Genomic DNA, 68,944 nt, shown 5'->3' with positions numbered 1-68,944 from the left:
CGGCACAGAAAAGCCCTTTGTCCCCGCCAGCCGGCCACCTGCTAATGAGTCCCAGCCTGGAGTCCCCTGCCTGTGGGGCAGAGGGTCACAGCGTCCCTCAGAGGAGGGGGTGGGGGCAGGGGCGGGCCATGCTGAATGGCTGAGGGCAGGCCCGGTGGGGCTTCGTGACCCTCCGAGGGGAGCCCTGAGTCCTCCTGGAAGGTTCTCCTCTTTCTCCTTCGCCTCTGAGTCACCTTGTCCTCTCTCAGGTCCTGAACCTGGCCCTGCAGTTCCAGACGGCGCTCTGCCTGGGGTGGGAGACCCCACAGCCTGCCAGGCTCCCCTGGGCCAGTGCGAGTGCCGTGTCGGGGCTCCTCCTGCACGTGAGGCCTGGACCCCAAGCTGCCGCTCCTGTGTGGGTTCCCACCATGTCTAGTGCGACCCCACACGTGTGTCCCTGGGGTCCCCCCGGGACCTGCCCTCTGTGAGCACAGCGGGGTGTGTGCTCTGGGCCTAGCCCCAAATCGCTGGTTGAGGGCGTCCATCACCCTGTCCAGATCCTGAGCCCCTTGAGGCACGCAGCTGCCAGGTCGTCCTGGAAGAGGCACTGGGCAGGCCACGGGCACGTCCCGCCCAGACCAGTCTTGTCCACTGCCCAGGGACCTCCAAGGCGTGGAGGAGCCCCTCCTGGGGGTGGAAATCGGAACTTGGTCCTCAGAAACTGGCCCCGCCAGCCCCGAGGGAGGGGAGAACGGCCGCGTTCATGCCTCCTGCTGGCCCCCGGGCTTGACCAGCCAGGCCAGGTGAGGGGTCTGTTCCTTGTGGACCTGGGGCAGAGCAAAGGCCCCTCCCCCGATTGTCACCTCCACCCCTGGGCATGTGCCCTGGTGGCCCCATGTGTGTGACCCAGGAGACCCAGACCCAGACCTGATCCCGCCCCTCTGGCCACAGGCCTCAGGCAACCCCCCGTCAACTCAGTCTCCCCACCTGTAAAGCGGGGCGCTGCCCCTCGTTTCCCAGGCTGTTCTTAACCGAGGGAAGCTCCCTGCTACAGTGGGCGCCAGGCTGGGGTGTCAGCGTGTCTGCCCCGGATGCCAGCCCTGAGGTTGGCCCCCTGCCCGCCAGCTGAGACCACCTGCATTTCGTCATCATCCCAGGTTCCTTGGGAAGCAACACAGCTGGGGCCCCTTGGGCCAGGGTGGACCCCCCCCGCTGGACCTTCTGGGCCAGTTTCCTGGGGGCCTGAGTTCCCACAAGCACAGGCTGGCAGAGGCGGCTGGCCTCCCCCACCAGCGATGAAAACAGAGTCGGCAGCAGAGACCTGGCGGAGGGTCCCGGGAAGGCTGCACAGCTCCTGCGGGGTGGGGCCTCTCTGTGGCCTGCTGGCTGAAGCCCAGCACAGAAGTCAGGAGAGGAAGCCCACGCACCTCCAATCAAAGCGCAGGACCAGCTGCAGACCCGGAGGCCAACGACCCTGGGGGCCCCAGGCCGCTTCCTGGGCGAGTTTGCACAGGGAGCTCGTGTGGAAGCTGCGTGCCGTCTTCCCAGGCAGCCTTCCGTGGGCCTGGGCCTGGCCGGCTCTGCCCACTTCCACCCCCGTCTTGTGCCCAGCTGTCCTGCCCAGGAGGGGACTCAGCAGGAAAGGCAGAGCACCCACATGCACAGCCTGCCCGCATCGGGGGGGCGGGGGGCGCGGGGGGGCGCCCACAATGGGAACTCGGGTCCCCAGGCCCGGCAGCCGATTGCAGAGCACGGAAGCTTCCTCGGCCAGTGACTGGATTTTTCAATCAGCACATTCCCCGGGCAGCGGGCAGCGGGCAGCGGGCGGGCGGGCGGGGCCCTCGTCTTCGGCATCCTCTGTGTCCTCTGCGTCCTCCAAGCAGCTCTGGGCCCCTGAGATTCCGAGGCCGCTCACGCGCCACGGCCCGCAGCTCAGGAACTGCCAGCAAGCCCGCACCCACCCACCGTGGACCCATCCTCAGTGGGACCCCTGAGTGGATGAGATACCCCCAAACTAGGTTCTGGGGGCCCCGCTGGACCCCAGGCCACCGTCCACCCCGCAGAGCCCAGCACCACCTGCTCTGTCCAGGTTCATGGACGCAGGGAGGTCTAGCTGGGCCCTCAGGCTCTCAGCCTCCGTCCCTTCCTGGAAGGGAACGCGGGACGTTCCCAGGGAGCTGGGATCCAGGCCAGGGGAGGTGCCGTGGAGGGAGGAGAGGGGCTTATTGATCTGTCCTTATTGATCCCGTGTCGGCATCTGTCCTTGGTCCTGCCTGGGGGCGGGGGTGGGGGGAGTGCTACTCCTTTGGGTTTCTGAGCCCATCGTTTTAGGGGCGGGGATTGAGGGGGGAGAAAGGGGGCCCCTTTGCAGGGCGGGGTGCTTTCTATTCCCGGCACGTTCTAACGTTTGTTGTACCAGATGGACGGTCACTGCATCTGGGGTGCCATTATTATTCTGCCACTCACACGAGGACAACGCTGAGGTCATCTGGCCAAGGAAAGGGCCCAGCCGCGGGACCCCCGCATCACAGCTGCACGCCCCCACTTCCCAGCCCGACCCCCGGTCCCCAGAGCCTTGTGCTGCCCCCACCCACCTTCCTCCTTGAGATGAGATGCGCCCGGAGCTGGAGGCTCTGCTCCTGTTGACAAAGACACGTCCGCAAATAGCTCCTGGCGGCAGAGACCCAGGAGCCAGGAGCTAGCCCAGCCGAGCCGCGGGGCCTCAGCTACTTGGGCAAGGCTAGAGCTCCCCTCTCAGGCTCCCATCCCTCCGACTTCCTGCTCCCCTCCCCGCTTCTTTCCTCTTCCTTCCAGCCCAGCGAGGTGGGGTGGGGATGGGGGGCTGCCTCGACCACTCCCAGCCTGGGGCAGCCAGTATCTGTGCGGGCTGTCCCAGAGCCACCACCCCACCCCGCTCCAGCTCGCTCGCTCTCCAAAGCGATTGACATGTCCCTGGCCTGTTCTCAGGGAGGCCCTGGACCTCGTCCCAGTCCCGGGTGGAGATGATTACCCTGACGTCCGTTGCAGAGTTTAAGTGCGTTCTCTTGGCACTGGAAACACAGATTCGGTGGTGGCGAGCTGGGGGTGGTGGCGAGCTGGGGGTGGTGGCAAGCTGGGGGTGGTGGGGGCACCGTCCCTTCCTTGGCTCGGCCCCCCGGAAGGGCCGTTTCCTCCACCGAGGGGCCAGGGGCTCCTCACCAGGTGGAACCTGCTGTCGCGAGCCCTTCCTGCTGCCACGGCTGCAGGCTCCCTGAGGGGCAGTGGGCTGGGACAGGGGTTGGCGGCAGACAGGATGGGAAGGGGGTGCTGGGGAGCCCGCCCTGACGCTCCCCACCTTTGCGGAGGTGCCGCAGAGCGTTTGCAAGTTTGGAAGCTGCCGTGGGGAGCGCTGGGTCTCACCCAGAGCACGGCTCGCATCTCTGTAAAATCAGCGTCACGGGCACCGCAGACCTGGCTGCGCAGCGGACGGATGGCAGGACCCTCCGAACAGGCTGCCCCCTGGCCTCCAGGAGCCAAGCTGGGGCCATGGCCCTGCAAACACCTCCCCAGACGTGGCGGCCCCGCAGGAAACCGGAACAGGCAGGCCCATCACCCCTGCGCTCAGACAGAGCTTCAATCCAGGAGGATCTCGAGGACGAGAGACAGGGGAACCTGGGACCACGTTGCCCCCGTTCCCGGGCCCAAGGGGACCCCAGGGATCTGACAGGGTCCTCTCTCGCCTCCATGTGTACAGTGCGAGGTTCTAGAAGGTTCTAGCTGGGCCCTTCCCTGCTCGCCTGCCCGTGCCCCCGCCAACACCTAGCTCCTTCTTGTCGTTCGGGTCCTGGATGAAAGGCCACCTACCAGAAGGCCTCCTGACGTCCCTCTCAGAGGATGGGGTCCCTGCCGACCCTCCCCCGGGACGGGACCTGATGTGTGGTTCAGGGCAGAGGACTGGGGACGAGGGGTCTGTGGCAGCAGGACCCCAGCGGGCAGCTGTGGCCATGGCTCAGGCTAGGTTGGGGGGCGGCCTGGGCCGCCCAGGTCACGACGCACACCTTGGGGCCCTTCCAGCCCAGGAGGGCGGTCAGACAGCCGTCGTCCAACCTCCTCCCGCCATGGGCCCACCCGGCAGCCCCCACTGCCTTGGCGGTCACCTTCACGAAGTGACCAGGAGAGCAGGCCTCGGAGTGAAGGGAGCCCGGGAGCCTCCCCTCCAGGCCGCCCCCAGCCAGGCCTCATCCGGCTCCGCTTCTCCCACCTGCCTCTCCCCTGGGGTCCCTGCGTCCCAGGCCCGGCTCAGACAGACGGGTGGGCGGGCGCTGCAGGCCACTGTGTTTCCAGCACAGGACGGAAGGCCGGCTCCTGGGCCTCAGCCCGCAGACCACTCAGGGGCCGGAGGTGGAGCCCTGGAGACGCAGATTTAAAGGAAACTCCCAGGGTGGCACTAAGGGAGAGTCGCTGGTGCCACGGCCGAGAGCACCATCTCCAGGGCCCAGGTTCGAGTCCAGCCCTCAGCTCCAGGGCCCAGGCTCGAGTGCAGCCCTCAGCAAACATAACCGGCCTGAGCCGCCCTTTCCTCTTCGGCAGCTGGGCTGAAAGGTGTACTTGTCCCCAGAATCACCGTGCACACTGCAGCCGGGGCCCCACACGGGGTCCTGCTGTCCAGCCAGCACCACCCACGATGGGAACTGACCTCGGGGAGGCTGGACACAGGAGAGGGGCTTTCCCAGGAAAGGCACAGCAGAGGGACCTGGCGTCCTGGCTGGCCTGGGGGTGTCTCTGCAGGGCCCCAGCCCCCAGAGCTTACAAACCATCGCCTGAGCACAAAGGGGGCCTCCCCGTTCTCCGCAGACCACCATGGCCCTGAGCAGGTGCCGCAGGCCTGCCCCTTTAAGCAGAGGAGAGCTGCCAGGACACTTGCCTTCTGAAAGAGGGAGGTGGGTGGGCTGAGGGCAGGTGGCGGCGGTGTGGAGGGTCTCCACCGGCCCCATTCACCCACCCTCAGCCACACTCACCCACCGGCAATCCTGCAGGATGACACCAGGCTGTTCCTGAGGAGGTGGGTTCTCCGCTTGCGACCTGTGGGCTGAGCTGCCGTGGTGAGACCCTCCGCCCGAGGGGCGTCCCTGTCCTAACTGCAGCCGCAGCAGGATGGCCACCTGCTCGCCGGGCACTTGCCAGGGACTCGCCTGGACCAGGGTGAGCTGTGCCCGGGCAGGACCCCTCCCCACTGATCTCTTCAACTCTGGGACAAGCTGGTGGGGGCTTTGATGGGGGCAGATAAGCACCTCGAGGTCCAGCCATTGGACCCTGGCCCATGACTTCGGCCCACGTAGCCCCCTGCGGGGGAGGGGGCGGAGCCTGGCTCCTGGACGGCCCAGTTCTTCTGCTCTGGGCCTGGCTGGCAAACAACGATACCCGTGTGTTATCTCCCACGGCTTCCACGGCCGGGGGCTGGGAGCGTCACCTGCAAGGGGCGTTGGCACTAGCTGTCGGTCAGAACACCCCCACGTGGGTCCCTGGTGGCCTTGGCTGGATTCCAGAAGTGAGGGTCCCCTGAGAGAGGAGCCCATGGGTGTGTGCTGTGGCCACCACTAGAAGACACCCTACCTGGTTCATTTGTCCTGTGAACACCCATGACCCCTGCACCTCCCCCACTCTTGGCGCTTTCAGTACCGCGGGAGCCACGGGGATGCCGCCGGGGGTCCCTGGGCTCCGAGAGTCCTGGTGGGGAGCACCCGGGGTGGGGATCCCGGCCAGTCCCTGGATGGGTGGGAGGCCCTCTTCCTCTCCGACAGGGACCCCATCCCCGCGGAGGCCACGCCTGGGGTGCCCAACGGCAGCGCCCGGGGGTGCCGCTCGGGTTCCCTCCAGCCTGGGGGTGAGTCTCCCCCTCACAGAAGGAGGGCACAGGTGTCCGGCGTTTCTGCCTCCCATCCTGTTTCTGGAGGGCCAGGCAGGGGCCCCGGGGGTCTGAGGCCCCTCGCCGCCCCCCAGCTGGCTCACTCTGCTGTCCTCAATTCTGAGGCTTGCCGGGAACCAACCTCTCAGACCCCGTGGACCCACTTCTTCCGGAAGCCAGCCTGTCCCACCCTCAGGGTGGCTCTCTGAGAGCTCAGGGGAGCTGTGCCCACGGGCAGAGGCACTCAGCCCGCTCCGCCGTGTCCCCGTGGGGACCTCCTGTCCCCCCGTCTCCCCCGGCACCTCCGGCCAGGCTGCCCAGCTTCTCTGAGCCTCAGGTGCTTCTCCTAAATAGGGAGGGGGCTCTGAACACAGGCCAAGCGGCAAATGGAGGACAAACTCCCGGCAGGGGTACTTGTCCTGGGAGAGGAGGGCCGGGCGCTGGGCCGGGCTCCCAGGTCAGCCTCGGGGTGGGAGGCACTGGGCTCTCAACAGGGGGCTCCGTCAGGCCCACTCCCCCCTGCACAGCCGTCATCGGCCCTACTCTGCACGCCCACCTTCACCTCTCTCCTTAGGTAGCCCTCTCCCTCCCTGCCCCAACCCCCATCAGAAGCCTGGGGAGAGGCAAGGCTGGGGGTCACAGGCCCCATCCCCCGGGCCCTTGTCTACAAGACAGGCGAGCCTTCCCGCCCGGGGTTGGCGGGCACCCATCCTCCGGGTGCAGGCACAGCAGAATCTGGGCGAGCGGGCAGGGATGGGGCACGTGAGGCACGGATGCTGCAGGGAAGGTGCCCCTCGGCTGGTCGGGAGCCGAGGGGATGCCCACGAGTGCGGGCGCTGCAGGTGATGGGGACTTGGGAGGAGCAGGTGTGACGGGGCTCTGCCAGGGAAGACAGCGCCAGGACCAGGGCCCACCGGGGACCCTTATGGGGGAGTCTGCCCTGGAGCGCGGCCTGGGGCAGGGTGGGCAGCCATGTCCTGAGGTCAAGGTGGGGGCAGAGGCAGGGTGGAGGATGGGGGCCCCAGGTGCCCCACAGCACCAGGTCTGTGCCTAGGTGGCCGGGGCCCCCAGGGTGGGGCGGACAGCAGGCAGTGGTGCGGGCAGCCAGGAGGATTCAGTGTCTGCGCCAGCCACAGGGAGGAAGTTAACAGAAACTGATTCCAATGCAAATGTCAAACCCACCCTGTGATGAAAAATTAGCAGCTCTGAATGTCAAGGAGGGAGTCCCAGCTCTAGCTGTCTGGCTCCGGTGGGCGGGGCGGATGGGGCTGAGCTGTTTTCTCCAGCTCCTGGGCTGGGGGCCAAGGGAAGAGGCGGCTGGATCGGGGCCACTGTTGGGTGCAGACTGGCCACTGGGCTGTCAGAGCGCCCATTGTCCCCTCAGCACCCCCAGTCCAGTAGGTCTCTGAGGGGCTCAGGGGCGTGGCCGTGCCTTCTCCCCTGCCTCTCCACGGTGCAGAGAACAAAGGATGCCTTCAGTAGGCGCTCCACGGATGCTCTTGGCCACGTGGGCTCTGGCTCTAGCGAGCATGAGTCCTGCGCCCAGCTCCCTCTCCGTCCACTGGCCTGTGGCAGCCCCGGGCAGGTCCCACCCAGGCTCTCTCCAGGCAGGAGGGGAGGGTCCCCAACTGCCTCTGGGCTCACTGCTCCCAGCCCGGCCTGGTCTCAAGGCTGTGCATGAAGACCGACAGGCATGTCTGAGAAGAACAAGCCACGTGCCGGCACCACCAGCTGGACCTCCCTCTGCACGTGCAGAAATAAAATGCCAATTGCTTGAGCTAAATCGTTTCATCTTAAATTGAAAAAGAAATCATAGTTTTGCATCTTATAAAAGCAGATGATGGCTGCTACGGGCCAGGGTTTCCTGAGGACCCAGCCGTGCCCGGATTTTGGGACTTTCCTGGAGTCTAAGCCCAGCGGGTCTACAGGGACTCGGGTCCGCAGACTCAAGGAGCTGGCACTGGAGAGACGGGAGGGCCTCAGGAGAAGGGGCCCATGGAGGAAGATGGAGGGACGGAGGGGCTGAACGCCACCCCTGGGATGCAAGTCCACGCGAGGGAGGGGCGCTGGTGCAGGGCAGCGCACAGGCCACAAGGAGGAAGCAGGAGCGGAGGTGGCCCCCGGAAGGACCAGAGGGTCGGAGAATGGGAGGAGGGAGGGGTGGGGGTGTGCCCGGAGAGAAGCACGACCGTTGCGTGCTGCGGGGACGGGCAGAGCCCCCCGGGGAAGGCCCCAGTGTGGGGAGGAAGGGTTTGGACTTTTCCCTGCAGGCACTGGGGAGCCACGGAAGGCTTCAGAGCAGGACGGTGCCCAGGGCAAAGGGAGCAGAGTACAGAAGCATGGAGGGAGGGGCCCGGGGCTGGGCTGCAGGAGGGGGCGAGGCCAGCCAGGCAGAGGGTCGCAGGGGAGAAAAGCAGGACTCGGTGAGGTAGGAACGCCTCTGCTCACACACACAGAAGCTTCCAGGCCTGCCCTCTGCCGGGAGAAGCGTGAACGTGCGGTTTCTGGGCCGGCAGCGGGGTGGGCGGGTGTGGACAGCTGGTTTCCCATAAACCCCCAGGCTTGCGTTTGAGGTGCGGTCTGGGGGCTCCTGAAACACCAGGCAGTGACTCGGGCTGGGTCCCTGCTCAGCGAACCCTCTGTCCTGCCTGTGAAAGCTCCGAATCTCACAGCGGGGCTGCCGGTGGAGAGCTGGGCGGGGCGGTGCCACCTCCTCCCTCCCCGGTCTCGCCAGAGCCCAGAGCCCCGACCTGCAGGGCCAGCCTCGCGGATGTAGTGAAGTTTGCAGACAAGCCCAGCGCCCCCGCCTGCCTCTTGCGCTCCTGGCACGGGTCTGAGCTGAGCTGTGTTAGGAGAGGGTCAGGGAGATTTGCTCCATCAGCTTCCGGAAAGGGAGACGGTAACGACAGAGGCCTTGCTCCGGGCGGCAGTTCCAGTTACAGGAGATGGCTTCCACTGGGCACCGGCCAGCCCTGTGCCCGAGCTCCCGCCCTGCGTTTCAGCTCCTTGCAGGGATGGTCCCCAGCACCGGACATCATTGGCTGGGACCCCGGAAGGGTGGAGGGTCAAGGCTTGCCCCAGGGCCCGCTGCACCCAGAGCCCATCAGGATTGCTAACCCAGGGTTGGACTGGGCTCCGCCTTGAGACAAATGTGCCCTACGAGCCAGTGGGGGCAGCCTGTGGCCACCCCACTGAGCTGTCTGACCTCTGACCTCACGCGCACAGTGGGGGCAGCCTGTGGCCACCCCACTGAGCTGTCTGACCTCTGACCTCACGCGCACAGTGGCACCTCTGTCCGTAACACCTGTGCTCCGGCAGCTGTCATGAAAGGTCAGGCTTCACAGGTGGTGTCCATAGTCTGGCTTTCAGATTCCATGAGCCCAAGGCCTGTGTCTGCCTCTTTCTGGTCGCTGCTCCTGGGGACCGACGCTAACCTGTTTAGCGAATGAATGAATGAGTGAATGAATGAAGGGCACCACTCCCAGAGAAGCCTTTGGGCCTGTCCTGGGCGGAGCCGGGGCCAATTCCGTGAACATCCCCCTCGTGGCCTTGGGACCCCGTGGGCTGCAGGCTTGAGGGTCCAGACGGGGCTGGGGCTGCGGCCACCCCAGCTGCGTGAGCCCGCGACTTGCAGAGCAGTAGAGGGAGCTGGAGCACAGGCACTGAGCAAGTGGACGGACGCGGGGACCCAGGCCGAGGGGGCCTGGAGGGAGGAGCACTTCCTACTGGCCTGAGGCCTGAGGGCCCAGCTAGCGTCCCAGCCCCTTCCCCGCCAGCCCACCCTCCACAGGAGCCCGCACAGCGGGAGCCCTCCTCTCACCCCTCAGGCCCTTCCCGAGGCACCACAGAGTCCAGGGCCAGGCCTGGGGACGTCCGTCCAGCAGAAGCCGCCAGGCAGCCTTTCCAAGCGAGCACCGACCTCAGAATTGATGGGTCCCTGGGAGCTGCAGGGCTGCCCCAGGTGGGCTCCAGGTCCCCCGGGAGTGCTGCCACCTAGTGGCATCTGGGCGCGGTGGCCCTGGGGCCCAGGAAGGGCCAGAGGGGGCGTCCTGCCTGGAGGGGCTTAGAGGTGGGCAGCGGCAGAGCACACCTGGGGGTTGGCATTCCCCGCCAGCCTCCCGACAGCCCGCCCCTGCCCACAGCACCTCTCCACCATGTGTCCTGTCACTCCGTGACCACAGCCCCTTCTGATCCCCCGGGCCCGCGCTCAACATGCTGGATCCCCTGCCCTGTTCACCCTTGGGCACTCAGAGGCGCCCCACGAGCTCATCCGCCTTCTGGGAATGCACCACGGCAGGGGGGACATCATCTTCCTGCCCCCAGGCAGGTGGAAGGGGCAGGGCATGGCAGGGGTGGTGGGGAGATTTCAGGATGGGAGAGGGGCGAGCAGACGAGACATGCCCAAGTGGCCCTGTGGCAGCAGGCGCCCGTCACACCCCTGAGCCAGCACCTCTGGGAGGGAGAGCTCAGCCTCCCGGGTCTGCCATGACACCTCATCTCTGGAAGCCTCCGCCCTCTGGCTCTATCAGACGGGCAAGGACATGGCAGGACCCTGGTTGGTACTCCAGGTGGACAGAGGTGAGCCCAGCAGACGACCCCAGGCCTGCAGGCAGGGGCCCAGCTCTCACCCAAGGACACCCCAGCCCAGAACTTTCTGGAAGCCTTGCAGCCCAGATGCCTCCGGTGGGTGGCCTGGGCCTGCCAGGCCCCCCGTAACCCCCCCCGCTTCAGGCCAGGTTGCCTGGGAAGCGGCTGTGGGGCAGCAGTCCAGGCCCGCTCACTGCCTCTCGGGGTCCTGGCCTGCTGAGCGATTCTTCCTACTCAGCTGACCCCCGGGAGGCCCAGGGAGGGTCCAGTGGGGTGGAAAATTCCAGAAGGCGGTGGGCTCAGCTCACGGCCGCATCTCAGACCCACCTGCAGCCGGGCCCTCGCTGCAACCCTCCGGGTGGGAGATGGGATGGCCTCTGGAGAGAAGGTACGGGCGCATGACCGAGCAGGTGCCACGCCCAGCAGGAGGGGCTCTGAGGACATCGGAGTCCAGGCCGGGCCCCAGCAGAGAGTTCTGGGTCTCCACCCACCATGCAGACCCACGTGCGCGGAGCCCACGCCCGAGAACAGGGCCCCGCACACGGGCACCCACCCACCATTTCCTGAGGGCCCCAACCTGGAAGGTCGGGTCCCAGGGCCCCTGCCGTCCCAATGGTGGAGAGAAGGGCCAGGTGGGGATCTCGACGGACTCAGGCCCCAGGCCCAGGTTCGTGGGCATGGCTTTCTGCTGTGTAAGCCACTGGCTTATGGTCCTTCATTAAGGCAGCGACAGGACCTCGGCAGTGCCCAGCGCCCTCACCCTGGAGGGCAGAACCCTGCGTGAGCCCTGCCACAGGCCAGCAGCCCCGAGACGCAAGGAAAGAGAGCACACACCGTCCAGGTTGAATCACTGTGTTTTACTAAGTGCACAGGCCCACTGGGCATCCAAACTCGTCCCCGTGGCGGTAGAGCTTTCCAGAACTTTCCACATGTGTCCCTGCCGCCAGATTCCACACCTGCAGTCCCCGGGCAGACCCGCACTGGGCCCTCCTGGCGGCACAAGTGTCAACCTGACAGTGAGTGGAGTGAGAATCTCGGCTGGTCCATAGAAAACTAGAGTTCTTTCCCTGGGCGTCTGTCCCTAGAAAACGGACAGCGCACACGTCACCTGTCACGGGAGGGGTGTGTGTGACACACCCAGGAGAAGAGGCCCGGCTGTGCTGCAGGGACTTGCGTGAGACGGTGCTCGTCAGCACTGAAGGCATCATGACATATTCTTTGGAGCGTGAACGTGAACAAAAGTGCAAAGACAGCCAAAGCAACAGCGCAGGTCGGGGGCTGCAGCCGCCTTGCGGCCGGGGGGCGGGCGATGGCCGTGAGGGCGGCGTGGGATGGGGGCACAGGGGCCCCCGGGCGGGCGGGGGGGCCGGGCCCCTGCAGGAGCGATGCCGTGAGGCCCGCTGCCCACGCTGCGCTAGCTATGGACATGGTCCTGCAGATCCTGAATGGAGACAGGCAGCGGGGTTCTGTGTCGGTGCCTGGAGGACGCCAAGGGGGCAGGGGGTGACCCTGGTGAATTTTCATCAACGTGCATTAAGGCAACAACTTTATGAAACCCAGTCAGAGCTGCACGTGCGGCATTTGGCAAAGTCCGCTCGCCCACCTGGAAACCCCAGGACGGAGGACAACCCCCCATGAGGGTCCCCTCCTCTCCTGGCACCTGATCTGCCCGTCCCGAGGGTGTCTCTGGACAGGGCCATCCAGCCACACCTCTGTCGGGCGGGGGCACCCATGCAAGTGTCCAAGACAAGAGACCACCCAACTCCTCCTCCGACCCAGAGGGCATCTCTTTCTCATGCTCTCTACCGGCTTCCTAAGCTCCCCTCTCCCCAGCATCCCCTCCTCTGGCGTCTGCCGCCAGCCCCCACAAGACAGCAGAATCCAGCCAACTGTGGGACCCACTCAGGGGGGGCAGGTTCCAGGGGCTACAGTGTCCGGGCCTGGGTAGCAGCTCTCCCAGATCCCTTGGAGAGAAGGCAGGCATGAGCCCCTGATCCCAGCACACCGCCTCCTTCAGGAAGCTCTCCCTAGTTGTCTCTCCCACTTGGCACTTGGTGGCGAGCGGCCCTAGTGGAGCCCGCCCCTGGGGGCGGGAACGCAGGAGGCAGCTGTCCTGGGACAGCCACGCAGGCTCCCCTGGGCACCACAAGCAGGCAGCCCAGCCCCCCTGCCCCACACCGAACGTCCGTGTATCGAAGCAGGCGGCCTGGAGGTCTGCTCAGGGGTCTCAGAGAGCAGGGCTGTCCACACCACTGCTGGGGGCAGCTGAGGACCACGCAGGACAGCGCCGGCCAGGGAGGGAGGGTTTGATCGGGAACCCGTGTGCACTGGGGGTTACGGGGTCACGAAGCCCCTCCTGCTGTGCAGAACTCCCTGGGTGCAGGTGCACCAAACCCTCCAGGTGGGTCCTCACCGCCAAACCAGCCCCCTTCACACCTTGCTTATTCAAGGGTCTGACGTGGGGGGCAGATCCGATCTTGACTGCGCAGCGGGAAATCCGGGCCAGATGCCTCCACGAGCGCTCAGCACCTTCTTTACGTTTGGGGCGAGTGTGAAATAGTACAATCAAGCTTCCTACAAAGGCCTCCCCGCAGCCTCCACCCTTCAGGCCTTCGGAAGCATCCAGAGATGTCCCAGGGCCTCGTTCTGTCCACAAACAGCATGGACGGGGGCGTCTGCCTCACGGGGCGGGGAGCAGAAGAAAACAGGACGCTTCCCCCGTCTCTCCCGTGTTTACGTCTCAGATCAGTGGCCACCGGGGGACAAGCCCAGGAAATGGAGAAGTTAAAACCAACCAACCTGTGAAAGCCGTGAGCGGCCGCCTGGCCGGTGCCTCTGCTCTGGGCTGCACGTGGCGATTACAGGCCCACCGGGGGGCCCTCGTGATGCGGACTCACAGGCAAGTACCCCCAAAGGAAGGTGGGGCCGCTGTGGTCTCCCACGGGGAAGGGCCGGGCAGGCAGGCCCGGAAGGGAGCTCCCTGCCACCTGGCTGAGGTCCCTCCATCCTCCAGGACAGCCACAGCTCACGCTGTCACGCAGACAGAAGAAGTGGGTGTTGGGCCAGAGAAAGGAGAGGGGGCCGGGGCCGGGCCACACGGCTGAGGAGGGCAGACGGAGGCGCCAGAGCCCCCGCGTCACAGCTGGACGCCCGCGGACGCCAGGACCTCTTGGTCTCTGGCTGACCCGACGTCCTGGACGGCCTCCAGGGCAGCTGAGGGGGGGGGCGGGGGGGACCTGGTTGGGCTCGAGTGGACCGTGTCCGGTGCTGCCCGGAGGCCTGGGACAGCTGGAACCGCGACCCAGGGATCAACGTCCCAGGACTGTCTGCAACTCCAGAGTCGTTAATTCCTCTGCTTAAAGCAGGCAGAGCCACAGAGCCAGACGACGTGTCTGCGCACGTGGGCGTGTGAGCGTGCGTGGGGGGGTGAGCGTGCGTGTGTGCGCATGTGGGGGTATGTGCACGCATGGATGTGTGAGTGGGCGTGCGTGGGTGTGTGAGTGTGCACGCGTGGGTGTGGGGGTGGGTGTGAGTGTGCGCACGTGGGTGTGTGAGTGCGTGCGTGGGGGGATGTGAGCGTGCGCCCATGGGTGTGAGTGCACACGTGGGTGTGTGAGTGCGTGCGTGGGGGGGATGTGAGCGTGCGCCCATGGGTGTGTGAGCGTGCGTGCGTGGGTGTGGGTGTGCACATGGGTGTGTGAGCGTGCGTGCATGGGGTGTGCACGTGCGGCGGGGGGGTGAGAATGCATGTGCATGACTCTGTGTGCCAGCATGTGTGGTATGTGTGCGTGCGTGTGTGCTGCACGTTCACAGGCGTGAGTGTCAGCACAGGCGTGTGTCAGGGGCTGGGGGGCGGCGCGTGCTCTAGTAACTAAAATGCTTGTCCTGGGAAACGTTCGCCACACCTGCTGAGGAGCAGGGCGGGTCCTCGGCAGTCACACGCGCGCCCAAGCACGCCGACTTCCCAAAGCGCCCGGCTTCTTTCCTTCTACACTTCTTGAAGGTGGGGACCCCGGGGCAGTGGATGGACGCTGGGAGGATCACGCACTGTTTGGGCCGGGGTCTGGGGGCCCCTGAGAAGGAGCCTCTACTCCATCATCTCCCAAAACTGCCCCCCCAAACCGTCCCTCAATGGGAGACATGGGTCTCCTGTCTTCCAAGGGGCCGCGATTTCACAGAGGAGACGCCACAGCCCCCTTGCTAGCTTAGCCCCCTTGCTAAGTGCAGCACGTCTGACAGTCTAGCCTCAACCCCTCCTGCTGCAACCTCGGAGACCCTCCCAGCAGTGGCCTCGGGGCCTGCGTCCGGCTCAGCAGCTCTGGGGACAAGAGGTATGTCTGGGCCGGCACCTCCCGTCACCAGGGGCCCACGGCACAGGGAGCGTGTGGGACAGGACACAAAACTCTCTCCAGTGGCCAAGGGCCCCTCCCAGTAGGGTCGAGCACCCACGGCCACCGAGATCCGACAGGGGAGGGTCCGTGCTGCTGGCGGCCTGACCTGACTCTCCCAGGGCCAGAGAGCAGGGGCTGGGCTGGGCAGGATGTGCACCTGCTCGGCCCAGGGGCCTGCAGCTGGGGCCTCCCTCTCCCAGGCAGGAGGGCGAAGGCGGGCTCAGACCTCACGCAGAGGAGCGGCCACTCGCCGGGGCCCCTTCACACCAGCCACACCGAGTACCACACTGGGAGGGGCTTTTCTCACCACTGAGGGTCTGAGGTGGAGAAACACTGCCTTCGAGAACAAGAGAGGGGGCACGGAGCAGACACGCCGGGCGGAGGGGGCCGGTGGGGCCACATGGAAGGTTCCACGACCAACCCCTCCCGGGAGGCTGGAAGAGAGGGGTATCCTCGTGCTGCGGCCCTGAGCGCACACCACGGTTTCCGACTCCGAGCCTGGATCCTCCTGCACTAGGCCCAGCCCGCCCTCCAGCCGCCTGGCCAGCAGCCCCAGCAGAGAGGTGCACACAGGTGGGACCCTGGGTGTCCTGGCGAGGGCGGGGGCCAGGCACAGAGGCTACTGCAGACACTGCTCCCCAGAGATCTCAGAGCGTCAGGACCCTGACAGCCAGGGGCACGTGATGTTGCTTTCAAAGTCCTTCCCAGAGAGCAAGCGGATTCCCTCACTGACCAGGACGGACACAAGCACCCTGAGGAGACAGCGAGGCTCTCCCTGAACCGTGTGTCACCCCAAATGCCAGAGGCCCCCGCGCACTGACAGCTGGGGGCCCAGGACAGGGTCCACTCCGCCTCCTGGGGCTGGAATCCCAGCTCAGAGCTGCTGCCCCACAGACCCAGGTGCCCAGGATAGGAATGACGGGGGCCACTGCTTCCCAGGATACAGACCCAGGTGCCCGGGATAGGAATGACGGGGGCCACTGCTTCCCAGGATACAGACCCAGGTGCCCGGGATAGGAATGACGGGGGCCACTGCTTCCCAGGATACAGGGTGGGGATGGGCAGCTCTGACTCCAAGACAGCAAGAGGTCACAGCCAAGGGGCCGGTGAGTGGAGGAGAGCAGGTGGGGGACGGTCAGCTCCGCGGGGACAGGAGAGACGCCTACAAGACAGAGCTGCCTTGGCCTCTGGACGGCGGGGGTCGCCCTACTGAAGATTTCCCCGACGGCTGCGGCACTGTCCAGCCCGGGCCCCGTCAGGGGCTGATGGGAGACAGGCAAGGCAGGGTCCCCAGGGGAGGACAGCGTGCACATCTGCTCACCATGACCAGCCCGGCCCAGGACCCCAGAGCACAAGCCCAGTGTGGGGCAGTGCCCCAGCCTCCCAGCACCTCTCCCCACAGGCAGGTCCATATAGCAGTGCTGGCCACAGCCTGGTGACCAGCACCCGGCCAGGGCAGAGGGGAGAGGACACGGGGGCACACCCGCCATCTTCCACATCCAGAAGGGAGCCCCCAAGAGCCCCCTTCCAGGAGCCTGTGGAGCGGGCCCCTCCCCACAAGAGCCAGGTTCGGGAGGTCTGAGGGTTGCTCTGCTCTGGGGTGGTCCCAAGCCTCGCCACCCTGCCCCCTGCAGGCCAGGGTACTGGACTTGGGGCCGGCTCCCATCACAGGACACTCAGAACCCACAGGAAGGAGGGCGACACTGACCAGAAGCTCTGGGTGGGCACCCAAGACAGATGGGGCAGGACAGGAAGGGGGGGCGGAGACAAGCCACGCCCGAGGGGCCAGCCACCGCCCACCCAGGCCTCAAGGCCACTGCTCCTCACAAGACAGGCCTGCCCCTCGCTGCCACCCGGCCCCGCTCCCAGCCCACGCGTCGACCCAGCCGCCAGGGGCCCGTCCTCAGCCTTGACCCTGGCCTCTGTCACGCCCAGGCCAACAGTCTGCAGAGTCTGCAGAGTGGGCACGGCCAGCCGGGCTGCCCCTCGCTGGAGAAGAATTTCTGCCGACCTCCAGTGCGAGACCAAGGGCCGCGTCTGCCCGGCACCCCACACGGGCACCCGCGCTGCGCTACTCTAAGCAAAGGGCCCCGGAGGGTCCGCCTCGAGCCCGGGAGGCCAGGAGTCAGGGGCAGGCCGGCGGGCGGCCTCACTTCCGTGGCCCGGCCCAGCCCACATCGCCGAAGGGGCCCTCGCCCGTGGCAGAGCGCGGCGGGGGCCCGCACGGGGTGCAGAGGTCCGAGTCCGTGTCCGACTCGCCCTCCGCAATGTAGGGCCTGACTTTGGCGCACGGCGCGGCGGCGGCGGCGTAGCAGCTGTTGAGGGCGTCCAGGTTCTCCTTGGACTGGGAGATGCTGAAGCCGCTGAAGGAGCGTTCCAGCTCCTCGTGGTCTACGGACGGGATGGAGATGGACATGTCGCTGTCCCGCAGGGCGCCCTCGTGGGGCCTGCAGGCCGGGCCGTCCTCCGACCTCAGGAGCTCCGTGCTGGCCCGGTGGCCCCCGCTGTAGGCGGACAGGGACCGCTCGTGGGCGGGTGGCGGCGGGATGCGCACCAGCGAGCCGTGGTCCCCCACGGGTGAGGTGCCGTGGCCCTGGCGCGGGTGGCACTGCTGCTGCCACGAGGTGGAGGGCGGGCACTGGGCGGGGGGCGCGGCGGGGGGCGCCGAGAAGTTCTTCTGGCCCATGGAGCTGGTGGAGCGGATGAGCTTGATGATGCAGCCGCTCCTGCCGCCGTGGTCCCGGCTGTCCTCGGGGCTGTGGTATGGCGGCGCCGGCTCCGGCTCCTTGGCCCCGAAGTAGGCCTCGGTCTCCGTCGGGGGGACGCCCATGCGCTGCGTGTAGATGTTCACCAGGAAATCCAGCTTCTTCTCCATGGACAGGACCTGCAGGAGGGGCTGCTAGGCCATGCTGGGCTGCCCCCCGGGGCGGGGGCCCATGCTGCTCCCCGGGGGCGGGAAACTGGGCTGCCCTCCGGAGGGGGGGGAACTGGGCTGCTCCCCAGAGGGGGGGAACTGGGCTGCTCCCCAGAAGGGGGGGAACTGGGCTGCTCCCGGGGGGGAGAAACTGGGCTGCTCCCCGGGGGTGGGGGGAAACTGGGCTGCTCCCCAGAAGGGGGGCGGCCCAGGATGTTTCCCACAGAGGTGCAGAGGCAATGGAGGGCAGACTCCCCACAGCAGCTCAGCCTCTGACCCCACCTGTCAGTGTGTGGCCTCAGGACTTCAAACACAGACCCTCCTGCTTGTCTGGGCCGCCCTGTGTCCGCTGTGGGTTCACCCCTCAGAGCAAACTCTACAGCGGGTAAGAACTGGCCATTCCTTTCCTCAGCCCCTGTCAGGGAAGCGCCCCAGGCCCGGGGGGTGCTCCTGGGGGCCCAGGGTCCAAACACAGCAGCCCTCCCTCCCCCCAAAGCTTGAGCTCTCCCCCGCAGGGTCCATGCCGACACCCCAGGACCCCCAGACGCTCCCACCTGCTTCTCCACCTTCCCCAGCCGTCCCATCATGCTGGGGTCCTCGGGCAGCTCTGCCTCAGCCGGGCCCTTGCCTCGGTCTTTGTCCGCTATGGCCGGGCCTCGCCCCACGATCTGGTCCACTCTGCCGGGAAGAGACCCCGTCCCCAGCATGAGTTCAGGTGGGAGCAGTGGAGCCCGTGGCCCTCTCCTCCTGGGCCAGGCCGCAGCCACCAGATCCAGGCTCCGGGTTGAATCCAGAGCCGACCGGGGGCAGCGAGGAAGCAGGACAGATGGAGCCTGGGCGCCTGGCCCTCGTCCTGCCCTCCGCTGCCCTCGGGGCCTGTCCCCGACCGTTCCATTCCAGTGGGGCTGGCACATTAGCAAGGGGTAAAGAGAAGGAAGTTGGGGCCAAGCACCCCTCGGCTCCCCCGCCCCCACCCCCGAGCTCTGCTCCTGGATAACGTGCCGCCGAGGCCCCTGCCCACCCGGGGTCTGGAGGGGATGGAGTTAAACGTCTGCAGCGGGAACCACAGAAGCAGGGGGGCGTGAGGACTTCGCGCCATGCGCCGGACGGGGGAGGGGACACAGACCAACACAGGAAACCACCAACGCACAACCAGAGGAGGGGACAGATAGAGCCACTGGCAACCAGAGAGGGGGTCCGTGCGTGCTCGCGCGTGCGCACGTGTGTGCTTACCATGCATGCCTGTGCATGCACTTGTGTGAGAGCGCGTGGGCCTGTGTGTGCGCACGCACGTGGGAGAAGCAGAACGCAGCTGCGGTGACCTCAAACGAGGCCATCAGTCACGAATGCCAACAAGAGGGGAAGGAGGCCTCCTTCAGGGCGGAGGCCTTCTGCTTGACCCATGCGGCGTCCCCTGTCCCCTGTGCTGAACGGGAAGGGCCACTGAGGGGCTCGGAAGGGACCTTGGGAGTGGCAGGGTGGGCGCCCGACACCCTGAGCCCCAGAAGTGCAGCCACGTGGACGCTGGGCAAAGGCACCAGGCCAGGGTGCAGCTGGGCGGGACAGCCACCCAGGCACAGGCCGCGCAGCCCCGCCGCTTCTCGAGCCTCAAGCGCCAAGTGCGCCACCCAAGCTCCCGAGTGGGGAGGGGCGCCAGCTCCTACCCCGCAAGCAGCGTCACGGGAGCTGCCGGCCTGCTCGGCCGCCGTCCTCACCCACAGCGCCGCCCTAACTGCCTGTCGGGGCTCAGGGTGCTCTGTCCTTGCTGTCACGGAAAGCAGGAGGGGGTCAGGCTTCGCGTCGGCCGCGGGGCGTCATGCTCGATCATGCGGTGGCAGGGCGGGCGTGGGGCCCTCGGCTCCCAGCAGACGCCAGTGGGGACAGAGCGGGAGGAGGGGTGTCTGGTGCTCCAGGCGTCCACACAGTCCAGGCACGGGCGCTCAGCGCCTTCGCCCCTGCCACATGACGGGCCGCCCTCCCGGCCTCTCCCCTGGGAGCCTTGGCCCAGGTCAGCCTGGAGCTGCCCCCGGTGGGTCTTCCGTGGAGCCTGTGCCACCCCCTCCCCTGGGCCTCGGGCTTCACCCGTCCTTCTGGCTCCTCTGTGGGCATCTGGCTGCAGTGGTCCGGGAGGCCTGCGGGGCCCTCCCAGCCCGTGGCTGTGAACGCCCAGCCCCTGTGCCCTGCAGCAACGCCCAGGAGGGTGGGCTTGTCTCGGGGTACAGCTTCCTTGGGGCTGGAGGACACAGGCAGAGCGGGGGACGCGGCAAACACTGTCTGGGCGGCCCGGGGTCAGGCCTGCTCCCCAGGAAATTCCTTTCTCATGGGAGAGCCGCCAGGCTGAGACGCCCAGCGCACACTGACCCTCACCTCACGCACAGAAACCTGGGCACACGAGGGTCGGGCGCCCCCAGTCACTCCAACGGCCCAGCTGCCAGCATCCCTGCCGGCCTCCGGGACGCCCCTGGGCCCCTCTGCCTACTCGGCGGGCGTGTCCGCCCTCACCCCACATCCTTGCCCTGGGCTCTGCTCTCCCAGACCTGCTGGGGGGCGGGTCGCGGCCATCATTTCCATGCTCCGGGGGAGCAGGAAGGCTCCCAAGTCTGAATTCATCACCAACGAGCCTGCTTCTGCTGACTCGCCGCCTCACTGCCTGCCCCCCACTCTGCCCATTGGCTGGGACCGTCTTCTTCAACAACTCTGACCACGGTGAAAACCGGAAATAGAGCCCCCAAAGCTCTGGGGACTCCCCGGGAGCTGGTCTCCCGCCAGGACCTGCTCAGTCCGCACAGCAGCCCAGGTCGACCCACCGGCAGGTGGTGGCAGGGGTCTGAGGCGGTGCTGGGGCAGGGCCCCACGTCTAAACGCACCTGATCCTTGGGGGGCTGCCGTCCTCTTCTGCCCAGGGAGCCCCCACCCCCAGCGGACGCCACACAGGGGTCGGTGGAAAGGAGCCCCCCGGACAGCCTCCCCAGGACCCCGCCAAGAGGAGCAGCTCAAGGGCACCCCAACCCAGCCCGCCAGGGCCTGCAGAGGATGTCGTTTTGTCAGGGACAGAGAAGCAGCCCCTCCGTCCCGTCGAGCAGAGCGGGTGCTGCCGTCATGTGGCTGGAGCGAAGGGGGCTGGCCATTCCACAGAGACAAGCGGGAGGCGTCCTGACCTAGGTGAGTACTGGGGTGACTCTCTCGGAGGGGCCGTGGGTCCTTTGGTGGGGTACTTCTTGTGCCGGGGAGTTGAAGGGGGTGGGGGGCCCACAATCATATCTATCCTGGCGAGTAAACAAGAAAAGAGACACCAGGAAAATGCATCGTGAAGCAACATGAAAGGGGAGGCAGCCGGAAACTTGCAGAGACAGAATGAATGACCCGCTGAGAGCAGCCGTGACCTTTCTCACAAACGGGACGCAGGGACACTGCGCTCCCGTGACCTCAGATGTGGTCAAGCGAGCACTGGGTGAGGCCACGAGCTCGCGGTGCCCCGTCTGCCCGAGCAAGGGTGCACGTCCAAGGACACGTGGCAGCTGGCAGCAAAGTGCCAAAGGACCCCGGGAAAGACACCAAGGCCCTGCCAGGAAGCGACAGACATCTGGTTCCTGCGGGGCTCTGTTTGTCTCGTCTGTTTTCCAGACAGAAGGGGAGGGAGAGGGGATGGCCTAGGACAGAAGAGCCTCGTGAAAAAAGCTGCTATCGTGAGTGGCGGCGGGCCGGCCGTCAAAACCCAGGGTGGCCTCTCACGCACACGCGTGTGCTCACACCTGCACACACACGTGGACACACGCACGCTTGCACACACGTACACACCCTCGAGTCTGCACGCACGGGCACACGTGTACACACCCTCGAGTCTGCACGCAGGGCACACGTGTACACACCCTCGAGTCTGCACGCACGGCACACGTGTACTTACTCACGTATACACGTGCACGCTCTCGCACATCATTTACACGTGCACAACTGCACGCGCGTTCGCACAAACACACAGGTCTCCTCATGCTCAAGGAGGCCGCTGAGCAGATGGCCTCCCGGCCTGAGCCTGGGGACAGGGAGGGGCTGTGCCCTGGCCTCACCCCACGGGAGCAGCCGGAGGCCCAGAGGGGCCTCTCCCCGGGCATCCTGAGCAGGGCGGGGAGACGCCACCTGCCATGGGGCTGGGATCTGGGCTGACCCCCAGGACCGCCCCAACCACCCAGACCCCCACGGCCAGGGCCTAGGCTTCAGGGCCAGAGAACCGGCAGCCGCCTCATTGGAGGGACCCCAGGAGGGGCCTGACCGGCAGGAAGGCAGGGTCCATTCCAGGAGAGACCCACGACAGCCACGGGCCTCCTCCCAGGCACCAGGCACACGTGTGTGCGCCCGCCCGTCTGTGTGTACGGTGCGTGCCTACGAGCACACACGTACTCGGTGTGCGCGTGTCGGTCCGATAGGACACACGTGTGAGCACAAGGCTTAGAGCGTGGCTACGTGTGTACACGTGTGCTGGCACACGTGGGCATGCGGGAGTGGACATGGGTCTGTGTGTGTGCATGTCCTGGGTCCTTGCTGTGTCTGTACACACGTGTGTACGGCTGACTCCTGGGGTGAGCAAGCCAGTGCTCACATGCAGCCAGAGATGGCAGCGCCAGCGTGTGCCCGGCTGCGGCCCACCAGGCACATGTCCAGCCCCACCGCCTGCTCCGGCCGTGGGACTCCGTCTGTGCGGTGGGGAGGGACGACCAGCCCTCCGTCTGGAGGAACAGGTGCCACGTGGCCTAACTGCTGCCTGATGGGCCCACGGAAACCTGCACCTTCACCTCTCAACAGAACTAACTCCTCTCCCCAACACACATGGGCAACATACGTGCGTGGGCACACGACACACGTGGCACAGCACACACAGACACATGCGCGCACCCACACATGTTTGCCAAAACATGTGTTGCACCCCTGTGCACACATGCACATGCATGCACTTGTACACATACGTGTACACACACGTGCACCCGAGGCCTGAACACGTGCAAGCACACACGTGCATTCACGCATGTGCATATGCACGCCCGTGTGTGCGCACAACACATACACGCTTGCCCATCGCAGCACGGGCAGGAGAGAAGAGAGAGACAACAGAAAGGTTAAAAACAGGCCACACGAGGACATGGGAGAAAGCCCACGCGGGGCCGGAGAGGAAGGGCCCAGATGTGGCAGCTAGCGGGGCCAGCCGCTGCGCCCACAGCGCGTTGCCGCCCCACCTCTGGCAGGAGTGTGCAGCTGCGCCACGCCCCTGTCCCTACCCCACCCGGGTTTGGCCCGGAGGACGCCGCTCCACGCCCCCGGGCCCAGCAGGCGGGGGAGGTGCTCTTGCCTCCCTACCCCCCACCCGGCTTCGGCCCTTAGGACCCGCCCCACGCCCCCGGGACCAGCAGGCGGGGGAGGTGCTCTTGCCTCCCTACCCCTCACCCGGCTTCGGCCTGGAGGACCCCGCTCCATGCCCCGGGGCCCAGGCAGGCGGGGGAGGTGCTCTTGCCTGCGCCACACCCCCATCCCTACCCCCCACCCGGCTTCGGCCTGGAGGACCCCGCTCCATGCCCCGCGGCCCAGGCAGGCGGGGGAGGTGCTCTTGCCTGCGCCACGCCCCGTCCCTACCCCCACCCGGCTTCTTCGGCCCGGAGGACCCGCCCCACGCCCCCGGGACCAGCAGGCGGGGGAGGTGCTCTTGCCTGGACTGCAGGTTTTTGATGCGGGATAGCATGTCCAGGTGGCCGGCCGAGTACTGCTCAATCACGTCCATCACGTCGTAGGGCCGTAGGCTCTCCTTGAACTTGCGCTTGGACACCAGGAACCGCATGACACTGGAGGGGGTGGTCGGCAGGCTGTGAGCCCTGGGCACAGACCACCGAAGGCAGCCCCCCAGCGTCCACCTGCCTTGGCCCGCCCAGCACCTCCGAGAACGTCTGCTGGATGACTCGGCCCTGTCATCTGGGCCACCCACCTGTCTCGTACCCCAGCCACACTTGGGCCCCGCTGCGCAGAGGACCCGTGTCCACCCAGAAACCCCTGTGCCGCGGCAGCTCCCAGCCGTCTACTAGCAGCCTTGGGCACCCGGCACCTGGGACGCAGGCGATGGCTGGGACGGCAGGTGCCTCGTGAGCCGCGGGGGCCAGACTGAAGGGGTGTCGGCCGCGAGGCATCCCTCCCGAGCGCGTGCCCTCACACCAGCCCCCCAAGGCCCCGCGTCCGTGGACGACTCTGCGAGGGAGCCCGCCGGGTCCTCACCACACGGCCCTGATGCTGACTTTGAGGCCCGGGGTCAGATCCTCCGTCACAAACTCGCAGTTGCAGCTCTTGTTGTCGTCCACAATGTCCTCCCCTGGGAGACTTGCTTCTGGGTGGAAGGACACAGCCCGTGAGGGGCTGGGCCACCCCCGGGATGGAGGGGGCCTAGTATTCCGGCCCCACAGCGCACACGTGTCCGAGGGGGCCTCCGCCGGGCACAGCCACACTCCAGCCCGCCCCCGTCCTGCTTTTCCAGCCTGCTTCCCTCCACTGTGCTCCTCAGGGAGCAACCACCACAAGGGCGTAAGAGGGCACCCCTGTGCACAGACAGAAGGGCAAGGTGGGATACGTCCACACAGAGTACTCGGGGAGCGTCAGCCGTACAAGCAGTGATGCGCCGGCACCAGCTCCACGGGTGGGCCTGGCAAACACGGAGCTCGGGGAGCAGAGCCCGACGCAAGAGGACAAGCCCGTGTGGCCCCATCGCATGGAGCTCCAGGACAGCAAACCCCAACTCGAGGGCTGCCCGACCCACCTTCCGAGTTCTGCCGGGAAGCGGCGCCCCTGGCGCGGAAGGCCTGCCGCGCGCGGCCGCGCTCCCCGAAGCTCCAGCTCTTGGGCACCTTGCTTGGGCTGTCCTCCAGGCTCTGGTCGGCGCTGGGCGACCGCCGGACGGTCTGGGCCTGAGGGGACCCCTTGCCCTTGGCAGCCACGCCGCGGGGGCTGGAGAAGACACGGTCTTTCAAACTGACCTTCTGACTGCTCCCGCGAGAACCGACAGACGGACAGACACACAGAAAGACAGCAAGAGAGGTCACTCTGCAAAGAACACTCGCTCCCGCTGGCTCCTGGTGGGAGGACGGGGTGCCCTGGCCGTGGGATGGAGCATGGGCCGGGGCGGGAGGGTCGCTAGGGCGAGCGGGGACAGGTCAGCTCCACCACAGGCTCTCCGGGGCCCGCTCAGCACTCAGTCTGGCCGGTGAGTGGACTCTGAAATCACCTTCAGCTACCACCAAAAGGTGCCTGAGACCTCGCCACACCGTCAACCAGGGCTCCCTCTTCAAACGCCCTGGGCGATGATGGCTCTTCCCTGGGCACCTCCTGAGGGCCCCCGGCCACTCCAGCAGCTACCGTGCCTGCCCTCCACCCCCGTAACCGCCCCAGGTCAGGAGGGTGAGGGCTGCAGCTGGCCCCCGGGCCCCTCGGCCGAACCCCAGGGAGCTGCCTGGCGAAACAGGTCGGGGGGCGGGGAGCACGGAGAGCAGCACGAGGGCCAGGGTCTGCCCACCTCATCTCCACCCAGGGCGCACAGGCTGCACCCCCCGCCAGGACACGGCCAGGAACGGAACGTCCACACTTCCAGAGGGATGCTACGGGTGCCGGCCGAGCCCCGGCCCGAGGCCGCAGACGGGGCGACCATGGCCGTACAGCCACAGCCCCGTGAGGGTCTTTGGGCCTCGTTGCCCCGTCTCTTGGTAACCATGGAGACGGGTCTGACACCCCACGTTTGTTGGTTCTAACACCCTCCAGGCAGCAGGCAGGAGACAAGGGCGGTCTCTGGTCAGGGTGCGGTCAGGCCCGGGGCCAGGCGGCCACTCATTTCCTCCCGTGGACAGTTTCCACCATCTGCCCAGGAGGAGAGTGAGGCCCCCATGAGCCCGCTCACGCCACCACACTCAGAACCTCCCGAGGGGCCTCTGCGCCGCCCTGGGGCCTGGGACCAGCCCGCATGGGTGTCTGGCAGGGCCTCTGCTGTCGCTGGGAAGCTCCCACCACCAGCTAATCCCTCAGACAGCGCCAGCCCCACCGCAGATGGCCCGGGTCAGCTGCTTCCATCGGCCCGAAGGGGACCCACAGCAGAGACATGTCGTTAGACGGCGCAGAAATGACCCACGTGGACAAGAAGCAGCCCGTGGCCTGGTCCGGCCAGCCCGCACACTGCGGTCCAGGCCGGTGCCCCTGCCCCTGCCCACCAGCCCCCAGGCAGCCAAGACCATCTGTGCTGGTTCTCAGGCCCGAGGCGTGGAGCCCACTCAGCGGGGTGGCTCCTTCAGAGACCCCGTGAACACAGGAGCCGGGTGTCCGCCAGCCTGTGACTGCTGTGCCCGGCACGAGGCCCAGACGGGGGGGACCGACAGGTAGCAGAGCCAGGCTGTGGAGGCTGCTATGAAGATAACCCTCTCCTCCCTTTGCTCCCGAAGGAGACCGCCAGCTGGTCCAGGGAGACCGTGAAACAAGGGCCCCACCAAGCCAGGACTGCTGGGGCCCCCAGAACTTGGGCCCACGCAGCGGACCGCGATGACAGAGCCCCAGGAAGGAGCCTTCCCTGGCCTTGGCCTGGCCCTGCCGTCCCTGGCTCTCAGACTGCTCAGACCGGGGAGGGGTGCCCTGCTGGAGGAGGCCACGGGTGGCTGTCTGGACCTCCACGCTCATCACAGCTCAGGGCTCACAGGCACGCGGCCCCCAGCCACCCCAGGCCCGCCTCAACTCCAGGTGCCCGAACGCCGACGGTCCTGCAGGTGTCGAGAGAGACCCTCCGTCACCTCACAAGCCAAGGACAGAAGCATGCGCGGGACGGGGCTCCGGCAGCCCGCCCCCAGGAAAGAGCACGGGCCAGCCCACCTTCCAAGTGAGGGGCATTGACACGGGGCCAGGGCCAAGCTCAGGAGGGTCTGGGGAGAAAGCGAGGCCCAGCCTCTCCTCCCCTGCCTGCTACCCTCCCCAGGGCAAATTCCCAACAAGTGACACCAGCCATCAACGGGGACAGGCGAGCGGGGGCCCCGGCTGAGCGCGGCTGCACCCTGGTCTGCACGGCCGGCCGGGGCCCAGCTCAGCGGGGAAGGAGCCGGCGTCCAGAGAGAGCCGCCTGGCCCACCGCTGGACTGCGGACGCCCAGGGAAGGCGGGGGGGCGGGGACGAAGTGACGTCCGTGAGACGCACACGGCAGGGCCAAGTGAGGCCTGGGCTCCTGGCCCGGCCACGGGCACCTCTGGCCTTTCCGGTTCCCGGGCAGCCTGATCACGGCCCCCGACCCGACCGGCCAGCCTGTGGCCAGAAGCACCCTGGACGCCAGCTCTGGGCAAGCAGGACGGCTTCTGCCGGGGCCCCACATCTCCCCTCCCGGGGCCGCAAGAGCCTCCCCCACGGGGCCTTACGTCGGGAACACACAGGCAGCACGGGCAGGTGGGGCAGGCGACCCTCCGGGCCCCTCTCGAGGGCGAGAAGGGTTCAGAGCATGCACGGATGCAGATGTGCAAGCATGCCGCCGCCCTGGAGCCCCGACCCTGCTGCCCGGCCCCTCCCCACGCCCGCCGCTCGGCACCCCTGCTTCCGGGGCCATCACGGACCACATGCACACGATGACCGGTGAGTGCAGCTGCCAGCACCTGCAGGGCCGCACGGGGCAGGGAGGGGCGGGCAGGAGGGGGCCCCAGAGCAAGCAAGAGGACAGACGCTTCCACACCCCCGAGAGCAGAGAGGGGACGGAGAGAGGAAACGTGCCGGCAGTCAGGGAGCCCACGGGGCAGAGATCGGGCGGCCTTTCACCGACCCGTTTCCAGCCTGCCCTAAACCAGGCCTGCACGTGGGAGGGGGAGCCATGGACCTCTGGCTTTCCGATGTGTCTGGTGTGCCAGGACCGCGGGGAGCGGGCACACACACGACAGAGCTGCCTCCCGGCGGGCGGGCGGGCGGGCTCCGGGTTGAGGGCAGCGGCCCTCCCGTGCGTAGTAGAGGTGCTAGATGGACGAGCCGTGGAAAAAAGGCTCGCGGGAGAGCAGTCAGGCCCCTGAAGGCGCCCTTTCTGGTTTTCAGAGCCCCTGGCCGGCCCCCCTCCTGCTTGGAGCACGGCATCGTTTGGCATGGGGAGAAGGAAAGGGGTTACAGCTCCATGGCCACCGTCACCCAGGCGGTTGGTCGTCTGGAGCCAGAGGGGGCCTAGGGCTCCACCAAGGGGCCGGGAGGCGAGCTGCCAATCAGAATCGGGGCCGGGGGGGCCGGGCGGCGAGCTGCCAATCAGAGTCGGGGCCTGGGGGGCCGGGAGGCGAGCTGCCAATCAGAGTCGGGGCCTGGGGGGCCGGGAGGCGAGCTGCCAATCAGAGTCGGGGCCTGGGGGGCCGGGAGGCGAGCTGCCAATCAGAGTCGGGGCCGGGGGGGCCGGGCGGGCGGCAGCCTCTCCCTGGCGCATCTAGAACCTCTAATAAGCAAAGTGCTTGGAGCGGGAGGGGGACAAGAGCCGTGCAGCAATGGTCGTCCGAGCGACGTGTCTGAGGTACCTAGCGTGTCCTGGGCAGCATCCACACAGGGACTCTGTGCACCGTCTGCCTTTACTGGAAATGAGGAGAGGACAGTTAGTCCCGGGGGCGCCGGCGACCCAACGCGACCAGAGGGAGCCTGGGCCGGGCGCGCGGGCAGGAGGCGCAGGGACACGAGGCACCAACCACCCGGGGCGGCTCTGTGCTCAAGCCGCACCCGCTACAGAGTTCGCGTCTGAGCGAGGAGAACGAGGGAGCCGCGCATAAAGTCCTCCGTCGGCCTGGAAAAAAAGTAGTCCCTATTTTTGGAGAGAAAAAGAAAAAAATCCCAGTTTTTTCCTCCAAAAATACCTTTTCCTCCCAGCGTCAGTTTGGGGCCACATCTTTCAAAAGATGTATTATTTTTTTTTTTTGCTATATTCATGCCAACAACAGAAATAATACATGGGCTGAGGCTGTGCTGGTTCTAGAGGGACAGGATTCCAGAAGGCTCACGTTTCAGAGGAAAAACGTGCAAGTTCGGCTTCACAAACCAACCCAGCCAGCGGCCCGATCAGAAGTGGCCTCGGTTTACCCAGAAGGCAGTGGCTGCCCCTCCCTGGAGGGGAGCTAAGGAGAAGGGGGCTTGGGGCTCCTGGACTTGAAAGGGCCGCCAAGGTCGGGCCTTGGGTGAAGTCCACCCCGTGCTGAGGGCAGAGACGGACCTGCGGGCGGCCCTTCAGGAGACGCTGCCCGTGGTCACCCTGCCCAAGAACCTCCCCAAAGGCCCAAGACTCAGCTCTGCACTAGAACCTGAAAACTTGTAATCAAAAATGAGAAGAACCAGCAAGAGCTTCAGGAAACCCTTCACTTCCCCGGGGCCTCGCTCTCTGCCCCCACCTTTGCTTCTGAGACCGCGGTTCTCAAACTCTGTGCCTGACGAACCCAGACGCGGCCAGCGGTCTCGACTCACAAACGTGTTCAGTGTCCCCACGTTCACGTAAACACCGACGGCACCTGCCAGCGTCCAGACAAGGATCTCCCCACTGACGCCAGCAAGCCAAGGTCAAGTCTCCTCAAGGAGCCCTCGCTCGGCTGCCCCGGCCTCGCCCTGCACGCAGTCCCCTGCGAGCGTGCGTGCTTCCCCAGTGGGACCTTCCCCAGTCACTTCGGGTTGTAGAACAAAATTAACTAGAGGTCGGCCCCGGGTGGAGGGAGCTGGGGTCCAGCTGTCCACCGAGTGCACCCACATGGGGGCAGACCTCCCCAGGACTTGGACCCCCCCGCCAGCAGGAGCCCCTCAAATGTAGGGCAAACGTTCTCTTCCAGAGTGCACCCCCGAGGCAGCCACAGCCCCACCAGGGCCTGCAGGACAGATAAGGAGCCTAAAGACCGGATCCCCATGGCCAGCTCCCCCCAGGGGTCCCCAGGCCCGCCCCGCCCTGCCCCACCCGGAGGCTCCTCCCCAGGGAAAGAGGACCAAGCGGGGCGGGGTCTTCCAAGCCTCCACCTTGACCAGCTTGGCTGCGCTCGCCCGCCCAGCACAGCCGAACCCACCGTTTCCTAGGTGACCGCCCACGCCTGGCTCCCAAGCGCACGAGACCGGGGAGAGGCTCTCTAACCGCAGTGACTGTCTTTAATTGTAACGAAAACTTAAACAGCCTCACGCGGCCAGCGGCTCCGGCATGAGACAGCGCGGCCTGAGAGTGGGACGGAGCGGGGGGAGGTGGGCTGCTGGTGGCCTGGCCCCCCCCAGCACTGCCCCTCTGCTTCGAGGGGGCGAGGAGCCCCAACTCCAGCCCGTTGCCTCTGGGTTCCAGGCTGGCGCTGGGGTTTCCTGCCCACAGCAGCCAAGTGGAGCTTCACCCCATCAGAACTGCCGGCAGGCAAGCCCGGGGGCCCGGGCTCGAGAGGGTGGAAGAGGCGCCCACGGACACTCACCAAGACCAGACTGGACAGACACGCACCCGAACACGGCACACTGCCCCCCGCGACGAAGAGGGGAGCCACAGGACAGGGGCAAAGCGGCTGGGGCACAGGGGCTCCCCCAGGCATGGGAGGGGCGGGGGCAGTCAGAAATGGGGTGGGTCAAAGGGCAGGTCAGAGCCACACCCAGAGCAGCACAGCCTGAGACCCCCGCCTGCCCCGCCCCCAGCCCCACACCTTGGTCTGACGCCCACACAGCCACGGGGCGCGCCCCCATCCTGAGCCAGGACCGGGGCTCTCACGGCAGCTGAGGGAGGGTCCCTGCGTCCACCCCGTCCACCTGTGCTTCACGGGACAGGGTCCCCTCACCAGGCAGCCCAGGGCCAGGCCCACCCTGCCGTGGGTCCTGTGGCAGGCTCATTTCCTGCAGACCTACTATGCACTGGGCGCTACAAAGGGGCTCACGGCTGCTCCAGTCAGGGAACAGAAATGCCACCTGTTTCCTGGCTGACCGGTGTGCATCCAGGAGGGGCAGGGCCTCTGTCCCAGGGCCTCGGCCCGGGGCCCCCAGGGGAAGCCGCTGGGTCACAGGCAGGGACACACGGACACGAGGGGAGGGAGGGAGGAGCAGGAAGCGGGGGGGCGGGGGGAGCCACAGAACGTGCCGGAGAGCCGGGGGGCTCCCGCGTATCCTCACCTTGAGTCCTGCTTTCAGGGTCAGCACCTCATCCCCAAAGACAGAGCAGACGTGAAAGGGGCCCGAGAAGGGCAGTGACATGATTAAAGGCACTTGGGGGGCAGGCAAGATTTTCCAGATTGGGGGAGGGAGGGCAGGAGAGGAGAGAGAGAGAGAGAGAGGCTGAGACGAAAATTGTCGGGAGAGGAGATAAAGCAGGGCGACGAGCACAGGAAGCCGCGTCAGGCCGGAGGGGCCGGACGGGTGGGCGGGCCGCGCCGAGGGCCAGAGAGGCGCCCACCCCGGCCGAGCCACGGGCAGCCGCGCCGCCTCCCCGGCCTCAGGGTCCCGGGGCTCACGGAAGGGGCAGATGGCAGCTCCGACGGGATCCCACAAAGCACGCGAGGCCCTGCTGCACGCCCCTCCCCGCCCGCCCTGACCACAGCCCTGCGTCGGGCCCCCTCGCTCCCAGCCTGCCCAGGAAAACAGAGGTCGCTGCCTGGGCTGAACCCGCTCTGGTCCAGGTCTGAGGGGTTCACCACTGCTGCTCTTTGGGCTGCTTCGGGGCAGAAGCGCTGCCGACCTTTCCGACCCCAGGCCCCAGCTGACAGCCCCCTTTGGGGACGTGGGGGTGGGGACGCGTGCCCCCTTCCGATGGCTGCCGAGGGTGGGCTCAGCCCAACGCCTCCCCAGCTGGGCAGCCAGCTGAGCCGCCTCTGATCCAGGAGGGCACTAATGTGGGCAGGCAGCGTCTCTGGCCCACGGCCTCGGGGACAGGGCTCCCTCTGCAGGTGTAGACGGGGCGCCGGGGGACCCTGAGCTCAGAGGTACACAGCGATACGCGGACGGGCTGGAGGTCACCAACTTGAACGTTGTGAACTGGTCTGGGGTTTTTTTCCAACACTAGGAAAACAGCAGGTTGCTGCCATCCCTCCTCTGCCTCCAGCAGAAATGACCCCTGCGAGTCCCCATCTGGGGTCCCAGCCTCGAGCTCGCCTAAAGCAAACAGAACCGCGGGGCCTGGACAGACCCAGGGAGGGGGAGACCGGTCCCCACCGAGGGCTTGCGAAGCAGGGCAGGAGACCCTGCCCCGAAGGGGACCCTCTCCCACTCCTCGAGAACCTTCCACAAACCGAGACCTGACCGGGGTGATGCGAAGACCCCTCCTCAGAGCTGCCCCTCCTCCCGCCGTCTGACCCTGACCTGCAGTGTCGGGGGGACACCCCGTGGGAGTGTCCACGTGGGTCGCCCTCGGCTCAGAACAGCCCAGGCCCTGTGCTGGAGCTGGTGGGACTGCTCCCCCGGAAGCCCCCCGCGTCCAGTCCGCGGGGCTACAGTCACAGGAGGGCAGGAGCTGCCCCTCAGCTGCTGAGCAGGCCCGGGGCCTGGGGAGGGGCGTGGCCACGGGAAGCGTGATTTAAGGGCCCACATCACCAGCAGGCAGGGCGCCACCCTCAGCAGCACGCAGGCGCATGCACAGCCCGGAGGCAGCCCGCGCCCCCCGAGGACACAGGGCAGGCGCCGAGGCAGCGGGAGCAGGTGGCACTGACCTTGGGGATGGTTCCGGCTGGGGCTCCTTCCTGCAAACAGAAGCACAAGCCTGCTCGCGGGCAGCCCTCCGGGCCGACCCCGTGCACAGCCCAGAGGACCCCCCAAGCTCCCACAGGCCGGGGGCTGCGTGTGAGGGGCCGGAGGAGGCGGGTCCCAGGGGACAGGGAATCCGGAAGGGGTCACGAGAAGTTCTGAGGCTGCGGTCGCTACCGCCCCGTGTTTATGGACACGCGCTTTCATCAGAATCACCGACATTAACAAACTTTCAGAGAGGAAGTGTGGAGGAAGCTCCTCCACGACGGACGCTCAGGACGGCTGAGGCCCTTCACTCAATCACCCCCACGAAGGCTTTTTCCAGATAAGGTCACGTTCACAGTTCCAGGGCATGGATGTGTCTTTGCGGGGCAGGTGGGGGGGCACCATTCAACCCACTCGGCCGCTCCGCCCACCGAGAGCCCTTCCTTGTCGGCAAACAGGCCTGGTCACGGCACCCTCCCCTCCCCTCTCCTGCAGCCCAGCCCATCTCCTCCGCACCCCCCTCGCGCATCAAGCGCTCGAGGAGTCGCGGGGTTTGTGACTGGGAGAGCCAGCAGGTGCTGCCGCGTGTGTCCACCCGACGCTCCAGGGACGTGCACGGCTGGACTCTTCTTCCCGCCTCAGGCCAGAGCACCAGCCTCCTGGCCCCACGTGGAGCTCCCCTCTCTGTGCCCACCCCGCACCCGGCCGCCCTCAGGATGGGAGCCGAGACCGGGGTCAGCAAAAGCGGAAAGCCACCGGCGTCACCGGGTCCCACGGCAGCCCGACCACCAGCATCCTGCTGCTGCCAGCCCCTTGCCAGGCCCCGAGACGCCGTGCCCCGAGTGCCAGCCCAGGCGCCCCCGCTCACCTGAAGGTGAGTCCAGATTTGCTCTTGAGGTTCCGAAGCAGCTCTAACTGGTTCAGCGGCGGGATCAGTCTGCGGCAGGAGGACAGGTGAGTGGGCCCCCGCCCGCCAGAGCCCCGGGGGCCCTCAGCCCAGCTCTCACGAGCATCCGTGTCTCACGCGGGGACACGGGCTGTGCCCGTCACAGGCAGAAAAAGGGGAGGAGTGCACGGCGGCGGCAGACCCCAGGGAGCCCGGGCCCCCACCTCTGGGGCTGGGGCACTGTCTTCATCCTCCCGGGGGCCTCAGCCCTGGGAGTGCGCGGGGCCCGGGCCATCCCTAGAGGGGATGCCTGTGTGGGGCTGGTCCTGCAGGGAGGACAGGGGCTCCCGCCCTCCCCCTTCCCAATCCCTGAACACCCTCAGGGGAAGCACAGCTGCAAACCCAGCCCCCAACACAGTGGCGCTCCCAGACCCCTCTCTACAGAGCCACTCGCTCTACCAAGGCTGAGTGGGGCCGAGGTCACAGGAAATGACTGTGCTGGGCAGGGCCCACAGGGCTGCAGGCGGGCCTCCTGGACGGCTGGCCTGGCCCCGCTCCGAGCCCCTCTTCCCAGAGACAGTCACACCTACCAGGACAGCCGCACGCCTGGCCCGCCTGCCGGCCCAGCATTCAGTGCTGCGACCACCGACTACCGGCCAGGAAGCCGAGGGGTGAACAGTCCCTCTGGGATGCCAGGGAGGGTTTTGTACCCCTGGGACATTCCTGGGGAAGGCCAGCTCTCCCACCTCCAGCTGCAGGAGACTCACCCGAGACTCGAGTCCCCACAATGTCTGGGGACACTTCTGACCCCAACCCCGCCCCACTCCCAACTCCTCCAGTGGATCCTGGCCACCTTAGGCTCTCACACAGCTTCCACGCCATCAGTGACGCTGCGTGTTTCCAGGCCCTGGTCTCTGCTTCCTGACCCAGCCCCACCTGCTGTGACAACTCCGCCTGCTCTCTGACACCCCCACCTGCTCTGTGACACCCCCACCTACTCTGTGACATGCCACTGTCTGTGACACCCCACCTGCTGTGTGACACCCCACTTACACTTTGACATCCCACTGTCTCTGACACACCACCTGCTCTGTGACACCCCCACCTACGCTGTGACATCCCACTGTCTGTGACACCCCACCTACTCTGTGACACCCCACCTTGCTCTGTGACACCCCACCTGCTCTGTGACACCCCCACCAGCTCTGTGACACTCCACCTGCTCTGTGACACCCCACATGATCTGTGACACCCCACATGATCTGTGACACCCCCACCAGCTCTGTGACACCCCACCTGCTCTGTGACACCCCCACCTACTCTGTGACACTCCCTCCTGCTCTGTGACACCCCCACATACTCTGTGACACCCCATTGTCTGTCACGCCCCACCTGCTCTGTGACACCCCACTGTCTGTGACATCCCACTGTCTGTGACACCCCACCTACTCTGTGACACCCCACCTTGCTCTGTGACACCCCACCTGCTCTGTGACACCTCCACCAGCTCTGTGACACCCCACCTGCTCTGTGACACCCCACATGATCTGTGACACCCCCACCAGCTCTGTGACACCCCACTGTCTGTGACAACCCCACCTGCTCTGTGACACCCCCACCAGCTCTGTGACACCCCACTGTCTGTGACATCCCACTGTCTGTGACAACCCCACTGCTCTGTGACACCCCAGTAGCTCTGTGACATCCCACCTGCTCTGTGACACCCCCACCAGCTCTGTGACACCCCACTGTGACATCCCACTGTCTGTGACAACCCCACCTGCTCTGTGACACCCTCACCTACTCTGTGACACTCCCTCCTGCTCTGTGACACCCCCACATACTCTGTGACACCCCACTGTTTGTGACACCCCACGTGCTCTGTGACACCCCCACATACTCTGTGACACCCCACTGTCTGTGATGCCCCACCAGCTCTGTGACACCCCACCTGCTCTGTGACGCCCCACCAGCTCTGTGACACCCCACCTGCTCTGTGACACCCCACCTGCTGTGACACCTCTCCAGCTCTGTGACACCCCCACCTGCGCTGTGACACCCCACCTGCTCTGTGACACCCCCACCTGTTCTGTGACACCCCACCTGCTCTGTGACACCCCACCTACTCTGTGACACCCCACCTGCTCTCTGACACCCCCACCTGCTCTCTGACATCCCATCTGCTCTGTGACACCCCACCTGCTCTGTGACACCCCCACCTGCTCTGTGACACCTCACCTGCTCTGTGACACCCCCACCTGCTCTCTGACACCCCCATTTGCTCTGTGACACCCCCACCTGCTCTCTGACACCCCACCTGCTCTGTGACACCCCACTGTCTGTGACATCGCACTGTCTGTGACAACCCCACCTGCTCTGTGACACCCCACCTGCTCTGTGACACCCCATCTGCTCTGTGACACCCCCACCTGCTCTGTGACACCCCACCTGCTCTGTGACACCCCAGCTGTTCTGTGACACCCCACCTGCTCTGTGACACCCCAGCTGTTCTGTGACACCCCACCTGCTCTGTGACACCCCCACCAGCTCTGTGACACCCCACCTCTGTGACACCCCCACCAGCTCTGTGACACCCCACCTGCTCTGTGACACCCCACCTACTCTGTGACACCCCCACCTACTCTGTGACACCCCACCTGCTCTGTGACACCCCCACCTGCTCTCTGACACCCCCATTTGCTCTGTGACACCCCCACCTGCTCTGTGACACCCCCACCTACTCTGTGACACCCCACCTGCTCTGTGACACCCCCACCTGCTCTCTGACACCCCCATTTGCTCTGTGACACCCCCACCTGCTCTGTGACACCCCCACCTACTCTGTGACACCCCACCTGCTCTGTGACACCCCACCTACTCTGTGACACCCCCACCTGCTCTGTGACACCCCACCTGTTCTGTGACACCCCCCCCACCAACCCCCAAACCCAATCCTGAGCCTCCGGCCTTCTTGAGCCTGGGGACCCCTGTCCCTCCTGTGCACCTGTGTCCAAGCCGTCCTGGGCACCCTCACCCGGTGCACAGCACCACCTCCCGCCACACACACAGCCCTGGCTCCAGCCCTCACTCCCTCCTGTCCCCTCCCACGTCCCTGGTGTCCTCCTCTCCCTGGGCCTCCCTGGATGCCCAGCCTCCTCGTGTGATGTGTCCTTGTCCTTCCCCTGCTCACACTGCCCGCTGTCTCCGAAACAGGAGGATCTGTGACCCCCCTGCACCCTTGGCCCTGACCTGCCCCCGCCCACCTGCCAGTCTGGCTTTGCTTTGGTCCCTCCCAACCCCTCCTCTACCCAGCCACGCCCCCTAGCGCCCATCCGAGTGCCCCCTCCGCCGGGCTCGCCCCAGTCACTGCCATCTCCAGGGCCAGCAGGGGCGGCCCTGCCCCTCTGTTCCCTCTGCCGCCCAAGCCCGGCCAGGCCTGGAACCTGGGAACACTAGCCCTCTCTCTCCCCTCCCCACTCCCCCTCCAGGTCTCTCCTGTCCTCATAGGTCCAGACCTAGCAGGAGGCCTGCGCGGTCAGGTCGGCTCACACCGTGGGCGCAGCAGAGCCCCAGGACTGGACACCGGGACAGAGCTGCTCTCCCCACCCCCTTGGCCACCCACCACGGGGCCTGGAACAGAGACCCTGGGCAGCTGGCCCCACTCGGCCGCCACACACGCAGGTCCAGGGTAGGGGCACACAGTTGGACGTCATGCCTTGGACACACAGAGGCAGGGGACAGAACACGGACGGGCAGGGCCGCGGACAGAGACGCGCAGGCACCACGCACGTGAGGGCCACACACAGCCCCAGTCGTGGAGGACGAGGGTGCAGTGGGCGATGGGAGTGGGGGACACATTGGGGGGCGTCCCCAGGAGCGAGCAGCGGCTAGTCTGGGGTCAGACACCTCCGGAGGACAAGGCCAGCCCCCAGGCCCGGGGTGGGGATGGGGTGCTTCCACAGACGTCAGGGGATGGGGGGCTTCTGGAGAAGATGGACCGAGGGGGCCACCGGGTCTGGGAGGAGCCTGTCGGGCTGTGAAGCAGGGTCCCCCCAACTGCCCGGCAGCCTGGAGCCCCAGGGGTCCAGGGCCAGCAGACGGGGCAGGATATGCTGCTCCCACCGCCACCCTCTGCCGAGCGAAGCCCGCGGGGCCCGTGGCCAACGGCGAAAGGCAGGCACTGCTGGGGCGGAGATGCCGAGGGGTCAGGACCCTCCCGCCCCCGGAGCCTGGCCCTACGCTGCCCAGCACGGCACCCTCTTCTCTCCTGGGAGCGGAGGGGTTACCTTCCTAACACGGTTCCCACGCAGGGCGCCACGGGAGGCGCAGCACGGTACCACCACTCCGAGGGGAAGCACAGGGCCTACAAAGGGGCCTGGCCCCAGGCACAGGGGCCCTTGTGGAGCAGTGCAGCGCCCCCGTCTGGGCACGGGGCCCCAGACTGAAAGTGCAGCAGGAAGACAGCCGTGCGGGGCAGACACGGTCAGTGGGGCCACACGGATGGACCGCAGGCCCCCTCCGCCCAGGGCCTCACGTCTCCCTCTCGGGGCGGGGGGCGGACGCAGAGAGGGAGACCCCAAGCCCAGAGCTGCCTTCCAGGACCGGGGGCCGCTGGCTGGGGTGCCCCCGAGCTGGGATGGCTGATGCCCCATCTCCACCACCTCTGCACTGGGAGTAAGTGGGGCCCGTGGGGCGAGACCCCAGCCACTGAGACAAGGCAGGAAGCAGACAAGGAACGGAGGACACCTGGACAGACAGACCAGCACGAGAAAGCAGCTGGTGGGGAGGGGCGGTCGGGAGAGGGAACCGGGGAGCGAGGAGGGCACATGTGGCTCCAGGCGGGGCCACAGGCTGGGCAGGGTGGGCTCGGGGGGGCCCCGGAACAGTCCCCAACAGAACAGAACCACACCACACGCTTTCCGCCCATGCAGTCCTACCTGGAGGCCCCGTAGGTTTGAGTTTGCGAGCTTTTTCAAGTGTTTTCACACACACACAAAGGGAAAGGAATGAAAGATTTTAAAAGAACGGGATAAGAAAAAGAAAATGAAAAAAAAATAGTCCAGGAAAGTGGGGGAAACAACAGAACAAAGAAAATTAGCACGAGGGTCAGTCCTGCCTCGGCCGGAGGGCTGAGAGCACAGTGCCTGCAGCGGTTCCGGGAAGCGGGTGGCGCCAGGCCCCCACCACCCCGAAGCTGAGGGTCCCCGAAAGTGCCCGTAGGACGGTGCTGGAGGAGGGAGCGGGCAGATCCCGAGAGAGGCGGGTGGCAGGTAGGGACCCGCAGGAGGACCCTGCCCCAGGGGGAGGGCTCCGTGGGTGGACACCCCCAGGGGCAGGTAAGGGGACTCCCCGGGTTGAGAGGCCCCAGGGCTCAGCGTCAGCCCTGAGGTGGGAGGGCGGGCTGGCAGGGCAGCGCCCAGCCCGGGGGCACCTGACCTGCATGGACGCTGGCCAGCCCTCGCCCTTCTCACCTCAGACCTTGTTCTAAGCCGCAGCCTGGCACAGACAAACCCCGGGGGGCACAAGCCGTGCCTGGAAAGCCGCCTGCTGACCACGCAGGCCCCCAGGGAGGCCTCCCCGGCCCCCTCATCTCCCCCTCAGGGCGCCTGGGGGTGTCTGTGCTCTGCCCTGTGGGGACCTCGCTGTGGGGTCTGGGGTGCTCTCCTTACTTGAGCAGAGACTCTTGCCCTCACTGGGGGTCAGAGGGTCAAGGTTATCCTTTTGTTTCTAAACACGGGGCCCCCTGGAGGGGCTGCGGTCCCCGGAACCAGCTAGCATTTACCTCCGCAAGCTCTGGGGGGCTGTCGTCACAAGGTTTACACACTATGCACCTGACAGCAAGGACACTAAGCAGGGGGCGGAATGAAGGTGAAAAATAAAAGCCGCAAACTAGAAAACAGAACAAAATTAATCAAATAATCACACACGATTCCTTTTTGAAAAGTACATACATTTTAAAGAAAAAGAAACAAAAAATAACCAAAATGATGAACAACAACCGAAAAATGGGGTTTAAGAACAAAGGGGGCTGCACACAGGCAGTGCTGGGGAGGTGGGGGAGGTACCTGTACATGGGGACGGTCACCGTGCGCTCATAGTACTGCCACGTGGAGTGCAGGTCCGTGCGTGACAGGTTGGTGGCGTAGAACCTCCAGGCGGACTGCGGGGAGGACAGGACGTCAGCTGGGCACTAAGGGGTCCCACCGGCCTCTCCCAGGGCCTCGCCCCTGCGCATCCCCGTGCACGGGGCTCTGGACTGAGGCCCCATGCTGCTCCCACCCCTTCAGGCCTCAGTAGCCTCTGCAGAATGGAGACGCGGCGGGGTGCGGGGCACAGGTCAAGCACCCGGCGAGGCTGCAGGGAGCTTCGGTTCTTTCCTTCCATCTGCCCTACCTGACGCTTGGAAGCCGTCACCCGGCATCGTGGTCACCTTCCTTCCCTCCCCGCCCCCTCCTGCCCCCAGCCTGCCCCCCCCAATCTGCATCGGTCCCTGTGGGTGGTAGCGATGGAATCGTAGCGCGTGGCCTCCTGTGTCTGGCGTCCTTCCTTTAGCACGTTCTCGAGGCCCATCCCTGCCGGAGCCTGCATCCGAGCCTCGTTCTTTCTAAGGCTGAACAACATTCGGGCGTATGGATGGACCACATCTGTGTCCTTGCACCCAGCAAGGGACGTCTGAGCTGTCCCCACCTTTCAGCTCCTGTGAATAGTGCTGCTACGACCACCTGTGTGAAGCTTTTTGGCCGAACATCTGTTTTCAGCTCTGTTGGGTGTGTAGCTAGGAGTGGGATTCCCGGGTCATGTGATATGTTTACCTTTTTGAGGAACCACCAAACTTTTCTACAGTGGCTGCACCATTTCACATCCCCCCAGCAATGTACGAGGATTCTGATTTCACCACATGCTCATCGACACTTTTTCTTTTAATTTTAGCCCTCCTGGTGGATGTGAAGCGCTTTTGATTCGCATTTCGTTCATGAAGAAGGATGTTGAACATCTTTTTTTTTTTTTTTTTTTTTGCGGTACGCGGGCCTCTCACTGTTGTGGCCTCTCCCGTTGCGGAGCACAGGCTCCGGACGCGCAGGCTCAGCGGCCATGGCTCACGGGCCCAGCCGCTCCGCGGCACGTGGGATCTTCCCGGACCGGGGCACGAACCCGCGTCCCCTGCATCGGCAGGCAGACTCTCAACCACTGCGCCACCAGGGAAGCCCCTGAACATCTTTTAATGTTCTTATTAGCCATCTGTGTACCTTCTTTGGGGAGATGTCTACTTAAATCCTCTGCCCATTTCTTAATTGGGTTGTGTGTCTGTTTGTTGTTGAGCTGTATGAGTCCTTCATATATTTTGGATACCAGACCCGTATCAGATATATGATTTGCAAATATTTTCTCCCATTCTGTGGGTTGTCTTTTCACTCTCTAAAGAGATGCTATGCATAGTGTCCTTTAACGCATGGAAGTTTTAAATTTTGCTAAAGTCTTATTTATTTTTTTCTTTTATTGCTTGTGCTTTTGGTGTCATATCTAAGAACCCAAAGTCATAGAGATTTACATCCATGATTTCAACTAAGAATTTTAGTTTTAGCTCTTACATTTAGGTTTTTAATCCATTTGGAGTTAATTTTGTATTGGTGTGAGGTAAGGGTCAAACTTCACTCCTTTAAAAATGGGTCTCCAGTATCCCAGAACCACCGTCAAAGAGACTGTCCTTTCCTCATTGGATAGATGTGGCACCCAACTATTGAGACTTGTTTTGGCCCAACCCATGGTCTGTCCTGGGGAACGTTCCACGTGCACTTGAGAAGGATGTGTCCTCTGTGGTTGGTGACACATGTCTAATGACAGATGTCTGCAGATCTAGCTGCGTCGTGGTTTGTTCAAGTCCTCTGTCTCCTTAGGATCTTTTGTCTGGTTTTTCTACCCTTTTTTTTTTCTTATGTATTTATCTTTGGCTGCATTGGGTCTTCACTGCTGCCTGCGGGCTTTCTCTAGTTGCAGCGAACAGGAGCTACTCTTCATTGCAGTGGCTTCTCTTTGTTGTGGGGCACGGGCTCTAAGCGCATGGGCTTCAGTAGTTGTGGCACTCAGGCTCAGTAGCTGTGGCTTGTGGGCTCTAGAGCGCAGGCTCAGTAGTTGTGATGCATGGGCTTAGTTGCTCCGTGGCATGTGGGATCTTCCCAGACCAGGGCTCAAACCCGTGTCCGCTGCCTTGGCAGGTGAATTCTTAACCGCTGTGCCACCAGGGAAATACCTTTCTACCCATTTTGAAAGTGAGGTATTGAATTCTCCAGGTATTACTGTAGAAATGTCTATTTCATCCTTTAATTCTGTCAGTTTTTGCTTCATATAGTTTTAGGACTCTGTTGTTAGTATATAAATGTTTATGATTGTTAATCATCTTTATAAATTGCCTCTTGTCAATACATAACAGCCTTCTTCGTCTTAACTTGTCTATTTTGTCTGATACAAGTGTGGCCAACCCAGCTCTAGGTCACTGTTCACATGGAATATCTTTTTCCATTCTTTCACTTTCAGCGTATTGTCGTCTTTGGATCTAGTACAGTTGGATAGATTTTTATCCATTCCTCCAATCTCTACCTTTTAATTGGGGAGTTTAATCCATTTACATTTAAAGTAATTACTTATAAGGAAGGACTTGCTTCTGCTGATTTTTTGTTTCTCAATTCCTCCATTATTGCCTTCTGTAGAGTTTCATTTTTTCCTAGTTATTATTGAGTCCCTTCTCTTTTCCTTTTCTGGTATTTTTTAGTTGTTTTCTTAAGGGCTACCCTGGGATTATGATTAATTCCATCTTAAATTTGTAACAATCTAGTTTGAATTAACACCAACTCAGCTTCAATAGTGAACAGAGACTCTGCTCTTGCGCGGTCCACCCCCTTTATGTTGTAACTGTTACAAATTACACCCTCTACGTTGTGTGCCCAGAAATACAGATTTATGATTATTGCTTTATGCCTTTGTCTTTTAACTCATATAAGGGAAAAAATGAGTTACAAATCAAAAATATAATACTACTCGCTTTCACATTTACCTGTGTAGTTAACTTTACCAGTGTCTGTGTGGCTTGAGTTACTGCCCAGGGTCCTTTCACTTCCGTCTGAAGAGCCCTCTCCAGCATTTCTTGTAGGGCAGGTCTATTAGCTAAAAACTCCCTCAGCTTTTGTTTTTATGGGAATGCTGTGATTTCTCTTTTGAAGCATAATTTTGCCAGACCAGAATTCTGGGTCGACAGTTTTTCCTTTGCAGACTTTAAACACGTCATCCCACTGGCCCCCATGGTTTCTGATGAGAAATCGGCAGTTACCCTCACTGAGGACCCTTGGGCACCAAGAGTCCTTTCTCTCCTGCTGCTTCCAAGCCTCCCCCTGTCTGTGGGCTTCAACAGTTTGATCATAATGAGCCCTGGTGTGAATCTCTTTGACTTTATACTACTTGGATGTACAGATTCATGTCTTTCATCAAATCTGGGAAGTTTTCAGCCTTATTTTTTCAGGTATTCTTTTTGCCCAACCCCTCTTCTCTTTCTGGGGTTCCCATTATGCAAATATTGGTACATTAGATGGTATCCCACAGGTCTCATGGGCTCTGCTCATTTTTCTTCACTTGTTCTCTTTCTGCTCCTCAGACTGAGTAACTTCAACTCACCTGTCTTCAAGTCTGCTGATTCTTCCTTCTGCCTGCTCAGATCTGCTGCTGAACCCTCTAGTGCATTTTTCATTTCAGTTATTGTACTCTTCAGCTCCAGAATTTCTATCTGTTTCCTTTGTATTATTTCTATCTCTATGGACAGTCTCTATTTGGTGAGACATCATTCTTCTGATTCTCCTCATTTCCATGGATTCCTTTAGTCTTTTGTGCGTATTTAAACAGCTAATTGAAAGTCTTTGTCTAGTAAATCAAACATCAGGGCTTCTTCAGGGACAGTTTCTATTACTTGTTTTTTTTTTTTTTTCCTGTGACTGGATCACACTTTCTTGTTTCTTTGCATGCCTCACAATTTTTTGTTGAAAACTAGACATTCTGGGTATTGTAATGTGGTACCTCTGGAAGTCAGATTCCTCCCCATCCCCGGAGTTTGTTGCTGCTGCTTGTTGTTGATTGTAGTAGTTTGTTAAGTGACTTTTCTAAGCTATTCCATAAACGCTGTATTCTTTGTTGTGTGTGGTCACTGAAGTCTGTTCCCTTAGCTCAGTTGTCAGATGGTGACTTGACAGACGTTCCCTTAAACCCAAAGAACCAAAGAGGAAACAAATGCTCTCAGCCTCTGCAGACCGGCCCTGTGTTGGGGCACTCCTCCAACATCTGAGAAGGTCACTTACAGCTCTGCCTTAGCCATCACTTCCTGCTTGCACGGAGTCTAAAGATCAGCCTGAAGTGAGCAATTAGTGTCTTCTCCCGTCACTTCTGAGCCTGCATCCAGCACTGGGCATGTGTGTGCCTCCTAGATCCCCCAGTGTGTGTGGGTCCTTCCCAAGCCCTAATTCTTCCACGTCTCCTTCCCAAACCTCTGAGCTTCTCAGAGAGGAGGGGCAGAGGGTAGGTGCTGCGTGTTCAGGCCACGCTCCTTCCCTGTGCTACTCAAACCTCTGAACCACACGTAGTGCTGTGACTTTATGTCGATAGTGGGTGGGACGGGGGGGCGTTTCTGTTCTTCTTCACACTCTTTTGCATTTAAAAGGAGTAGCCATTTGAAGTTCTTATGGTGAAAGACACAGGCATACATACATACACAAAAGTAGGCTGCACCAGGGCAAGACCACATCTTTAAGAAAGAAATGCACTTGAGGGGCCAGGGCAGTGTCCAGCCAGCAGGAAAGGCCAGTCAACTCCAAAGGTCCACTGGGTCCCCTGGGCTCTGGGAGGGGCTGCAGGAACGCTGGGCCCATCGGGCAGCCTGTGCTCGGGCCCACACTCTCAGGATGGCTCATGGAGCACTACTGGAGGCCGAGTGGCCACCGTGACCCCCAGTGATGGGGTGGGCATTGTGAGTTGGGGCAGCACAGACATTGCTCTGGCACCTACCTGCGTGGGGAGTCTCTGAACCCTGATTCCACTGCAGGATGGGTGTCAGTGCTGTGAAGGGACACCTCGGGGGCACCTGTGACAGCCTGGCCCAGGACCCAGGGCCCACGGAACGCTGGCCAGCACCCGCCTTGCTGCTGCCTGTGCTGTGGCTGCCAGACAGCTGAGGGCATCAGGCCGGTTCTCAGCACGGACTCGAGTTCCCCAACAGGGAGACGGGCGCGAAGCAGGGCTCCACTCCAACACCGTGGGCCCAGGCCAGGGCTTCTGCCGGTCTACATGGAGGTCCACGTGGCACTGCGTGCGGGGGGCCACCCGGACTCACCTGGATCAGGCCTGCCGCAGGGTTCCGCCTCTTCTCAAAGTGCTTCTGACGATGCTGTTCTTGAACTTTCAGGGCAAAGCCAGACCCCAAGATGCCCTGCAAATCACTGGGGTCAGACGGTGCCCCAGGGACCACAGCCCCACACAGTTCCTCAGGGTCAGACCATGTCCGGGGGACCGCAGCCCCCCCACCCGTGCCTGCACACTTCTAGCTCCACCTTCCCGCCTCCTCAGCCCCCAGTGCCAGGAGACAGGCTGGGGGGAAAGACTTGGATTTGGGGTAAAGGGAACTTCAGGCTTACAGGAGCCTGGCGGGGCCCACTCTGAACACATCTCAGCCCAGAGATTAATCCTCCTCCCCAGTTTGTCCACACTGGAGTGAGTGGAGAGGTGTGGTCCGGGGTCCCAGAGAAGGGCCACCAGGAGAGCAGCAGCGCCAGCCCCGCCCCTCACGGCTGCGGGTAGAGGGCTAACAGGGCCCTTGCCTCTTCTGAAGGAGACCTGACGGAGCTGTGTCACCATACAGCACCGCTCCTGGTCACAAGGACCCAACTGGCCAATCCCACAAGGCTGGGAGGCGCTGACGGTGACCCACAGACACGGGTCAGAAGGTACGGCCGGGGGCGGCACGTTGTGGAGGCTGCCACACCCACTCCTGGGGGCTGTGGGCCTGCTGGGAGCCCTGCCCCTGCCCCACACGGCCCCGAGGGCAGCTGTGGTCACCAGGGGAGCCCAGACCCCGTCCCCAGCAAAGGCAGGAAGGGGCAGGACTCACAGCAGGAAGAGCGAAGAAGGAGACGCCGATGAGGGTGAAGGTTGCCGCCAGGAGCCTCCCGTTCCAGGTCTGGGGGTACTTGTCCCCGTAGCCAATGGTTGTCAGGGTGATCTGCGGACAGCAGGCCCCGTCGCTCAGCCAGGCCGGACAGTGGCCGCCTGGAGGCCCGCGACCCGAGCCAGACCCTCCTCCTGAGGCCTCAGGGCAGCTGGACAGAACCCCCGCCGTGCCGCCTCCCCAGGGCCCGAGAGGCCAGGGTCACTGCTGGCTGCCCTTCCCCCCTCAACGATCACATCCACTCTCCGAACCTCTGCTCCTTCCCTGTGGGCTGGGAGTGGGGGTCAGGCTCTGCTCTCACTTCACACCCAGCCAGGGGCCAAGAGGCTAGGAGAGAGCCAGGGGCCTGAGAGGTGACAGTGCCGAGGGACCTTCCAGGGACGCGGAGAGGGTCGTGTGGGCCCTTCGGAGGGTGGCTTGTAAGCTGAGGCCAGGAGAGCGGGAGGGGCCGGGGGTGGGGCTGGAGGAGGCGACAGGAGGGGCGAGACTGGAGAAGGAAAAAGCCCCTCCCCAGGGCGTGGCAGGCAGGGCCACGGGTTTAGAATTGCTCTGCAGTGGGGAGCTGGCAAGGAGGAAGTGGGGCCCGGATGGGCCTTCCCAGGAGCCCAAATGAAAGGGGCCGTTTTCAGGTAGCTCCCACAAAACCTGCCAGAGTGGAGGCCCAGGCCTGGTGTGCAGGACCACCAAGGCCACACACACAGGCAGGTTCGGAGGCTCAGGACAGACCACGTGGCCGGCTGCGCTGGGAGGTGGGCCCAGGCGGGCCCTGAGGGGCGAGGTCTTAGCCAAACAGCGGGAGGGGCCGAGGTGCGAGCAGGAGAGGGAACTGGGGGCATCGGCGGCCCTGGCCAGGCGGCGGACAGGAGCAGAGTTTGCTCCTCGGGGGACTCGGACAGCAGGGTCAACTGGCCCCCACGCCAGAGGCACGGACATCTCTCACCGTCCACCCACCGTCCACCCTGGGAATCCATCCCCCGGACTCTGGGGCCATGCAGAGAGTCCACCCAAAGCCCACTGTGCAGTCTGAGGAAAGTCTGCGAAACGGGGCTGAATAATCTTGGCTTCGCCAGCAGGGACTTCTGTGCTGGTCACCTGCGAAGTCACAGCCAAGGCATTCGGGCCTGCATAGGGGGTTCTGGGAGGAGCCAGCGGGCTGCGCGCAGGTAACGGGGAGCCGGGTGGAGCCAAGGCATTCGGGCCTGCATAGGGGGTGCTGGGAGGAGCCAGCGAGCTGGCGCAGGTAACGGGGAGCCGGGTGGAGCCAAGGCATTCGGGCCTGCATAGGGGGTTCTGGGAGGAGCCAGCGAGCTGGCGCAGGCAACGGGGAGCCGGGTGGAGCCAAGGCATTCGGGCCTGCACAGGAGGTGCTGGGAGGAGCCAGCGAGCTGGCGCAGGCAACGGGGAGCCGGGTGGAGCGAGAAGGACACTCGCTTCTCACCAGAAGCCGCCCGGTGATTGGGCTCCTCTATTCGACTGCTCTCAACAAAGACTAAACACATTTTAAAGACGTAGAAGACTTAAAATCGCGCCCTCCCCCCGCAAAACTCGGCAGCGCGACAGGAAAGGCTGTGAAGGGACACGAGCCGAGGGCGAGGGCAGCGAACCGCCAAGGTGGGGGCCGATGCGGGCCTGACTCAGGGCCAGGAGGTGGGGAGAAACCCAAGGCATCTCGGGGCTCAAGGAGAGGCCCCCAGACCTGGCACTGATGTGGGCACAGGGCGCGCAGGGCAGGATGGCGAGTCTGTGCCAGGGCGCCCGCACCTGCCCCAGGACCGCACACCCATGTCCTCTCCACACAGGCGAACACTGGAGCAGCGAGAGGGGAGACGCTTCCCCTCCTGCCCACCCACCAGCAGCCGGGCCTGTACCCCCCATGCCTGGCCCTACTCTTGGGGACCCCAGAGCTGGTCAGAAAGCCTCCCACGGGGCAAAGACTTCCTAAAAATTCCGTTATCCCCGGACAGAGAGAAGAACAAAGTGTATCCATAAAACAAAGGGTCTTGGAAACGAGACTAAAGTCACAGAGTCAGGCGGGAGACACCTCCCAGGACGCAGGCAAGGGGTGAGGAGTCTGGACAGGACACACTCCACGGCCCAGCGTCTCACCAGCGGCCTCGGAGCCCCGGGAAGAAGGGAAGGAGGAAGCGGTAGACTTTTGAAGCCGCAAAGGGCACCAGCCTCCTGGAAGGAAGCCCCCCCTCCACAGGGCCCACGCTCCAGAAGAGCGTCAGGGAGGGAGGGGCCCGGCCGTCAGCAGGAGCGTGGAACTGGGGCACCTTCAGACACGCACGTCTCACAAAAACTTCTTCCCTCAGAAGACTGTGACCTCCAAACAGAGGGCAGACTGGGGGTGGTGCTGGGAGACTCGGCACTCGGGGCCCAGCATTCGGGGGGCCCAGCCCTCAGGGGTCAGCGTTCACGGCCGGCGCTCGGGGGGCTGGCTTCAGCGCGCTGCAGTGGGGGGACTCCCCCGACGCCAGTGAGGCCCCTCCGAGGACCCCAGGCCCACAGAGCAGAAGAAAGGGGACTCCGGCAGGACGATTTCCGAGAACGACAGGGAGAGGGAGGGAGCTAACCACACCCTAGCGCAGAACAAAGCGAGCCTCTGAAGTCAAGTTCACAGGGGAGGGAACTCCCCGGAGGGTCAGCGGTTACAGCTCAGCGCGCTCACTGCCGAGGGCCTGGGTTCAATCCCTGGTCGGGGGCTAAGATCCCGAGAGCCGCGAGGCGCGGCCTAAAGTAAAGTAAAACTAAAGCTCACAGAGGGAACCCCGTGGAGGCGGGGAATGTACAGATGGGTCCCCCGTCTCCTGGGGGGGGGGCGACAGAAGGGGGGATGGGAGCGGGGCACGGGAGGGGCGACAGAAGGGGGGGATGGGAGCGGGGCACGTTTTCACTGTAACACTCAGGCACTATTTGGCGTGTTTAAGATTTTGATTCAATTCTTACAGATGGGGAGGCCCCCCCGCAGGGCCTGCGCAGGGCAGGTCGAGAGAGCGGCCAGGCCCGGGCTGTCCGCTCAGAGGCCGGACGCACAGCGGCTGTGGGCTCCGATGCGCGGCTCCCGGTGCCCGGGCCTCAACTCCCCTCTCCTGCCGAGCCCGGCCAGGCTCCCGCCTCCCACGTGGTCGCTAGAGGGACACAGACTCCGGGCCTCGTGGCAATTAACACAAGAACTGCAAGTAAATTGCTCTCCGGCTTAAAGGCCGGGAGAAAGCAGGCACCCCTCTTGCCAGCGACTGGATTGGCAGCATCTGCCCCAGGTCACGTGGTCCTCGTTTTCAGAACTGGGTCTGGGGTCCCAGGAGACAATGGGCTCAAACCTCCCACGGGACCCTCCACCGACCCCCGGCCCAGTGCCCCCGGGCTGAGTGTCCAGTACCCCCAGGAAGAGCTCACAAAGGAGGGCACTCTGGCCCCCCTGCCCGGGGACGTCGTGGAAACGGGGAGGAGCCAGGCCGAGGTCCGTTCAGCCCGCGGGGCCCAGCCTGGTCTCCAGAGGGCACACTCCAAGAACGCGGGGCATCGCCTCTCAGCGCGGGAGGGCCCTGCAGAGGGCGGCCCGGGAAGGCTTTTCTCAGAAGAGACCACGTGCACCCGGTGACAGGAGAGAGGCCCTCGAGGGGCTCAGGAGGTGGGTGGCCGTGAGCATGGGCTGAAAAGGCACCAGCTCCGGACCCACCCTGGGCAGGGGCAGCCTGGGAAGTTGAGCTGGGAGAGCCAGGGCGTCCATTTCCCCTTTTGCAAACTCTCCTGCCCATCAACAGGACCGCAGGACCCCTCCCCCCATCACAGAGGTCACACAGGTGGTCAGTGAGGAAGGAGGGAAGGTGACTGGCCATGGCTAGGCACAGGCTCCCTGAGGCCAGGCCCCTCTCCACCCCACACAGACCGGCGCATCCCCTACCACCACCCCGCCTGGGTCGCCACATCCACGTGGCATCACCGTCAGTAGTGACCAGCAAGAGGCCCCAGAGAGACGTCTCTGGCCCGGTCAGCCAGGGAGAGCTGTGCATCTCCTGTCCAGGCCCAGGGGTCAGGGGCACACCCCGGAGTGGGGAGCAGGGGAGGGCAGACAACGCGCAGGAGGGACCCCGAGGAAGGCCACACCCGGTGAGCGTGTCCTCAGTGAAGGGCAATGGCCCCAGCGGCTGGGCACTCACCAGGCCCCACCAGAGCGCGTCCGCGTAGGTATCAAAGTGATCGTTCTCCCCCTTCTCCGCCAAGTACACCAGAAACGAGGCCAGGATGAGGCAGAGGAAGCCGATGTACCAGGCAGTGACCAGCTCCTGAAAGAGGCACATCACAGCCGCTGGGCCAGCGTCCAGCCCGACTCTCCCCCGGGAGCACGAGGCCCCGCCTGCCAGGAGGTTTGCTGGGCGCCGCATCCCCCGGGCTTCAGCGGGTGGGCACCCCTCCCGAGAGCCGGCCGCAGAGCCCCAGCAGCCCCGATCCCGGGGCAGGCAGGAGGGGGAGCGTGTTTTCCAGTTCCAGCCCCGGGTGGTCCCACACCTACGCACCTCACCCCTGGAGGACGGTGGGTACGGACGGCTCAGCGCCGCATCCACCCAGGAAGGGAGTGTCCCCAGGCGGCCGTCAGCCCGTCAGGCTGGAGAAGCTTGGGCTGCTGGGACCCTACCCCAACTTGCCTGAGCCTGGGGGAGACACCCCGACTGAGTGCCCTCCCTGGGGGTCCAGCACCTCAGCACCCTGGGGACCACCACCCTCTCTGTCCTGCCAGCCAAGCCCCAGCCTCCGGGCTCAGACAGGAAGGGTGGTGGGGAAGGGACTCTGGGGCCAACAAGCCCACCCACAAGAGGACGGCCTCCTGCTCAGACAGGAAGGGTGGGGGGGAAGGGACTCTGGGGCCAATAAGCCCACCCACAAGAGGACAGCCTCCTGGCGGAGCCTGCCAGGGCGGGGTCTGGGCGGGCAGGGCCCCTGGCAACACAGGGACGGGATCTGGACGGGCCATGGGGCTGCAGCCCCCTCGCGGCTCCCACGGCCAGCGGCCACCACGAGCCTCAGCCTAAACGGGCAGGAGCCCGGGTGCTGGGGGGCAGTGGGTGCTGGGGGGCAGCGGGTGCTGGGGGGCAGTGGGTGCTGGGGGGCAGTGGGTGCTGATCCGGCACAGCCACCCAACCAAGGAGCGAGCCGGCTCCGGGCCCAGAGGGACCGGACGACAGACACGCTGGAGAGAGGAGGAAGACGGCCAAGTCATGGGGAGACGCCCAGAGGAAACGAGGGGCTGGGTCCCGCCTGCTCACCTTGCTGTGCGCGTAGACCACGGAGCCCAGCAGCTTCCAGGTGCCGCCGCGCCGGTCCATCCGGATCATGCGCAGGATCTGCAGGAAGCGCAGGCTGCGCAGCGCCGACGTGGCGAAGACGTTGCCCTGGGAGCCGGCGGCCAGCACGGCGATGGACGCAATGAGCACCATGACGTCTGCGGGGACAGCGGAGGAGCTCGGGACGGCCCCCTGCCGCGCAAGGGCAGCCCCCACCAGGGCCCCGGGAGGACGGACAGACGGAAGCACACAAAGTGCTGGCGTGGGCCTGGCTCCACTGTCCGCCCAGCCCAGCCCTGCCCTGGGCACGGCCGCCCGACACCTCATAACCACGGGCTCTGACGCCAAGAGGGCAGGTGACGAGAAACTTCCAGAAGGAGCCGATCCTGCAGCCCTGCCTGCCCCCCCCCCGCAGCGGGCCTCACCGATCACACAGAAGGGCTTCCGCGCAAACTTGAGCCGCCCCCTCCAGCCGCGGTACCGGCAGCAGCAGCCCGCGGCCCAGATCCGCACGAAGTACTCCACGCCGAACACCACGATGGTCACGATTTCCTGCAGGGGAAGCCACGGCTGAGCCACTGCCGGCTCCGCTGGGGGGGGGGGGGAGGGGAGAGTGCTGTGCGGCTGGTGTGGGAGTGGGGACCCCGTCCTGTGCAGCTGGTGTGCGAGTGGCGACCCCGTCCTGTGTAGCTAGTGTGGGAGTGGGGACCCCGTCCTGTGCAGCTAGTGTGGGAGTGGGGACCCCGTCCTGTGCAGCTGGTGTGCGAGTGGGGACCCCGTCCTGTGTAGCTGGTGTGCGAGTGGGGACCCCGTCCTGTGCAGCTGGTGTGCGAGTGGGGACCCCGTCCTGTGCAGCTGGTGTGGGAGTGGGGACCCCATCCTGTGCAGCTGGTGTGCGAGTGGGGACCCCGTCCTGTGCAGCGTAGCTGGTGTGGGAGTGCGGACCCCCGTCCTGTGTAGCTGGTGTGGGAGTGGGGACCCCGTCCTGTGTAGCTGGTGTGGGAGTGGGGACCCCGTCCTGTGCAGCTGGTGTGGGAGTGGGGACTCCGTCCTGTGCAGCTGGTGTGCGAATGGGGACCCCGTCCTGTGTAGCTGGTGTGCGAGTGGGGACCCCGTCCTGTGCAGCTGGTGTGCGAGTGGGGACCCCGTCCTGTGCAGCTGGTGTGCGAGTGGGGACCCCATCCTGTGTAGCTGGTGTGCGAGTGGGGACCCAGAGGGCAGAGCCGATGGAGGGTCTCAGGTAACTGCCAAGGGGGCGGGGCTCCCATGCCTGGGGGCGGGCCCAGGACACAGCGCAGGGTGGGCAGGGGCGGAGGGCTCCCCGGAGGTGCGTCAGCTTCCCCGGGGCCCCATATGCCTCCATCACCAACGGCAACACAGAAATTACCTGTGGTTGCCATGGCGCCTGCTGTGAGCTTCCCAACCCCCAGCCCACGCCCACATCTGCCAGGGAACACCCCACACTATGGGGTGGAGGGGGCCCCCGGGGCCCTCAGGCTCTAGTGAGAACAGAAGACAGGAAAGGGGGTGGGGACGGGGGGGCGCTATCAGGCACTGTGACGACACAGGGAGGGGCCAGCCTAGGCTGGAGGGTAACAGGGTGCCGGGGGTGTTCGGGGGAGGGACGGGTGGGGGCTGAGGATGCGGCAGCATCACCAACGTGGGGGGGAAGCTGGGAGGGACCCAAGGGCTACCAGGAAGAGCAGGGGCCATGGGTGCCAGGAGGACGGGGGTCCCTGCCGGTGGGCGTCTGGGAGATCAGACCAACGGGACCGGGGACAGGCTGCCGCCCACGGTCTCCGCCGCCATCAGGCCCGTCTGCGCCGACCCACGGGACCCACCAGGATGTAGAGCGCGCCCTCCGAGCTCTTCTCGTACTCCTTGATGGTGGAGAACACAGACAGCACGAGGCAGGAGAAGACCAGCAGGAACCTGGGGGCCAGAGCAGAAGGCGGTCAGCCAGGCCGGGCAGCCAGCCGGCGCAGAAGGCACAGGGCAGGGCAGGGGCACGCGGCAGCCCAGGGCTCCACGGCGATGCCTGGGCCCAGCTGCTCTGCAGGACGCCCACCACACTCCCCCCGCCGCCCCCACCAACGTCCCTCGCCAACGTCCAACGTCCCTCTCAGAGGAACCACAAACGGGGGACACTGCCTTCTGGGCCGCTGGGCAAACAAGAAATGAGTGAACCGCACAGCCCGTGCCCACGCAGGGCACCCCATACGCAGTCACCCCTCTCCTCATCCACAGCTGTTTCCTCACGAGGCCCCGAAGTAGACACTTCCTGTCTCCCGGCTCACACCAGCCTCACACACACCGTCCCAGCGCCCTTGGCCGCCGGACCTGTGTCTGCAGGCGGTGCTGGCGGGGGCACCAACGGAGCCGGGAGCCGATAGGCAGCAGGTGTCCAGCCAGAGCGGACAGGGCGGGGCTGGGGTCCCAGGGAGCAGAGCCCCTGAGGGCTGAGGTCAGCGTCCAGGCCTCCTGAGGCACAGAGCACCTGGTACGGGAAGCTGGGCAGGGACCCCACACCACGCCCCTCCCACTTCATCACCACTGGGACACCCCCATCACCCCAGAGTGTCGAGACCACCATCCACCGTGGTAGTGGTGGAGGAGGGGAGGTGAGACCCTTCAGAGCCAAAGCCGCGTGGTCCAACCTCAGCCGGGCCACAGCGACAGTGACTCGGGCCCTACCCCGCCCAGCCCAGCCTGCGTCACGGAGCGGCGGCCCCGCCCATGTGCCCCAGAGGCCTGACAACCAGGCCCAGAGAGGCGCAGACCCGCCTCCACATGCAGCCCCTCCCCAGAGCGTGGCCCCGAGGATGTCTCCGGATGCGCCCCCAGCTCCAGGGCAGAGGCGCTACGGGCAGATAACAGAGGCCGCTGGCACAGACAAAACGCACGCGGGGAAACGGTCACGTTTCAAAACCTCAATTAATTTCCTTTGCTCATTAGCCAATTTATTCAATTAGCTGAGCCCTGGGGGAAAAAATGTCCAGATGTCTCATGTGCCTTATACTCGTAATTCTCTGCCTGCGGTGGGAAGGAGCCCACGTGCCCAGAGAGGATCTGCCAGGGTCAGAGGAGATCCCAGGGTGGTGAGTCAGGACCCCGGGGCCTGGGCGGTGGGAGAGACTGGCAGGATCCCCAGCTCAGCTCAGCACTGGGCGCGGGAGTCGGGGGGACGCATAGCATGGTGGGCTTCCCTGTGGAGGTGTTCACAACGCTGCAGGATGAAGTGCTGGTGGGGCCAACAGGGAAGGGAAAGTGTTCCTTGGCAGAGGGAAGGGCAAGTGGACTGGCGCCAGGAGGGGGGAGGGGGGGGGAGGGGGAGACAGTGTGTCCAGGACCCGGCAGCGGGCAAGTCTGACCAGACTGGAGATCGGGGCCCCGGGATGCCTGACGCCATCGTCACCTGTCAGGGAGACTGAGTCCAGGGCTGCGCCCACGCAGGGCAGCTCCTCGTGCTTTATAAAAACATTCCTCTAAAGAAAAACAGGAAAGACCCAGGTCCCAAGGTGACCAGGCCCTCTCAGCCCCACCTCCCCAGGGCGCTCTGACCAGCATCTCGGAAACTTCCAGAATGGCCAGGGTACGCTGCACAAAGCGCAGCCCTTCCCAGCAGGCAGCTGCCAGGCTGTCGGGAGCCCCACCAGCAGCTCAGGAGCCAAAGCTGCGGCCCAAGCGCCAGTGACATTCCAAGTTTTGTTTTTGATGTGTTGGGACAGACGGTCGCAGGCGACACCGCCTGGGGCGCGCAGGGGGTGCAGCAGGATGGACGCTCCAGAGAGAGGCCAGCACACCCACACGACAAGGAGGAAGGAGAGGCAGCAGCAGACTCCCACGCGCAGCGGGCACCCCAGCCACGCCTCCAGGTGCAGGCAGGGCCCCCGCAGATCAAGAAAGGGACAACTCCAAAGGGCAGTGGTGCCCCCCCCGGCCACTCACAGGTAGCCACGATGGGGAAAAGGCACTTACTTCCAGGTCCCCTCCTGTCTGCGGGTAACCCTGTGACCGGCGACCACCCCTGCCCAGCACACAGCCGCATCCTGGGCCCGGAGACGTCCAAAGCCCACGCCCATCCAGCGAGGCTGAAAGGGGCTCCGCCTCTGGCCTCGTGGTCCCAGGCACGGCATCCTCCATTACAGGGGACACTTCCCTGAGGCCCAGCCCCCGGGGAGCCAGGGGGTGGGGGGGCCAGCCCTCCCGCAGGACGACGCAGGTGATCACCCCCAGCCCTGAGGCCCATCGCAGGGCCGCCCGCTGCCGTTATGCTGGGGCCCTGGGCACCGGAGCATCCTGGAGACCCTGGGGAGTCTGAGCCAGGCGGGGGCCTTCCTTCCCAAAGACCTCTCTTGCCTCGGTGACCCGGGTTCTGGCTCCTGGCAGGCTCATGGGAGCTGCCAGCTGTGGCTCTAAGGGACTCCCCTTCTCCCCTCTCCTCCTCTGGAGAGGCACTGGGGAGGTGCAGGGTGGACGCCGCCGCCACTGGGAGGCCCCGGGAGGCAAGCTGTGTGCTTAGCACCGACCCCCAGGCCCCAGAGGACGTGGTGGCTAGTAGCTGGGTCCGCTTCCTCCCCAGATGGGATCGGTGAGCAGTTCTACCCACCCACAGGCTGGGAGACCCGTCCCCCTGCTGCAAGGTTCAGCTCAACGGCCAGCACCATCCTGTACATCTCCCCAGCACCGGGACCGAGGCCCCAGGGCCCTGGGGGAGGGGAGTTCTCATGCCCTCCAGCCTGGGAACTGTCCAGGCTGCAGGAAAAGAAAGGAGGGGAGGCAGGAGGTGGCTGCAAAGGCAGAACATGGCGGCTGATTATGATAATGAATTCATCGTCAGGATGCTTCCCTGGCAGCGGTTGCCAAGGAGACGAGCAGCTCAAGCAGCTGGTCCCCAGCCCCAGATTCCAGGGGCTGTGATGGGGGTCAGGCGGAGCGGCAGGCCAGCCAGGGACCTCAGACCTTGCTCACCTGGGCAGGGGGGAGGTAGGCCACCTGGAGAGTGAGCATCAGAGCAGCCGCATCCCAGATGCACGACCAGGCCTGCACCACCCAGTTCACGAGTGGCCACGAGGTGGGGCGGGCCCCAGCACTGCAGGACCCACAGCAGCAGGAGAGACCTCAGCCAGACATCAGGAGGGACTTCCACAGCCTGAGCTCTGGGCAGAGATGGACCCCTCTTTTGAAACAGGTGGAGGCACGGCAGGGTCCTCAGTGTAGGGATTCTGACGCATGGAGAGACAGGCAGGGCAGGCGGGAGGGACTGAGGGTGGTGGAGCCTTGGGCATTGGCCAGGGGAGCCCCCCAGTCAAGGCCTGACAGCACCCCTCGAGGCGGTCAGCCCACCCACAGCCGTGCCGCAGGTCCTGGGTGCACACGTGTGCGTTCTGCCTGCCCTGCACTCTCGGGAGGGGGCGGCCGCCACCCCCAGAGGGAGACCCCACTGCTTTCCGCTCTCCCCTCCCACCCCCTCCCCCCATCTGACTGCAGGGAATATTTCTTTTCCGGAAAACGTGACAAGGTCTCTGCCACCTCATTCCCACGTCTGGTTCCCACTGTTGGGAGGGCACCGGGGGGGGGGGTGTCATGGTGCTGGCCCACAGCCCAGACTCCCCGCTCCCTTCAAGGACTAAGCTGGGCGATGACTGGGATTATTCACCTCATTCTACATATTCAGTGAAATACACCTTTCATAAGCGAATGGCAGGAAGTCGTGTTACCAGCACCCCACTTGCTCACCCCCAGCCCCTGGCTGGCAGAGCTGGGAGAGAAGGATGGGGAGGGGTCCCTGACATCAAGCACCACCCCCCAGGCTCCAATGCAGCTACGCGCCAGGCAGGCGACAGCCCAGCAGATTGGAAGAAGGTGCTCATCCGCTTTACAGATGAGAAAACGGAGGCTGTGATGCAGCTCCCCGCGGCCACACGGGGCCGAGCCTGAGCACGCTTCCACTGGCGGGGTCTCCCCAGGATAACGCCCATCCCGATAAGGCCGGGTGGCCTGGGAGCCCAGGAGGGGACGGGGGCGGAGCCGCCAGCGTGAGGTCCAAGCTCCCACACCGGGTCCCCGGGGAACCTCCCGCTGCCTCGTCCATCAGGACTGCAGTTGGCGCTGCAGCCCGGAATCTAATTTCACCCTTAATGAACTGCTCTGCCTCCAGTACCTGGGGCCACTGCCAGTCTCTGGGCGACAGGAAGCCTGGACTCCTGATGGCTGCTCCGGGCGCAAACAAGCCAGACGCGAGGAATCGCTCTGAGATCCCGCCGCGGCCCGAGGGAGTGGGCGGCCGTGTGCAGACCCTACCCTGGAAACGAGCCCCGCCCACAGGGCCGCCCACCCAGGCCCACTGCAGTCCCGCCAGGCCCACTGCAGTCCCGCCAGGCCCCCGTACACGGCAAGTAAGTGCTCAGTAAACGCCTCAGACCTGACAGGCCCCAACCCAGGAAGTCCCAGACCCTGGGAAGGTCCAGCTCCGGCCTTGGCATTTGAGGCCTCCCTTGAATTAAATTAAATTGAATAATTGCACATTCTGTGGATTTCACATCAATTAAAGAAAAAAACAGAAACAGGCCAGGTTGTCAGGGACTGAAGCAGAGGGTAAGGCCCATCCGCCCGTCTGTGCCCAGGCAAGCCCTCCCCACCCGTGCCTCGGCTCCCCTCTGCGCCCTCCCCACCCGTGCCCAGCTCCCCTCTGCGCCCTCCCCACCCGTGCCTCAGCTCCCCTCTGCGCCCTCCCCACCCGTGCCTCAGCTCCCCTCTGCGCCCTCCCCACCCGTGCCTCGGCTCCCCTCTGCGCCCTCCCCACCCGTGCCTCAGCTCCCCTCTGCCCTCCCCACCCGTGCCCAGCTCCCCTCTGCGCCCTCCCCACCCGTGCCTCGGCTCCCCTCTGCGCCCTCCCCACCCGTGCCCAGCTCCCCTCTGCGCCCTCCCCACCCGTGCCTCAGCTCCCCTCTGCCCTCCCCACCCGTGCCTCAGCTCCCCCCTGTGCCAGCACAGATTTGGGCGGGAGAGCCTACCCCTCTGCCCACACTGCTCCCCGCACCCCCTGCCACCAGGGGACCTGACCCCATCCTTCAAAGAAGGACACTGCTCTGAGGCTTCCTGGGGGGCAAGGAGGGCCCCAGCCTCCCCCGGGATGCCTTAGCATCCACACGTGGGGATCAGGCAGCCGCTGGCTGGGTGATTTCCTGTGCTGTGGTGCGGGGGTCCCCCTCCAGGTGTGTTCTCTTCCACGGTCCACACTGAGCTCTGTCCTTGTAAGTCCTGGTCTCCCCCGGCCCCGGCTCACTCTGGGGGTCCCCATCTTGGGGTGCGTCCCCCAGGCCTGCCACACACACCCCCAGCACAGCCACCTTTGGGGTCCCTTGAGTGCCAGGCTCTGTCCAGGGAGCTGGCCTGACGAAACGGTCAGCATGGCTGACCCCCGGCCCTGCGGGTCCCATAGCCCCAACCGCGCGGAAGCCTGCGCAGGAGCGGGGTGAGGAGGGGAGGGGTCCCCTGTGGGAGGCACTGCCGTGGACAGCCCTCTGAGGTCAGGGCCCAGGGCAAATACCATCTTTCGGGGGAGAGGTGCTTCCCCCGCCACGAGGGGTCAGTTTGGACCACCCTGGGCATCTGACATCCCCTTCGTGAGCACAGGAACCCATGCAGGCGCTCAGGGTACCCCCACACCAGGGCCCCTCACAGACCCGCCTCCCCAGGTCGACAGCACGGCCAGGCCTGCTCCCCCGGACTCTTCCTGAACACCCTCCAAGCGGCTCTCGGGCTGGCCCACTCCCCCGTGCCCCATGGGTCATAGCTCAGTGGTCCCCTAGAAACACTCCTGGTGTTCTGCTGGCCTCCATCTGCACACCTCGAGTGGCAGCCATGGGCAGGACCTCGGTTTAACAAGCCCCCTCCCGGACCAGCCCTGGTCCTGACCCCGGGGGGCCACCAGGCGCGGGCTTGCCTGGGTCCTTCTCCAGGCCAGAGCGCCGTCTGCTCCCCAGCCATAAGCCACCGAGGGCGTAGGGTGAGGGATCAGTGACAGGGCCACCTCATGCTCCCCCGACCCCAGGGGCACCAGGAGCCCTGATGACAGAGACAAAGCCCAACACTCGTCCAGCAGAGACTTGTCTGATTCCACGGGAAAATCCCCACCACACACGGTTAGCACGAAGGAGGACGACAGCCTGAATCCGATCTCCTTTAAGAAACGCAGAGACGGGCACAGATGCCCGGAAGGCAATCGGGAAAGACAAACGCTCCTCCTCAGCTTTTCTGCATCTTCTCCGTTTCCTACGGTGGACGTGTGTAATTTTCATAATCAGAAGAGGTAATGGACCATAACCAAGTGTGTCTCTAAGAGGCCGCCAGCCCCTCTCGCTCAGACCACGCAGTGCTGTCTGCCCACCACCTGGCCTGAAACACTGGATTTCCGTCCACACGATATTAATTCAGCTCTCAGCTAATCAAACCGCACAAAGCGGAGAGGACCGTCTTGGAGAACGTTGACCAAGGAGGAAAGAGCTCTGCGAGCACAAGAGGCTGAATCGGGAGGCGGAAGCAAGCGGCCACGCGCCTGCCCCAAGCGCCCCGTCCGCAGGCCAGCCAGTGATGGGCCAATCTCCCCACTTTCCATGTCCCGCACGGAGCTCGCTTGGACAGACGGCCGTGGGCTCGTGATCAGGACCGCGGCCAGCGCCCTGCACGCCGTCCCGCCTCGGCTCACCCGGGTCACCCCCGCCAGAGGCTGAGCTCCAAATGCTCTCGCTTCCTGTTCCTCCGGGTGAAAGTCGAACCCCGGGTCAGGCCCTGCCCTCCTGCTGGAGGGCCTCCAGGGAGAACAGACTTCTAAACGCCAGTGGACCCAGCCAGGCCCGGCAGGACTGGCAGCCCTGCTCAGAGCCCTGCTCCCAGGAACAGAAATGGATCGGCAGGTGCTCACCCAGGCTCCTCCCACTTCCACATTCCACTCCCCTCCCCCGCCCCCGCTTCCTCCCCCGAAGCCTGGAATCCCAGGAGAAACTGGCCTTTTCCTCAGACAAACCCTTCCAATATTTTTTTCCAAGCCTAAATGTAAAAGCAAGCTCGGAAGTTCTAAGCTCTCTAGTCAGGTCAAGACTGAGGCTCCAGGGAAGGAAGGGGCGGACCAGACAGGACCCAGAGGAGGGAGGGGCCTGGGCGGGGGCACACGCAGCAGACAGCCAGGGACAACCTGGGAGCTGAGACCTGTCCCCACAACAGACGATGAAGGAATCTCTGGAGACGCTGTTTCCAACGAGTCCGAGTAGGACTTTCTGGAACAAACGCGGTTCTGTACGTTTATTCTGTGCATTATTCCAGGGGGCTTCCCTGGTGGCGCAGTGGCAGAGAATCCACGCTCCCAATGCAGGGGGCCCGGGCTCGGTCCCTTGCCAGGGAACTGGATCCCACATGCACGCTGCAGCTAAGAGTTCACAACTAAGGAGCCCACGTGCTGCGACTAAGACCCGGCACAACCAAATAAACAAATAAATAAATATTTAAAAAAATATCCCGGGTAATCTGAAGACATTAAAGACCTAATTTTACTCAAGCCGGGTAGCCGGCAGAGCCTAAGGACGCTCGGCTCTGAGTACATCCTGGAGATGAAGGTCAGACTCAGGGCTGGCGGCTGGAACACACCCACCCTCACGTCTCAACCAAGGGAAGCCAACACGGCCTCTGCGAGGAGCGGCCGGAAGAGGCCCGCCCGCTCCAGTGCACCCTCCCTTGGGCCGATCCCAGCTGCTGGGCAGTGGGACCGAGGCTCTGGGCCGCTGGTGGCCGAGAAGAGGCGAGAGCCCCCTCGTGGGTGGGCACCCGCCCCAGGCCAGGGGTCTCCCCACCGTCCTTGGGGCTGCTGGAGAAGGCGCAGCCCTCACCCAGCCTCTGCCGGGCTTGAGCGCCGCTGGCCCCGCTCACCAGCGCGCGCTTGGGTCCGTCACTCAGCCCGGCTCACCTGCGCCCCGCCCCGCGGCATCAGGACACCTGGTAGAAGTCCTGCCGCTGTCCCTGTTCTCCCTTCAGCAGGCACCATCCTGCCCGTTCCCCAGGGAACCCCCTTTGCACTTGCCAAACCCAGGCCTTCACAGTAGGGAACTCTGGGGCCTGCATGCCCCGGGGCTCTGGCTGGGCTGTGGATGAAGCCACCCAAACGCACTAGGGCAAACTGAGGAATGTGGGCCCTGCAGCCCCACTGGGAGGCACGCAGGCCCCAGAGCTGCCCACCCAGGGCCTCCAAGACCCAGGCATCCCCAGCCCTGCTTCCTCCTGGATGAATTAGAAGCTTGGTGCAGCCCAGCTTCAGACAACAAAGACCAGCCCTCTCCCTAACTCCAGACCGTTTGCAAAACAGCACCCGGACCACCTCCCCCCAGCTCCGGCCATGGCTGCCTTAATTCACACGAGGAACAAACAGGCTTTAGAAACAGTCATTTCTTTGCCCTGACCCCTCCTGCACGCGCCCACCTCACCAAGAGGGGTTTTGGGGGTTCACCGGCACCCACCAGCTGCCAGGGGAGCAAGCTGGGAGCGGTCATCGGGCCACAGCCGCCTGCAGAACAGTGGAAAGAAGGCCTAGGGGGCGGGGGCAGCTGCGTCAAACCCTCCCCTCAGCATGGAAGGCAGAGTCCCTGGGGGACAACCTCGGGGCCGCACGCCCCTCTTCTTTCTACCTCGGATCTCACCAAGCTGGCCCGGGCTTGCTGGCCAGGTGCCCCACAGCTGGGAGGGAACTGCATGGCACGGATGAGGCCCGTTTCCCGATGCCGCAGAGCTGTCAGCAAACGGCTGTTGGAAAGCACAGCCGGGCACCAGCCTTCAGAAGGGAGTGGCTGTGCTAGAAGGAGTCTCCCATGCTCCGGGGCAGCGCCAGGAGATGGGCTCAGCCTGGCGGCCCACGTGACACTAAGTCACCACACGACAGCTTAGGAGGGGGTGCAGCTCATCAGGACGCAGCCCGTGCGGAAACCTGGGGTCCCCTTTACGGTCTGGGGGTCCATTGGTACAACCCGCTCGCAGTGGTCCTTCTCAAGCCAAAACCGTTCTGGCCTCTATGCTCGGAGGTCCAGGGCGCTGGGACCATTCAGCCGTGGAAGGAAGACCTCCCCCAATACCCGGGCAGCTGTGGAACAGTGAGGTCCTTTAGGAAAACGGCCAGTCCTCCTGGACAAACACAGCTTCAGACGGGGGCCCCGTGTCTAATCACGCGGCCACGTTCACAGCAGCCCCAAACCCCTCCATCCAGGCGCGGTCACTGGCCGACGGGACTGAGAACACACCCGGGCCGCGCGGAGGGCGGACGGCGCGGGGTGCTGTCCCGGACGCGCCCGCCTCCCTCTGCCTGGTCTTCCTCCTTGCTGAGTGACAGACAACGCGGCCAGGACCCCGTGAACGTCACACGCTCCGAGCACTGTGCTGAGTGAGTCACAGGAGACAAGCACAGAATGGTGTCCCCACGTCACAGATGAGGGGACACCGGGCCCAAGGCAGGATTCCCCGCCAGGCCCCCGCAGAGCCCACGGTCCCCACGGCTCACCGTCCTCTGCCCACGCGCGCCCCCTGAACCATCACTGGTTATAACCTCACACCACACCTGATGGGGCGTGGGGGTGACGAGGTGACGTCCGTGACTAAGGCACGTACCCGGCGATCTCCATGCAGGAAAGGCCCTCCGTTTACACTCGAGAACGTTTCAGATGACCCGCCCACGAGGTGACCCAGGCAGCACGGTTTATAATGAGGCTGCCGGACACAGGCCAAGGTCTCTCACAAGCCTTGGCTCAGGAAGGGGCAGAAGGCTGCAGCCCAGGGCCAGCCCAGCATCGTGAGCCCCAGGCCTGGCCCCCAGCCCCACCCCACCCCCGTCCCCCACAAGGAAAGGGTCGCAAGCCCGCAGTGCCTGCAGCACGTCCCGCCCTGTCGTGCCGAGCGGAGGTTCGGCCCTCCGCGGGGTCCCCCACCGCCATCCTGGCCCTCAGCACCTTCCACGAAAGCCCCCAGAGAACTCTCGGTCCTCTGGAGCCTGTCCCTTCTCCGGGGCATTCAGAACGCAGCTCCCGGGGGTGGGGGCAGCCTGGCGGGCTTGCCAGGACGGACTCAGGACGCCTGTGAGCAGTGGCCAGGAGCAGACCCCGGGCCTCACCGTGGACACGCAGGCGCGCGGGGATTAACACAGCCTAGGATTCACTTACTGACCAAAACGGACCGGGAAGAACCCCCTGAGATGCTCTATCCACCACCAGGCTCGGGCTGCGCTCCTGGAAACAAGCCGGTCTCTTCACAATCATTCCGGGTTTAGGTGTTTTCCGAGGCGGTGCCCACGTCGAAGCCCCCCGCCGAGTCTCCGTAGAGACTAGTTTCAATGTTTGACTTGTACCGGTTTCTAACAAAACAGATTTTTCTTTGTTCTGATCTGTGAAACTGCCAAGAACGGAGCTTCCTACCGACCCCATCACCCTGAGGACACAGACCGTTTGCGGGGATTCACGACAGTGTAATTAGACACCGTGATTAAGAAACACTTCATTAAAAAACACTTCATTGTCTTATTGTGGGTGAGAAATCCTACGATGAGGCCTGAGGTCTCCAGACAGCCTACTGGGGACAGTCTACTGAGCCCTGGTCTCCCTGGAAACCACAACCCTCCTACCGTTTTCACCTTTGGGGAAATTTCCATGAGATTCTCCAACTCTTCAATCAATAGACATTTCCTCCCCAAGATTGCAGCGAGGTCTGGGAGCTGCAAGAAGCTGAGAATACAGCCGTTCAGACCCCAGTCTCCTCTCAGAAGCAGACACCCAGGGCCACTTGCCCTGGGGCCCCCACGCCCCCCAAGTGCAGTCACACCGAGGAAAAGAGAGGCCAGCACGTGGGCCCACGCTTGCCCACCCGAGGGCGGACAGGTGAGAGGGGCAGCGGGCGGCCTGCACGTGACCAGTTATCCGAGGCCACGCAGGGGACTGCAGCTGGGCCCTGAGGCCCCAGGCCCCCATCCCGCTGCCCCAGCCACAGGCCCCGAAATGTCAGCGGCCCCCCGAGACCCACCTGGACGCCATCCGAGGACGGAGGGGGCTCGTTGGACTGGCCCGAGAGAAGGCAGCTCCCAAGAGTGAGCCGCTCAGGCGAGCCCCGGCCTCCAGGGGCCAGTCCCTGCCCTGCAGTCACCGGCATTTTCCATCCCACCTATTTCAAACACAGTCTCACCTGGCAACTCCAAGTGGCTTTTGGATGTTGGAAAAGTCAACCGATCTGCACCCCAAGTTCCCATCACTGGGCCGAGACCCCTTCTGTCCAGCGTGAGTGGGGCAACTCAGGAACTCGACCGTCTCAGCCTCGGTTTCCTCACCAGTGAAAATGGGGCCACAAAGTGAGGAAGCCCTGAGACCAGCGGACAGAGGGCCGGCCCAGAAGACGTGCGGTTCCCCTCCCCTCCTAACTCGAGCCTCGGGGAGACCCCCCACCCCCTCACCATGGTGGAGCAGCTGCCGCTCCCACCCGTGAGGGGAGGGGGCCACGCACCCAACCCAGGCTCTCAAAGGACCCCCAAGGGCTCGCCTGAAGCAGATGAGTAGCCCCTGGGGCCCCACTGGCCTGGACACGCATCCTGAAGTGTTTGGGGGCCTTTTCTGTGGCTCACACCCCCTCTGAGAAACTCATGAAAACCCTAGACCATAGCTAGAAAATCCTCTCGTGTAAAGATGCCCTGCTCTAGGGGTGCACAGACCCTCGGAGCCCCGAGACCTGCCTGGGGCTGTGAAGGGCAGGCAATGGTGAGCTGAGATGCACCCCTTCCCCACCCCACACGGCCCAGCTCCTCGCGACAGGGCCCCCACTCACTGCGGACGACACCAGCCTGCCCGCCCAGAATCCCGGCCAGGTCTGGGTGAAGAGCCATGCGGGGCGGGGACCTGCCCAACCGGGGACTGCTCTCCCTCTCCAGCCAGAGCAGAGGCAGGGACACTGCAGGGGCCTCGGGGCTGGGAGGGGGGCCCGGGCGGGCTCCCCTCAGCCTGGTCCAGGATCCTCCTGACTCAGGGAAGCCTCCCGCCCCCACAGGCAGCAGCAGTGATGGCGATGGCTCCAGGCCCAGAGGCACGTCCATGGAGACAGCCCGTCCGCAAAGGGCAGGGGCACCTGGCCTGATGCGCACAAAGCCCGGGGGCCAGAGGGCGGCCACCTCCCTCCCCGCCTCTGACACCCAGAGGGCTCAGCACACCTCTGCCTTCCAGAAGCCAGGCTTTGCTGGAAGGTGGCCCAGGAGGGCAGCTGCCCCAGCCCCACGACCACTCCGGCCCCCACTGCCCCTCCCAGGCCCAGCTCAGGAGGGGCCTGACCTGGTTTAATCAACAAACCAAACAGACAAGGGCCAGTCCCTGCTGGGGGGCGGGGGGTGCACAGGGGAGGCCGCACCACTGGGGACCAGCATATGGGGGCAGTGAAGGCCTCCTGAGTCCAGTGGGCTGGGCCCAAGGATGGGCTGGGCCTGGGGACAGCTAGTGAATTCCAGGCCCGGGGAGCCGGGGGGTGACCGATGAGCAGCAACAGCGGGACAGAGATGTCGCCGTTCAGGAGCACCCCCGGGCCGGCGCCGGGAGGGTGGAGACCCCACGCGGTGGCCTCCACAATGCCTTGGGGGCAAGGGCAGCTCTGCCCCCTTCACTGCCCCTGGACCCTCACACACTGCAGGCCCACCTGTCCCGACTCGGGCACTCCCGAGGCGGGGGCAATGCAGACCCACACCCGAGAGCAGCTGCCTGGCCCCCAGTCCCCACACTCTGTTCCCAGCTCTGAAGGCTGCAGCTTCCAGGACGCAGGACGCACGGAGGGGCCGGCCACTTCGGGCCTGGGCAGGGAGAGGCCACACAGAGGGGACCCCGGGAAGTGCCGCCGGCGGGGACCTTCGTGCCCAAAGCACAGCGAACCCTCCAGCAGCCGCACCACAGGTCAGACAGGAGTGGGGGCACCGCTGGGCTGTGCCCAGACACCAGAGGCCACCTCGGGCCAGGACCTGGCTGATCAGAGCTGGCCCCCGCCCGGCAGGGAGAGGAGGCACGGGGCTCTTCCAAGGAGGAAGAGCGCACCTGGGCATGTCCGCCCCGGGAAGAACCAGGTCACCTCCCTGGGGCAGGCGGGGGCTGACACAGTGCCAGGGGAGCCTCTGCCTCTTGGGACTCCCGGGGTGGCTCAGCGCTGGGGCTGGGAACAGTGGCCAGGAGGCCTCCAGGGCTGTGGGGACCCCCAGGACACCTATCCCTCCAGCAGCTTGGCATTTCCTCCCAGGGTCTTCTCCCCCACCCACAGAGGGTCCGTCCAGAGCACACACTCACAGGTCACAGGCACACTCACGGGCACACACCCCCTCATCCCAGGTGGGCACTTGGTCGGAGACGGTTTCCCAGAATCCACCCCTCACTCCCATCCCCAAATGCCTCTTTCTCACAAAATGGCCGAGTCCTGGGCCCAGTCTAGCTGGGATGGGAGAGAGCGCCTGTAGGCTCAGAGGCTGTGCTCGCCACCAGCACAGGCGCGCGTGCGCGCGCACACACACACACACCACACGCTCGAACACCCGTGTGCACACAGTGCCGGCCTGTGGCCACCAGCCCTGGCGCAGGAGCCAGGAGTTCCCTGAACAACGGGCCCAGGGCCACCGACAGCCCTCCCAGGGCCAGGGCTGGCGGCCCCCCTCTTCCTGGGGGTCCACTCTGCAATAAAGGGGGTCTGGAGCCCAGAACGCGCGCAGGGGCGTCAGGCATGCACCTGCTCCTCCAGCGAGCCGCGGCAGGGGCTCGAGGCTGTGCTGGGGGGGGGGAGGGGGGCGACGCAGGCCAGGCCAGGGGTGGGTGCAGGCACCACGGGGCAGGAACAGCCAACTATCTACCCTGAGCCCACGGCTGGGGGCGGAGAGTAACGACGGGACCCCTCCGCCATTGCAGCACCCCAGAAGCGCACCCTAGAAGGAGGGCCAACCCCTCCCCCCATTCCCCCTTCTTTGAGGGAACCCATCTAGAGGGGGCCCTCTAGGAGTCCAGATCCAGTGACAGGACGGGCAGCGCCGCCCTCCCTCCCTGGCCGGCCCTTTGTTCGGTGCAGTGGCCGTGGGGAGGGGCCTCTCAGGGCTGAGGAGGGGAGGCTGGGGCGCTGCACATCTCCCCATCCTGCGGGGGAGGGACTGATGCAACCCAACCAGGCCGCTGGCGGGCGCGAGAGGGGGACAGGCGCCCCCACCCCGACCCCAGAACTCCTTCCAACCAGACGTCTCCAAAATCGCTCTCCAACCTCTGCCCTTCTCTTGAACCAAGGTACCCCAGGCACACGGTGTGACTGACGCGGGCGCTCGGACACACACGGAGGCCCTCGTAGCCCGCAGCTGTGCGCCCACGGGCCACCAGCGGCCGATCGCCCGGGTGCCTCGCGACCCGCGCCCGCCGCCCGGGTGGGCACTCACACGTAGGCGTGGTAGATGAAAGCCCAGCCGCGCGGCCGCTCCAACACGTTGTAGAGGAAATTCTGCAGCTTGCGGTAGAAGGCGTTGCGCTTGGGGGGCTTCCCGGCGCCCGCGCCGCCCGCGCGCGGCTTACTGAGGATGCTGCCGCGCTTGGGGGCCTCGGAGCCGGCGATGAGCAGAGCGCCGTCTCGGGTGGAGTCGGGCGCGCCGGGGTCCAGCCCCACGAAGCCCACCTTGAGCTTCTTCTCCCCGCTCGGGCCAGGGTACACGCCGCCGTTGCGAGACTTCTGCACCATGGTGCCGGGCGGCGCCCGGGCGGGCGCGGGCTCAGCGGGGGCGGCGCGCGGGGGGCGGCGCGGGCCCGAGCCCAGTTCCCCGGCCCTGGAGCCGCATGGCCAGGCGGCGGCGGCGGCGGCGGCGGCGGCGGCGGCGGCGGCTCCGCGCTCCTGCCGGGTCCGGGCCGCGCGCGGGGACGCTGCGGCCCCCTCGCTCCGCGCGCGCCTGGGCGCCTGGCCCGCGGCCGCGCCGGCTCCGCCCGCCGCCTCGCCCCGCCCCCCCCTCCGTTAACTCCTGCGCCGCCGCCCCGGCCGCGGGAGGGAAGGGGAGGAGAGGAGGGGGAAGAAAGAGGAGGGAGGGTCAGGCTGCGCCACCCCGCCGACCTCTTCCCGCCCCTCCGGCCACGTGTGCCCTGACGAGGGGATCCGGCCCCCTGGTCCCCTCTGGGGTGGGCAGGACCAGGCAAGCACACGCCTGAGCAGAGACCCCAGCTCTCCCTGGGATCCCCAGGCGGTGCGGTGCCGGGGCCTGGCCCCAGGCGAATTCTTACCAGCTGGGCCCGGACTGGACCCCTTGGAGCCGGGGAGGCCAGGCTCTCTGTTAGAAGGCCCAGCTCCCCGGGACCTTATGCTCCTGGCCTCTAGATGGGCCAGGCATGAGGACGCTTTAGAACCCAGGCCCTTGGTCGTGCAGGGAGGCCTTTGTGGAGACTTCCTTCCTAAGAGGTAGCGTGAACTGGGCCTTGGAGAGGACGTCCCCGCGGGGGAGACAGCTGGGGAAAGGTGGGAGTGTGCAGAGGCTTCTCGGCAGGAAGGAGGGTCAGGAAGCTCAGACCTGAGAGACACCCCGGGGAGCCTTGAAGTCCCCCAAGGGGCCTGGGATTTGTTCTGCAGACCCCAAAGAGGCCGGAGGCAGGGGCAGGGGGTTGGAGAGTGGGCCCCAGGGCAAGACCTAGGCCTCAGGAGAGCAGGCTCTGGACGCAGACGGCAGCATGTCCCCTTGGCGGGGAGTGGGCAGAGTTGGCCTCCCCTGTGGCTGTGGGTGTCCTGGGGGGTCACTCAGGAACCTGCTGCTGGAAGACCAGAGGGCTCATTCCTCAGCTCCCGAGGGGCCCCTGCACACTCGATGCTGTCAGCTCCTCACGATGCCCCCCCCCGGACCCCCCATCTGCACACCTAGGATGGTGTTGGCTTCAGGGGCCCCTCCTGACTACACCCAGACTCCTCCCACATTCACCTGGCATCGTGGGATGTACCAAGCAAAAGGCCCTGTTTAGTAGCTGGTGATGCCCTCACCGGTAACGGCTGCTAACACAGGACCCCTGGCGCCAGGTCAGCTGTGTCGTTTGCCCTTTGGGTTCCAAAGGCATTGGTGTGGTTTTGTTTTTCTTCAGTTGGGCAGAAAGCATAATGGACAGTGCAGGCACAGGGCTAAGTCATCTAGA

General features: G+C 64.9%; 1 protein-coding gene across 9 annotated transcripts; it reads right to left on the bottom strand.

Moving 5' to 3' along the window:
• Positions 1-16,990: 16,990 nt before the first annotated feature.
• Positions 16,991-67,555, bottom strand: KCNQ2 (potassium voltage-gated channel subfamily Q member 2; the record flags this gene model as incomplete). 9 transcript variants are annotated; one of them, XM_079945930.1, is made up of 18 exons in its annotated part: positions 67,225-67,555; positions 52,616-52,706; positions 51,200-51,326; positions 50,757-50,932; positions 49,653-49,778; positions 45,433-45,543; positions 44,659-44,754; positions 39,359-39,453; positions 38,231-38,260; positions 33,276-33,344; positions 32,389-32,418; positions 28,279-28,332; positions 24,540-24,763; positions 24,005-24,113; positions 23,449-23,580; positions 20,914-21,021; positions 18,310-18,433; positions 16,991-17,725 (listed from the first exon to the last, which is right to left on the bottom strand). In XM_079945930.1, the coding sequence occupies exons 1-18, from the start codon at positions 67,518-67,520 to the stop codon at positions 16,991-16,993; spliced, it is 2,733 nt and encodes a 910-aa protein (XP_079802056.1). In that variant the 5' UTR covers positions 67,521-67,555. The 9 variants fall into 9 exon arrangements, with proteins under 9 accessions (XP_079802056.1, XP_079802057.1, XP_079802058.1 ...); XM_079945931.1 differs by lacking the exon at positions 28,279-28,332 and having other exon boundaries at positions 24,540-24,759; positions 32,385-32,418; XM_079945932.1 differs by lacking the exon at positions 20,914-21,021 and having other exon boundaries at positions 24,005-24,134.
• Between the last annotated feature and the right edge of the window lie 1,389 nt (positions 67,556-68,944).

The sequence above is a fragment of the Stenella coeruleoalba genome (assembly GCF_951394435.1).
Source record: "Stenella coeruleoalba genome assembly, chromosome: 15".
Classification (NCBI taxonomy): Eukaryota; Metazoa; Chordata; class Mammalia; order Artiodactyla; family Delphinidae; genus Stenella; species Stenella coeruleoalba.
The sequence above is the reverse complement of the archived record's forward strand: the minus strand, read 5'-3'. Positions and strand labels throughout refer to the sequence as shown.